The 71,167-nt window shown below is 43.3% G+C and overlaps 2 protein-coding genes, 1 long non-coding RNA gene and 1 pseudogene across 10 annotated transcripts; 2 read left to right on the top strand and 2 right to left on the bottom strand.

Annotated features, from left to right (window-relative positions):
• Window positions 1-20,927: 20,927 nt before the first annotated feature.
• LOC102951087 lies at window positions 20,928-22,876 on the top strand (annotated as a pseudogene).
• A 7,956-nt stretch (window positions 22,877-30,832) lies between these two features.
• LOC102962817 lies at window positions 30,833-33,452 on the bottom strand. The gene is made up of 2 exons (XR_445221.2): window positions 33,348-33,452; window positions 30,833-31,148 (listed from the first exon to the last, which is right to left on the bottom strand). It is a non-coding gene; the product is annotated as an uncharacterized LOC102962817 (long non-coding RNA).
• Window positions 33,453-33,561: 109 nt separating this feature from the next.
• On the top strand, window positions 33,562-44,758 carry SRSF10 (serine and arginine rich splicing factor 10). 7 transcript variants are annotated; one of them, XM_042994628.1, is made up of 7 exons: window positions 33,562-33,642; window positions 35,105-35,209; window positions 38,779-38,882; window positions 40,474-40,636; window positions 40,864-40,917; window positions 41,051-41,152; window positions 44,495-44,758. In XM_042994628.1, the coding sequence occupies exons 1-7, from the start codon at window positions 33,578-33,580 to the stop codon at window positions 44,553-44,555; spliced, it is 654 nt and encodes a 217-aa protein (XP_042850562.1). In that variant the 5' UTR covers window positions 33,562-33,577; the 3' UTR covers window positions 44,556-44,758. The 7 variants fall into 7 exon arrangements, with proteins under 7 accessions (XP_042850562.1, XP_042850561.1, XP_007083747.2 ...); XM_042994627.1 differs by lacking the exon at window positions 44,495-44,758 and adding an exon at window positions 44,261-44,488; XM_007083685.3 differs by lacking the exon at window positions 41,051-41,152 and having other exon boundaries at window positions 40,867-40,917.
• Window positions 44,759-48,150: 3,392 nt separating this feature from the next.
• Window positions 48,151-52,475, bottom strand: PNRC2 (proline rich nuclear receptor coactivator 2). 2 transcript variants are annotated; one of them, XM_042994625.1, is made up of 3 exons: window positions 52,224-52,475; window positions 50,499-50,704; window positions 48,151-50,227 (listed from the first exon to the last, which is right to left on the bottom strand). In XM_042994625.1, the coding sequence occupies exon 3, from the start codon at window positions 50,207-50,209 to the stop codon at window positions 49,790-49,792; it is 420 nt and encodes a 139-aa protein (XP_042850559.1). In that variant the 5' UTR covers window positions 50,210-50,227; window positions 50,499-50,704; window positions 52,224-52,475; the 3' UTR covers window positions 48,151-49,789. The 2 variants fall into 2 exon arrangements, with proteins under 2 accessions (XP_042850559.1, XP_042850560.1); XM_042994626.1 differs by lacking the exon at window positions 52,224-52,475 and adding an exon at window positions 51,577-51,923.
• Window positions 52,476-71,167: the final 18,692 nt, after the last annotated feature.

Raw genomic sequence — 71,167 nt, 5'->3', positions numbered from 1 at the left:
ATTAGTATTTGGCGAGCTAAAAAAACTTGTGAAAAAATCATTTCAATAAACAGTGACTTTCTTTTTTTTTTTTTTTTTTAATTTTTTTTAACGTTTATTTATTTTTGAGACAGAGAGAGACAGAGCATGAACAGGGAAGGGGCAGAGAGAGAGGGAGACAGAATATGAAACAGGCTCCAGGCTCTGAGCTGTCAGCACAGAGCCCGACGCGGGGCTCGAACTCACGGACCGCGAGATCATGACCTGAGCCAAAGTCGGCCGCTTAACCGACCGAGCCACCCAGGTGCCCCAAACAGTGACTTTCTGAGTGTCCCTTCAAGACACCTTTGGATCCTAACGACCCACATGTTCTCTGATCCCATGGAAAACCAATGCATTAAGTCTGTTGACTGGACTAATTGCCACCATGACTTCTTGAGGTCTTGGTGGTTCTAGCCGAAGAGACTGTTCTCTATTCCGGAGGCCTGTCACAGCCATCTTGCCCTGACTGTGTGAGCAGTGAGGGAGATGATTCATTTTCAGAAATACCAAGTGAAAGCTGTACTGTCTAGTTAACAGTAGATTTACAACCTATCGGAGATATGGATGGACCCCCCACCTCCCACCCCCACAATGGAGTCCCAAAGCCTTAGACACTTCACTTCTTGGTTCTTCTTCCCCTCACCGGTTCAGAGGGCTTACTTGTGCTAATGAGCACGCGCCAAAGAACAAAGGGAGGAGGGACTGACAGGCTATGTTTTGCCTTACCTGGGCATAGTCGATGTCCAGGTAAAGCCGGAACCTCTGTAGCACTCAGCCAATGAGGAACCGGAGAAGGGACTTGCATGCTAGGAAATAAATGGTCTGCTGTAAGTGCCCTGAGTGTATCTGTCAGACACCTGCTCTTGCAAGAACCTTGATGAAAGCCTGGTTTCGCTGGGCTCTGAGTCTCCACATCACAGACTGTAAAACACTAGTTTCCGATGTTTGCCTCAAGCATATGTTGTTAAATATGTTGATGTCCTGAGCTGACTGCTGACCACAGTAGTATTCTGTTGTCCCTGTCGTTAGTGGTTTTATCCTCCTTCCGTACCTGCCAATCCAGGGGGCTCCCAAACGTCACTAGATGAAACTGAGGTCGAAATATTCAAGTTCTGGGGACTGTTTCTACCTCCAAAAAGAACATAGCACTATAACTTATTTAAATTCTCATTTTGCAGTTAATCTTGGCTCAGACCTAACAAAAATCTAAATAGAATACTCTGTCAAACAAATAATTCAAATAAAATCATGAACTAACAATCATCCACCTATCCACCCACCCACCCGTTCATGCAGTCCTTTAATATTTATTGAGCACTTACAAAGTGTCAGGCACTTTATTAGGTGCTTGGAACAGTGAACAAAAAGACAATATTCCCTGCTTTTATGAAGCTTCCATTATAGTGGGGAGCAGGGGTGGGGTGATAATGGGGGGGGGTGGCAGGGGACAGACAATAAACAATATGCTGAATTGTTTCAAGAGACTGAAACTACACCAGAGATTTGGAAGAGAGAACTTATGTAAGGAATTGCTAACTAGGTATAAAGTCACTGTCAAGGTCAGTAAGGGGTTAAAGTGCTAAAAGGATTTCAAGATATCCTGGAGGTTGCAACTTTGGGAAGCACCTCCCACCCCCAGGGCAGGGGGCCACAGGGAGGAGGTTGGGACATCACTCTGGAGAGGTTTATAGGAGCCCCTACAGAATAGAAACTCAGCCCTCTAAGGATGGGGAGCTACCTGGCTGGTGCTGGGGTCTGGGAGGGGGTGAGTGAAGCTGCTTCTGGAAGGGTTACAAACACCCCAAAGCCTGCCCCATGAAGGACCTGCTGCGCTCGGGTGATGATCTGTTGCTGGGGAGAAGCTCATGGTGTTATGGAGCCAGGCTGGAACGCTGGCAGAAAAACCAAGCGGCCCTCAGAGATCTTGGTGGATCGGAGATTTATTTAACACCAGTGGGCTCAGAGGAGACCATTTCTCCAAATATCTGAGCCCCGAATGTAGGTGGGAAGGGTAATTTATAGCATCATCTTCTGCATTCGTGGCAGCTTTCGCAGCAAACAGGGCAGGAAGAACCCAGAAGAGGAGTCTCTAAGCTGGGAACTAGAGCTTGTTTTAGTCCCGTCAGCCATCTTATGGAACAAAACTTCACTTATTTTCCCAACAATGGGAGCAGGAAACAAACCAACAGCGGCAAATCCCTTCTTCCTCCCCTGCCGCCTCCCTCCAGCTTCCACAGAGAGTAACAGTTGGCAAAGCAGAAATTTCCTAATTCAGACTCCCAGAGCAGAAAGAATATGGGAAGGTGGGTTGGCACAATAATAAGTAAGTAAATTGTGTTACAAAATGGTGAGGGCTGTGGGGGGGGGGGGAATATAGGAAGGGAAAAAGGATCAGGAATGTGGGGGGGGGGACGAGGTTACATTTTTAAACAGGGCAATCAGGGTGGGCCTCATTGAGAAGGTGATGCTTGAAGTGTAATTTAGAGTAATGAGATTTACTACTACTCTGACAACAATGCCCTCAAGGTAACCGTCCAGTACTCTCCAGGAACACCCAGCAGGACTCCACACGCCAAGAACGTTCTAGAGAAAGCTTGTTCTCAGAAACAGAGACTTGCCAGGTGTAAATACACACACACACACACACACACACACACACACGTGTATGCGTGCATTTTCAGGCCGTGAGAATACTGATGATGTCCAGACTGGGAATAATCAAATTGGTAAATTAGTCTAGTCATCTCAAAATCACTTTAAACAATTGGCATATTCCACTACACAAAATGTGAAGGCTTTTCAGACAAAAAGTAAAAGCCTGAGTAGAATGAGCCACAGAATCAAGTAGCCTCTTGAGAAACAAATTAAAACCACAAGGCTATATCATAACACACCCATCAGAATGGCTAAATCAAAAAGAGTGACAATGACAAGTGTTAGCAAGGACCTAGAACAACTGGTGTGCTCATATCTTGCTGGTGGGAATATAAAATGCTACAACCTCTTTGGGAACCTGTTTGCAGATTTTTCTAGAGCTAACTACATGCCTACCTTCACATTCCACAATGCCAATCCTAAGTATACACCCAGGAGAAGTAACTGCACAGAAAGACATGTAAAAGAATGTTCCGAACAGCTTAAATGCTGATAGCCAATGACCAAAAACAATTCAAACGCATCAACAGATGAATGGATAAGAAACTGGTATATGGGGCACCTGGGTGGCTCAGTCGGTTAAGCGGCCGACTTCGGCTCAGGTCATGATCTCACAGTCCGTGAGTTCGAGCCCCGCGTCGGGCTCTGTGCTGACAGCTCAGAGCCCGGAGCCTGTTTCAGATTCTGTGTCTCCCTCTCTCTCTGACCCTCCCCCATTCATACTCTGTCTCTCTCTGTCTCAAAAATAAATAAACATTAAAAAAAATAAAAAAATAAAAAGAAACTGGTATAGTCACACAAGGGAATACTACTCAACGGCAACCAACAGCCACGGGTACACTCAACAACATGGATGAATCTCAAAAACAGAATATTGAGCAAAAGGAGCCACACACAAAAGTCCACACTGTATACACAAGAACAGGTAAAACAGAGGATAGAAGTCAGAATTGTAGGTAGCCCCAGGACTGGGGTGGCGTAGACTGGGAAAAAAACACAGGAAGCTCACTGTGTTGCTGGGAACATTCTCCATTTTCATTTGGGTGATGGCGACAAGGATGTGTCCATATGTAAAAATCCACTCGATTTTTAGCATGGTAAGCTATCATGGTAAATCAAATAGTCGAATCATCTGCTGACTGCTCAAAGAGAAGTACAGGCTTAAATCTATCAAATCTATCAAATATGATGTGGCTTCATAAATCAAGATGGACACATCAAAGCCAATGATAAAGAACAATTTCAAGCTGCTGTAAAACCTCTAAAGGTTATTCTAGGCAGCTGCACAAACTGGACAGTTGCCACTGACAGACGCTAAGAAGAAAAATCCCCAAAGTACTAAAAAGTATCCTGTTAGTTTTATGCCTGTTTCCTCTTTTCTTTCTTTCTTTTTTTTTTTTTAAAGTAGGTTCCACACCCAGCAAGGAGCCCAAGGCGAGGCTTGAACTCATGACCCTGAGACATAGACCTGAGCTGAGATGGAGAGTCTGATGCTTAACCGACTGAGCCACCTTTCTTTTTTATGGCAAATAGCAATGCCCTAAATCTTCCTATGGACGAATAAAACTGGTCCCAATCAAAAAGTCAGTAAAAAAAAAAAAAAAAAAAAAAGAAAGAAAGAAAGAAAGAAAAGAAAAGAAAAGGCAGTTAACCAAAAATATACATAAATCCAAACAGGGAGGGGGGCAGAAATGATTCTGATATAATGCTTATCCAACTATAATTTGATAATTGTTCTTTGGAATAATGGAGGAGAGTGTGGAGGTCTGCTTGGCACTCGGTATTGGACAAACATTTCAAAAATTATACTTCTCAGGGCGCCTGGGTAGCTCTGTCAGCTAAGCGTCCGATTTCAGCTCAGGTCATGATATCACAGTCCGTGAGTTCAAGCCCTGCATCGGGCTCTGTATTGACAGCTCAGAGCCTGGAGCCTGCTTCGGATTCTGTGTTTCCCTCTCTCTCTGCCCAGCCCCTGCTCACGCTCTGTCTCTCTCGCTCTCAAAAATAAATAAAGATTAAGAAAAAAAATTTTAAATTATGCTCCTCTGACTCCACAATAAGATATAAATATCTGAAGCCCCCTAACCAAGTTGATGACAAAAGCCAGTTCAACTGCAAACATCTTTCAGACAGCTGGTCAGCTACACAAGTTTCCCCACATTCAGAGAGAGAGAGAGAGGAAGAGAGAGAATCCCAAGGAGGATCTGCACTGTCAAAGCAGAGCCTAACCCAGGGCTTGATCCCACAAACCATGAGATCATCACCTGAGCTGAAATCAAGAGTCTAATGCTTAACCAACTGAGCCACCCAGGGGCCCCCAAAGCATTTGATTTTTAAAGAAGCAATACAATGTCCCACATTGTATTGAGGAGGAGGGAAAGGAGAAAGAAGGAGAAGGAGGAGAGGAAGAGGAAGAGGAGGAGGAGGAAGAAGAAGAAGAAGAAGAAGAAGAAGAAGAAGAAGAAGAAGAAGAAGAAGAAGGAGGAGGAGGAGAAAGAAGAAGAAAGAAGAAGAAGAAAGAAGGAGAAAGAAGAAGAAGAAAGAAGAAAGAAGGAGAAAGAAGAAGAAGAAGAAGAAGAAGAAGAAGAAGAAGAAGAAGAAAGAAGGAGAAAGAAGAAGAAGAAAGAAGAAGAAAGAAGGAGAAAGAAGAAGAAGAAGAAGAAGAAGAAGAAGAAGAAGAAGAAGGAGAAAGAAGAAGAAAGAAGAAGAAGAAAGAAGGAGAAAGAAGAAGAAGAAAGAAGAAAGAAGGAGAAAGAAGAAGAAGAAGAAGAAGAAGAAGAAGAAGAAGAAGAAAGAAGGAGAAAGAAGAAGAAGAAAGAAGAAGAAAGAAGGAGAAAGAAGAAGAAGAAGAAGAAGAAGAAGAAGAAGAAGAAGAAGAAGAAGGAGGAGGAGGAGGAGGAGGAGGAGAAAGAAGAAGAAAGAAGAAGAAGAAAGAAGGAGAAAGAAGAAGAAGAAAGAAGAAAGAAGGAGAAAGAAGAAGAAGAAGAAGAAGAAGAAGAAGAAGAAGAAGAAGAAAGAAGGAGAAAGAAGAAGAAGAAAGAAGAAGAAAGAAGGAGAAAGAAGAAGAAGAAGAAGAAGAAGAAGAAGAAGAAGAAGAAGAAGAAGAAAGAAGGAGAAAGAAGAAGGAGGAGGAGGAGGAGGAGGAGGAGGAGGAAGAGGAGGAGGAGGAGGAGGAGGAGGAGAAGCAGCCAGACTGAACCAGAACCAGTCAGGACCAGTGACCTCCTCTTTGAGCTCAAAAAACAAAAAACAAACGAACAAAAAAAAGAAATCAACCCTCTTTTACTTAGTGACTTCTTTTATCTGATTTTGAATTAAGTAGCTCTTCTCCCCTTCAGCCAGACCCTTTTCTGCTTGTCCCTAAAAAATCCGTGACTCTTCCCTTTGGAGAAGCGGATTTGAGGCTTGTGTCCTCAACACTCCCCCACCCCCTCCACCCCATTCATTTGGCAGCCTTTCGAATGAACTTTTTCCTTGCGACACATTCAACGTCTCCGCGATCAGCTTGGCTGCACATCGGGCTCATGAACTTGGGTTCGGTTACAATGGCAACCCAAACTAGTTTGCCATTTAAAATTTGGGAGCTCACTGTGTCTTTTAAGATTTTTTTAAAATTATTGTTGAAGTATAATTTGCACGCAGAAAAATGCACAGGTCTTAAGTGTACAGTTTGATGAGTTTTGACAAATATATAAAACAATAATACCAATACCTAAAACAAGTAGAAAGGGTTAGGAGTCCCCAGAAAAAGAAAGATGAGACATAGCTCTCTTGACATAAGAGAAGTCATTTTAGGCCCTGGGACATCTTACTGAGGTCTATGCCTGACCGGCACTACTTTCCCAAAGCACAGAATTTCCTGGGATATGTTGAGATTGCAAAAGAATAGATCCCAAGAGTTAGTGATTTTAAGGGAACAAAAGAATATAAGAACAGCCACTGTCGGGCCAAGAGATGACCTAATCACATCAGGGACAGTAAGTCAGTGGTAAAACTCCCAGTGCTGATTCGAAAGTAAAGGTTGACCTGATACAAATTCCTAAGTTATCTTTGCAGGATTTAAACCCCTTTAGTACTCAGGTACAGGACCAACTGAAGCCAGAAAATTGATGGTGTTGACCCTTACTGCCCTTGTGACTTCGACCTGGACTCTGTCATCTTGAGATGACTTTCGCCCCAATGCCATCCGGAATTCCCCATCGTGCAGCCCCTGCATGAATACATGTGCACCTTCCCGAGTTTTGTTGTTGGAGGAGACACCGCTTTGGGAAATTTCCTTGGTGTTCTTTGTTGCAAGGAAAACCTCTTTTTCCTGTTCTTTGGCTTGGTTGTGTCTTTGGCTCGACACCCACCAAGAGGTGAACCCAGGTTTGGGTAACAGTAGGACCTTTTTATCAACCCAGTTTTTTTTCATGAGTCTTCATGAACCTTTGCTGGTCAAGCCCCTTCAGAGGTTACACTGTTCGGGACTCTTACAACCATGTATTAGTTTCTACCTGCTCTTGAACTTCATATCAAGTGAAAAATTGTGCTTATCTTGCTTCTTTCACTCAACCCTAAATATATTTTTAAATCTAAAAAACAGAGCTGACTTTTGAATATAGGTTGGCTGAACTCCTCTAGCAGAAGCCCTTGTGTCAGCTAAGCACCATTTACTTCGGGTACCTACTCACTTAGCATGTGCCCAGCTCCACTTATCTGGGAAAAAATATTTGGAACAACAGTTCATCCTAGCACAAAAATATAGAAGGAAACCTAGTTGTGTAATATCACAAACATTAAGTCCTCATATAACACTTGAACATCACTGAAATCCAGGCTTGAAATTATCACTCTTCATCCCCAAAGGGCAGGCAAGGACCTCACCTGTCTGTAGAGCAAGGCAAAAGGGCTCACAGTGACTACTAGCAAAATGCATACAGGCTCATTAAGGAACCCACCTTGAAATAGCTATAGGCCCTAACTGACCAGTTACAGACAGGCACAGGTCCTAAGATTACCAAAAAAGAGAAAATTCCATACGTCCCCATACTCCCTCACTCTGCCCTATAACTATAGCCCCTCACCACCACCACATGGTGAACAGTCTCCTTTGCTGTCCTGCCCTCTGCTCCCTTGCAGTGTATTCAAAAACTTCTATTGCTTTTGTTCTGCCTCCGGTGAGTTCTTTCACTGCCATGCTGCAGGCCTCCACCTGATTGGAAGGCCCCACATTTGGTGGCCCCTCCAGCCCATACAAGTCCCCACACCATCCTGAGCTCTCGGCTTCATACTGTTTCCAGCTATCTTCCCCCCTGGCGGGCCTTCCTTAATTTCCCAAAAGTCTGACCTCACCCTGGGAGCCCTCTTATATTTTCCAAGAGCAGAGGAAGCCTTCCAAATCATTTCCCATTTACTAGAATTTTCTTTTTACCATTTTTTTCCTCCTCAAAAGGAAATTTTCTCTCCTGCTGGAAAAAAGAAAAAAAAAGTCAGTCAAAAGGTCAGTGACTCTGACCTCCAGAAAAGATACCCAACAAAGAGATTCATGGGTGAACAGGAATCTCCCAGAATTGCCACAGTGACACATGGGGGTTTGCTTCTGTGGTTTGTGTGCACATATGAAGGCCTATCAACAGATAGAAAGGTTGCTGTTTCACCAGCTAACACGTGTGATAGGGCAAGACGCCAGCTCCTCCTCTCTGGGGCTCCTGGCCCCCTACTGGATCTCTCCAGGGAGTGTCTCTCATATCCTCAGCCCACATCGAGCCTCTCTGACTGAACATCTTGCCTCCCCTCTTCGACCAAAGCCCCTGTGCATGTAGTGACCCCTAATGTGGTTGCCAACACTGCCCAAACCACTCTTGCCCTAAGGCACCAGTCCCATTGGTCACCTCCCCACTGGCGTCACATTGACTTGAACACCCGGCTCAGCTCTGATTGTCCCTTATCTGGCTTTGAGTTCTCCACAGCCATTGTCACCTCCTTAGCAACTGTCAAACAAAGCTGGACATGAGCTAAAGCAGCAAAAACAGAGTCTGTTCAGTAACCACTGACAGCCGGGAAAATTTCTGAGCTCTATTCCAATCTGTGCAGAGGTGACTGGGTGTTTTAAAGGAAAGAGGAGGGAGTAGGGAGGGAAGACACTGGGACACTATCCTTCCTGACAATTACTTTCGAAAGGAATGGCTCTTGGGACCTTGGGAAAGCCACTCCTGACTTGTAGGAAATACTTATACATCTCAAAAGGACAGAAGAAGGACTTCTAAGCCCTTTTTAGTAAATGCTCTAAGAAAGAGGTCAGAGCCTATGCCAGGTTCTGGCTAGAACACAGTAACTTCTTTTGACAGCCCTGAGTTTTTCCAGACAGGACCTCAAAAGGGGGCTGGGTCAACCCAGAGACTCCACCTTAGGCTTCTAGAAGCCCTGCTAGGGTTGGTCAGGTCTCAAAGTGCAGAGGTTTGGACAGAGCTATCGTGTGCCAAAATTTCTTGCAACTCTCACTACCTATCACCCAGATCCTCACCCTCAGGCTACGGACCTTGCTGTTGCTACTTGCCTGCCTTCCTCCAACCTCTCTCTGTTCCTGCCCACAAGGTGCCAAATGCACCACCACCAGTCGCCACTTATATATCTGTCTCTGCTGTTGCCAGTCTGCTGCTGGCAGGGGAAGAACTCCATTTTCTCTGTTGTTTTGCTGGGCTCCCGTTGCTACGACCCTCTCAGCTTTTCTGCCCAGAGCACTCTCCTTGTCCTGTGTAACCAGGAGCCACCACCAAGGGATTCCAGATACAGCCTCAGCCTGGGCAGAGAGCCACTGCTCACATCCCACCCAAGGCCCCAAATCTGAGCTCAGAGGGGCCAGATTCCTTCTTCCCCACTGTCACTTCTCTCCCTGGAACATAGTCCACCTACAGTGAATTCATCCATTCCCTGCCAATCCACTCCACCCACCCACCCACCCCCACCAAATAAGCCCAAACAAATTCTATCCCAAGTGAGAGCAAAGTTCAAATTATTTCCCTTGGCGCTCCTAGGCCTACGTACATAAACAGCTCTAACCATGCAGCGGGTACTTTTTTTTTTTTTTTCCTCCTACTTTACGGTGTAATCTGATGTGGATTTTATCTTTGAATCCTTCCCCTCAGCAAGAAGCAGCCAGGGCATTTGAAGCTCTCCCTCTGGGAAGTGATGGAGGATATAGCAGAACAAAGGCTCCATTCTTAGCTTTCGAGTTTCAAAATAGACCTTGAAATTCATGGCCAAGGCCATATTTGAAGGAGAAAAAAAAAAAAGCAGGCAGAGGGAGGTGAGGGAAAGAGGATGTTGAATTTTAAAATCTTGGTCATGAAAGGGGCGCCTGGTGGCTCAGTCGGTTGAGCATCCAACTTCTGCTCAGGTCATGATCTCGCTGTTGACGAGTTCGAGCCCCACTCTGGGCTCTGTGCTGATGGCTCGGAGCCTGGAGCCTGCCTCGATATCTGTGTCTCCCTCTCCCTCTGCCCCTCCCCTGCTCATGCTCTGTCTCTCTCTGTCTCAAAAAGAAACATTTAAAAAAAATTAAATCTTAGTCATGAAAGATTCAGAGCATAACATTTATATCTCAAGAAATTCAGAAGAATGTGAAATAAAGTAAGAGCAGTTTTTCCAGGCCCAGGGTTGTGAGGACAGCAGGGAAATGTATGGGGGCCTTTCCCCCTGCCACCCTCAGTTTCTGGTCCCTTCCCAAGGATGGGAATGACAGTGGAATCCCATAAAGGTTCACTGAGGGCCCAAGAGCAGAGAAGGCCATAAGTGGATGTACCAGGGGATCATGAAGCTCAAGTTTTTGGGCCCCTGACTTCCAAGGTCCTATGCCTGATTTTATAGTAGTAATTTTTTTTTTTTTTAATTTTCATGAGAAGGCCCCCAGAACTGCATAAGTTCCAGGATCTTGCCCTGAAGGTCCCTGAACTTCACTCCTGAGCAGAGCCTGGGAAAGCAGCAGACTTCCAAGGACCTCAGCCTGCCATGCCAAGAAGCCCAGGCAGCCTATTTGAGGATAAAACCACAAGGAGCAGTGACTCATCCTCACTGAGGGCCCAAGCAACCCACCAGCTGACTGCAGCTGTAGAGTGATCCCAGGCAAGACCTGCAGAAGAACTGCCCTACCCGGCCACGTAGCTGACCCACAGAAGCCAGAGCAAACAAAACAATGGTTGTTATAAGCCACAAAGCTTGAGAGTGGTTGATTACACAGAAACAGATAACTGATACAGTGAATTTGGACAAAACATTGGTGGGAAAAAGAAATAAATAATATAATCACTTCTAGAGCATGAGCCTTCTATTTTTAAAGGTGTGCATTCTGGGTATCTGCAGAGAAAATATCTGGAAGATCACGTAAGAGACTGACCAGGGGTTAGAGATGGGAGCTGTGGGGGAAGTAAGCACACTCTCAATAGGTTTAGGTGTTTACAAATGTGCATTACATTTAAATAAAAGGAGATTCACTGAGTACTTGGCTATGTACCAGGCACTATGCTAGGCGTTAGGGTCCAAAAATGAGCTAGACATCATTCCTCCCTTCAGGAAGCTCCAAGCCTGAGTGTGATGACATGCAAACAGACCAGTGGAGCCATGCAGACACTGTGATAGTGATGGGGGGGGAGGGGGCGGGAGGGGCAAAAGAAGCACATGACTGATGCTATGGGACAGAGCGGGAAATGAAAACACTGAACACAGGACAGATTGAAATAGTCCACAGGGGAGCCTTAAAAATGACTAGGTCCTGGGGCGCCTGGGTGGCTCAGTCGGTTAAGCGTCTGACTTCGGCTCAGGTCATGATCTCACGGTCCGTGAGTTCGAGCCCCACATCAGGCTCTGTGCTGACAGCTCAGAGCCTGGAGCCTGTTTCAGACTCTGTGTCTCCCTCTCTCTGACCCTCTCCCGTTCATGCTCTGTCTCTCTCTGTCTCAAAAATAAATAAACGTTAAAAAAAATTTTTTTTTTAAAAATGACTAGGTCCTGATTGAGCAAACTGGGAGAGGGCCTGAGAGTTGGGGCGGTGGTCTGGGGGAGGCACTTCCCTATCTGGGCTTTGGATCTTCATTCCAAAATGAGAGAATCAAGCTAAATTATCTTAGGGCCACTTCCAGTTCTGAAGCTCTACACCTTCACCTTCTCTCTCTCTCTCTGCACAGGTGGCATACTTCTCACAGAGCACAAATTCCAAAACTAACACCATATATAGGGGGTGCTCAATATGTGGGCAGAGCTAAAAATATGAGTTTCTTAATCAGACATCTGCAGGCAAATACTATTTTGTGTTTCTGTGATTCAGATGCCATATGTGTGAATTTCAGATGTCAGGTGTAGGCTAGGAAACGTTTTTCCTCTACCAATTTTAAGTTCTGAGTCCATAACAAAAGACAGATTAACAAGAGAAAAACAAAGAGAACTTTATTAACATGTGTATGTGGGGGAAATTCAGGGCTGAGTAACTCAAAGAGTGGCTTAGAACTCAGGCTTATGTAGCATCTTCAACAAAGAGAAATGGCAGGACACAGGAAAGTGGCTTCAGGCTTCCAAGGATGGCAAACTGTACGAAGATAAATAAATGAAGAGTAACTAACAGAGTAAGGATTCCTCAGGTGCCATCTCTGGGCTGACAAGAGTCTAAAGTAAAAGAAAACTTATATCCTGTCTTAAGGCAAAAAAGCGGGAGGTATAGAGAACTCTTCCTGACTTTGTGGTTTCTTAATTGCCTTTAGCGTAAAATAATTCTTACATGAAAGAGGCATCTTTTAGGGTGACATATTCTTTTATAGATAGATAGATAGATAGATAAAATTTATTGTCAAATTGGTTTCCACACAACACCCAGTGTTCATCCCAACAAGTGCCCTCTTCAGTGCCCATCACCCACTTTCCCCTGTCCCCCACCCCCCCATCAACCCTCAGTTTGTTCTAGGGCAACATATTCTGGTCTCCTTCACAGGTTATATGGACCAGCCACATTGCACCTGCAGTTGGAATCTTGGAAAAATTTGGAAATTATGAAACAGAAGATGGTGTCTTGCCCGGGCATCCAAGACAAGTTCTTAGTAGGACTGAGTAGTGAAATAGGAAAAAAATACTGAACTCAGAAAATTGAGTTTAAATCTGGATCCAGGGGTACCTGGCTGGCTCAGTCGGTAGAACATGTGAGTCTTGATTTCGGGGTCATGGGTTTGAGCCCCACATTGGGTGTAGAATTTACTGACAAAAAAAAATTTTTAATAAAGTCTTTTTTAAAAAATCTGGATCCAGATGTGGGATCTTGGGTGAATTATTCTCTCTCAAATCAATTATTCTTGGTTTCTCCATTGACATGTCACTCAAATGTAACTAAGCGTCCTTGGACCTACCCAAGACTTAAAGTCAATCTCACATGTAATCACATTAAGGGGTGCCTGGGTGGCTCAGTTGGTTAAGCATCAACTTTGGCTCGGGTCATGATTTTATGGTTCATGAGTTCGAGCCCTACATTGGGCTCTGTGCTGACAGCTCAGAGCCTGGAGCCTACTTTGGATTCTATGTCTCTGTCTCTCTCTGCCCCTCCCCCACTTGCTCTCTCTCTCTCTCTCTTTCTCTCTCTCAAAAATAAATAAACATTTTTAAACATTTAAATGTTCACACACACACACACACACACACACACACACACTGCAAAGGCAAAGATAAATAATGTGGTCTTGTTTTTCCTTCAAGTGCCCAAGATCCCACATCTGGATCCAGATTTTTTAAAAAAGATTGTATTTAAAAAATTTTTTGTAAGTAAATTCTACACCCAAGGTGGGACCCAAACTCATGACCGCGAAATCAAGACTCACATGTTCTACCGACTGAACCAGCCAGGTACCCCTGGATCCAGATTTGAACTCAATTTTCTGAATTCAGTGTTTTTTCCTATTTCACTACTCAGTCCTATTTCACTACTTGGAGGAGGGAATCACTGTACATATCACATAGAAAACTTCCCAAAAATCTCGATTCTGTAAGGGAGGAAAAACAATTTTCCCTTTACATTTCTGAATTCTTGGCTGAGATCTTTGGCTCGGGTCATGATTTTATGGTTCATGAGTTGAACCATAAAATGAAATGAAAGACTAACAAGAAAGATTAACAAGACAAAAAAGCCACCAAAGAGTTAGCTTTAGACTTCAGGATTAAATACCATCTTAATAGGGAGAGGGGAGAAGAGGGGATGTAGGAAAGGAGAGAGGGTGATTTTCAAGAAAGCTGAACGGGCCCTTAGAGGAACACACAGGAGATGCGTTAGCTTTCCTAGCGCGATGTCACTTCTAGCCTCTCCTGTGATAAGAGTCCACTCAATCTTTTCTGACTGATGAAGCTCCCAGGAAGCGGATTTATGACAATTGAGTTCCTTTTGGAAGACTTAGTTTTAAGCAGATGAGAAGAGTTCAGAGAACGCCTCTCCCTGCTTGTGGTGTCTTTCAAGTGCCTATGGCTCAAAATAATCAATATGCCAAAGCAACATATTTGAGGGTGGAAGGTCCTGAGGTCCCACAGTCATATACTGGGGTAGCATGTTGTGCTGGCCTTCAGTGCTTTCCTCAAATTTCTCTCCCTTTGGCAGTGGCCACAGTTGTTCCCTCCATGTGTGTGTGTGTGTGTGTGTGTGTGTGTCTGCCTCTGCCTCTCAGTCTCTCTCTCTCTCTCTCATCTTCCAGTCTCTCTTTATTCTCTCAGCTACTGATTACCCTGGTGCCTTAGCCCCCAGGTCCAGCTGCCCCTTTTCTATGAATAACAATGACTCCACCTAGCACTCTCCTTGGAGAATTCTCTATAACCAAGTGTCCACACTGCTGGTCTCAAAAACCAGAAGAACGCAGACCCCACCAAGTCACCGAGAAGATTAAATAGGTGTGTCAAGCACCCAGCACCGAGTGGCAAACGTGTGTTCCGCTTTTTGCCTTCCTTTCTCCTGGACAAGAGCAGATAGACCAAAGTGAAAAATGGGACAGAAAAGCAAGCTGGCCTGAAAAGAGCTGTTGATCACTGAAAACCAGACGTTGTGCTGAGATGTCGGTGTATGTGATCTTGAATCCCGCTCCCCCCACCACATCTTTCTAAATTCCCCACAATCCCCCCTTCACCCAGTTGCGGGCCATTATCTTCAGACATTACTTCTTGCGGCCACTTTCCTACCTGGCCCTGTTCACAGCTACCTACTGATTTGAGAAACAAAGGCAGAAGAAAATGGCAGATAAAATCAAATTTCCTTATAACCAGCAGCCCACTGAGAACTACTTGAGGCAGGCAAAGAGGAATGCATCTCCAGGAACTCCCTGCTGTCTTAACGCTAATGCTTTGCTAGAGGAAAAAACAACCTGAGCTTGACAACAGCTAGGCCTCCAGTATCCAGAGTCTTCTTTAGCATATGAAAACCTCACTGGAAACTTCCCCTGGACTTTACCTCCCCCAACCCCATAGTGTATAACTAGTCTCTCCTCATGGTCCCAGGCGGGTAGCTCTTCCTGCGCACAGGTCCGGTCCCGTTCTTTAATAAAATCACCTTTTTTGCACCCAAGATGTCTTCAAGAATTCTTTCCTGGCCGTTGGCTCTGGACCCCACAAAACCCCACTATCACCCCAAAAACCTCATCACCTACCAAGAGGTGTTCATGGACCTCCCCAAGTAAACAGGCAAGTTACCATTAAAGGACCCCAGTCTCCCTTCTTGCTGCCTTGGAATCCCCCTGCATCGTACTCAGGAGCCATTGATTGTTCCAGTCCCTGGGAGCAACCCCTAACTGCCCCCAGGTCTTCCTCCACGCGTGCTGTCTGGCAGCTTCTTAAAAAGGTAAGTATGCATTTGCCACCACATGGACGCAGCCATTCCTTGGGGTATTACCCAGGGCCATGAGAGGAGAGGATATGTTCACACAAAGACTGGTACACAAATGTACCTGGCAACCGGATTTGCGGTAACCAAGGCCTGAAAACAATCCAAATGCCCATCAACAAGAGAACAGACAAATGGCGGCCACTCCACACAACGGAACCAGCAATGAAAAGGCGTGGAGCGTGGAGTGTGGCCACTCAGATGAATCTCAAACACACGCTAAGAAAAGAAGCCCACCACCCAAGTGTCTGCGCTAGATGAGCCCATTTGTAAGAGCTTCTAGAATCTGTGGTGACAGACCACAGATCAGCCGTGGCGGGGGCGTAGGGGGGGGAGGGGGGAGGGGGGAGGGGGGAGGGGGTATAACTGCAAAGCGTCAGAAGAAACGTTGGGGGTCGACGGAAAAGTTTTATACCTTCATTGTAGTGGTCATTACCCCAGTGTATGCATTGTCAAAACTCATCAAACTGTACGCTCGAAATGGGTGCATTTTATCATGTGCGATCCATACCTCCACGAGGCCGATCTCTTAAAACAGCTTCTGTTTCAGCAGGGCTCTCAGAAGCGGGCTCTGAATCTAACGCCTGGAATGTAACAACTGGAAGAAGGAGCTGTCCCCGCGGCCTAAGGAAAACCATCCCCAACTCTAAACCTGCGGGGCCCCACAGCACACTCCCCAGAAATCTTTCTCACCCAGGGTCCCGGTTTCCTAACTCAGTTCGCCATGCCAAAGTTCATCCTGCTGTGGGCTGGGAGCAGGGCTGGGAGCAGGCCTGGACTATTTCAGGCCCAAGGGCAACATCCCTGAGAAGTTCTATCTGGAAAGAGGGGGAGATCGCCATGGCAACCTGTCCCAGGCCCAGCCCTGGCAGAGCTCCAAAGCACACAAATAAAGCCATAGGAATGTGGTGCAGGGCTGGGCAGGGCAACTAGGAAGTTGCCAAGTTTCCATGAAAATCAACTGCGGGAGGCCTCAGCCTCTGGAAGGGGTCAGTAGGGAATCTTGAGTCCCAACAGCAGGATCAGCCCAGGGAAATGTAACACATTCTCAAACACACACACACACACACACACACACACACACACACCCTCCTTGGAGCACAGCCGTACTGCTTCTTGAAAAAGAGAACTGGTTCAATAGGAGCACTGGCTTCTGAGCCTGACAAACCGAGTCTGGTGCCCTAGGTCACTTCCTGGCAATCTCAGCAAGTTTCTGAACCAGTTATCCACATGGCCCACTCCCTCCCCTCTCCTCCTTGTCTCCCCTTCTCCAGGAGACCTTCCCTGATCACCTTAGATCAAACTGCAGCCTCCCCTCCACCCTCAACTCCTGCTCTGCTTGATTTTTCTCCATGGCGCTAAGCACCGCCTGACACACCATGATTTACTTGTTTATCCTGTTTGTTGCCTTGTTAGTATCAGCTCCGTGAGGGCAGGGATTTTTGTCTGTTTCATCTATGCTCCATTCAATGCCTAGAATGGTGCCTGGCACTTGATAGGTGCACAAGGAACATTATAGAATGCACGGACTGCTCTGAAGCAAAATGGGGAGAATTCTACCCCCATGGGGTTCGCGTGAAGGTTAAAGCAGTGGGCTTAAGGCTGTGGGTTAAGTCCCCAGCCCTTAGTGGGGGCACTAGTGTTATTCACAGTTATAGCTCTCCTTTGGTGAGATGTAATCATGAACACATTTTTCATTACCGCCCCTTAGCACTTTGGTCCATATTTAAGAACACCTTTCACTGGATCTTACCTTGCCTCCCCGACCCCTGAGCCCAAGAGCTTACCCCTGTCCTAGTTCTGCAAAACCACTAGATAATAAAGACAATGGAACCAGAGATGGAGTCCACAGAGAAACTCTCTCGCTCCAAGTATTTGTTAGGAGACTGAATACATGAACTAATTCATTCATAGGAAAGCAAGCTCTTCAAAAATGTAATGACGATTTGAACAGGCAAGAAATGCTTCACCTGTAAGAGAAGAGAACAGGTATTTCTTGTATCCTTAACACGTGCCAGGTGGTGTGTTAGGTACCTGACATGTCTTATGTTGTTTCACTTTTGTATCAACCTTACCAGGAAGGTATCTAAGAATGACGAAATTGAGGCCAGGAGGTTATGACACCGGCTTGAGACCTCAGAGCGCTAAGCAGTGGGGCAGGAGTTGAACCCAAAGTTGCTCAAGCCCCAAAGCCTGTGTTCTTCCTGCCACCCTACCCCACCTCCTTTGAAACTACTTGGGAAAAGGTCCCTCTGCCAAGCGAGGGAGTTTGGATATATTCTGTAGGCAATTCTAAAAATAAAAAGGCGACTGAGTATAGATATATCGAAACTCCTAGGAAGGAGGAATTATTTTTGCCTGCGAGAAATCAGAAAATCTACCAAGAGGAGCTGCAGGGGACTTGTATTTCTGGTTCATTAACTCATCTTTGTGGAGGTTATCACTGGCTTTTGGTTCTAACGCATGACAATGAACAACACTCTGCATTCATACACGTTTTCCATCTTGTCATATTTTCAGCAGGTCATTCCTTTGGGATCCTTTATTGTTATTTATAGCCGCGTGCATCATTTCATCGCCAGAATTTAGCGCGTTCTGGCAACAGCTACGCTCTCAGAGGCTGGAGCCTCCGGCACCACAAGCCTGAGAGAGAGCAGAGAGCATGGAAATTTGGAGCCTGCTCGGACCAGCTCTCGTGTTCAACGAGTTCGTATAGGTGGCTTGAAATTAGCCAAGGTGAAAGTCTTGACACCCCAGAAAATGACAAATACTACAAATCGAGGCTTTTCGTTCCCCCTCTGGGGAGCCAGTTGTTAAGCATTGCACCAAACACACACCTGGCTTAGCCAGTGGAAAGAGCGGATAAGAATTCTGGAGAGGAGTCAGAGAGCTTGAGTTTTAACTTCGTGTCATTATTAACTCACCGTAAACCTTACAAAGTCATTCCTCTTCCCTCGACCTCACTTTCCTGATCAATTAAATTTGGGGAGATTGAGTATATTCAAAAACCAGGGGTGCCTGGCTGGCTCGGTTAGTGGGGCGTCTGACTCTTGATCTCAGGGTCGTGAGTTCAAGCCCCATGTCGGGCGCGAGGTCTACTTAAAAAAACAAAACCAAAATACAAAACAAAAACAAAAGCAAACCCAAAAAACAGGACTGCTAGGTGCTGAGTTATTCCCCCAGAAGCAAACAGCTTGGCAAATCTTCAAGCAATTTTCAATAATAAAAGAAAAAGAACCCCACTCATTAAATCCCCTGAGAAGTCCAAATAGGTTAACTTAAGTAAATCGTGTTTAGTGGTGCAAAGCTTTCAAAATCTGAAACCTGGGCGAAGGACAATGAAAGGCAGTCAGCCCTCTGTTGCCTTCAGTCCAACATACTGAGCACCTGAAATGGGGTAGTCACTGCTGGACATTGATGCTATCACACTGTAGAAGACCCAGACCCTGCCCCCGGGAGCCGATGAGGGAGGCAGACAGACCTTAGGCATGTATCATAATTAGTGGAATCTGGGCTCTGATGGGGTAGGAACCAGGCTTTAAGACAGCATGCAGCGGGGGCACTCTCAGTGTTCGGGGAGCCGAGGATGGCTTGGGAGAAGGGACAGCTAATGGGAATTAAGTCCCGAGGTCGGACACCACAGGAACTTTGGGGAATTGCAATCTTCAAGAGGAGCTGGGGAGCATGATGCAAATCAATGCTGGAAAGCCACGTAGAGCCTTCAGGATCAGGTAAAGGAGTCCGGAATTGATCTTTAAGGGCAGGAATTTGAGCTTTAGAAATCTTGTTCAGGCTATTATATGGAGAATGAATGGAAAGAAAGCAACACTGGAAACTGGGAGGCCAGTTCAGTGGCTTTTGCAGCAAATGAGGGATCCGGTAAACCGAGGCAGAGAGTGAATGAATTAGGGCCTCGTGATACTGTGATTTATCATAAGAAATACAGATTTGGTCTTTGTTGCCAGTCCCTGACACAAGGCTCTCAAAACTCTTGTAAATGCCTAAGTGAGAAGAGCACTGGGAGCTTCTTTTGTTTTACTGAAGGGACCCTGAGTGGGCTCCTGATGGCTCTGGATGGGGGCTGCTCCCCAGGAAGACCAAGCCATCAATAGAAACTTAGAATTTCCAGCCACTCACCACCACCACTTCTCTAGACAGGCAAGAGGGGCTGGAAATAGAATTAATAATCAATCATGCCTAGGGGCGCCTGGGTGGCTCCGTAGATTAATCGTTTGGCTCAGCCCATGATCTCACAGTTTGTGAGTTCAAGCCCCACGTCAGGCTCTGTGCTGGCTACCTCGCAGTCTGGAGCCTGCTTCAGATTCTGTGTCTCACTCTCTCTCTCTGTCCCCCGCCCCCGCCCCACCGCCCTTTCTCAAAAATGAATAAACATATTAAAAAATTTAAAAAAAATAATCGATCATGCCTATATGAGGAATCTTCCATAAGACCCCAGTAGCACAGGGTTTGGAGAATTTCCAGGTGGGTGAACCTGTCCACATACGGGGAGGGTGACAGTCCCCACCTCCACCGAGACAGCAGCTCCTGTGCTCGGGCCCTCCCAGACCTCACCCTACGTATCTCTTCATCTGACCGTGCATCTGTACCCTTGATCCTATCCTTTAATAAGCTGGCAATTGTTTCCCTAAGTGTTGCCAGATTATTCTAGCAAATAATCAAGTCCAAGGGGGAAGAAGTCATGGAAACTTCCAATTGGTAGCCAAGTCAGACAGAAGTTGTGGGTAACTTAGGGACCTACACGTGCAGTGGGCATTTGAAGTGGGGGGAGGGGGGACGAGGGGGAGGGAAACAGTTTCCTGAGACCAAACTCTTAACCGGTGGGATCTGACACTATCTCTTGGTACACAGTATCAAAAGTGAGTTAAGTTGTAGGGTGCCCAGCTGGTGTCACGGAATCGCTTGGCATTTGGAAAAACCCCCCACAAACTCTTGACCAGAAGTGTCAGAAGCATTCTCTGTGAAAGTAAAGAAGACACAGGTTTTTCCGAGACAGGCGTGTGTGAGTCTCCTGGGGCTGCCATCACAAAGTGCCACAAACGTGGTGATGGCTTAAATAACAGATACGTATTATCTCACGGTTCTGGAGGCTGGACATCCGAAAGCAAGGCGTCAGCCAGGCCATGCTCCCTCCAAGAGCTGGGTAGGATCTTCCTTCGCTCTCCCTAGTTTCTAGAGGTGGCCATCAATCATTGGTGTCCCTTGGCTCATAGCTGCCTACTCTTGTTTCTGCTTCTGTAGTCCCGTGGTGTCTCCCTGTGTGGCTGTCTCTTCATATCCTCTTCTTACAAGGACACACCGGGTGTATCGGATCAAGGACCCACCCTGTTCCAACATGACCTCCTCTTAACTAATCATACCCACGATGACCCTCTTTCCAAACAAGGTCACATTCTGAGGTTCTGGGAGTTAGGACTTCAACATATCTTTTGCCAGGGGCGGCGATTGATTAGAGATTGATTACGTCTTTAGGGGAAGGGCAAACAAAGGACAGAAGTCGAGCGTTCACACACTGATTTCTATGAGCAGATGGTAGTCAGATGAACTGGGTAGGGAACGCAGGAAGAGAATGGATTTTATTTTGGACGTGTGTCAGTTGCCTTCCGGGCCGCACAGGCTGTGTGGGACAGCTCTGGGGGTCCTTTGACAATCCACGCCTGGAGATCTAGCCGCCTTTCTCTGTTTGCTTCACTTCCATGAATAACCCTAATCAAAAGATCTTGTCCAGACAGAGCTGAAGAGTGGCAGAATACGCCACCCCAGTATACGCCACTTTGGCATAGGATTATTTTAAGCTAAAGACACTTGAAAAACAGAAGGTACAAAGGACAGTCTGCTCCCCGCGCCCCCCACCACCCTTTTCTTTCTGAAAGCAGGAGATAAAATTCCCATGTGAAAGATGTCCTCCTATGCCAGGAGGAAAGAAAAATTCTGATCACCAAGGATGGGGAGTAATTCTGTCCAAACAGACCTTGTCAAAATAATTCTTACCTTCCCTTGGCCCCCCCATATATTTCAGTTACTTTTCCACAACTGTCTCCCTTTGCTCAACCTGGTATGTAAGCCCTTGGGCCTTTCTGCTTTTTGGATCTTCATTTTCCTCTGGGGGCTCCCATGGCCACGTAAACATCCACATGCCTTTCTCCTGTTAATCTGTCTTGGTCAACTTAATTCTCAGGTCTGGCCGGAAACCCAGGTGGAATGGGGGTGAAGCTTTGTCTCCCCTACGGAGCCTTTAAGGCTCAAGACCTGAATTTAAGAGTTAAGAAATGAGAGTCCTAGGTGAGGCAAGGTGCAGGGTGTAGCCACTTAGGGGAAGCAGAGGTAAAAGTCACTGGTATTGAGGGTCACAGGACTAGCAGGTTGCCCTTGCCGTGTCACTGGCGGCCTGTGCTGCCCACTCCTCTTCACCTCTCCCGTCACCGGCAGAAGCCCAAGGTAAAAGAGCGAGAAGCTAGGACCATGCCGCAAGCATACCAGCTTCAACTGCAAAGACGATACACGATTCAGAAACTTTATTATTTAGCCCAAAGACCAGGAAATCAGACACTACAGGATCGAAGACAGAAGTAACTTAAGAAGCATCCACAGCGGAGACTGGCCCAGTGCCTCTGAAAAGTATTTCAGAGATGTTAACTGTCCTTTCAAGATTCAAGATCACCAAGAAGCAACAGACTGCCTTCTCGGGTTAGCTGTCTGATTTGAACACGGAGATAATGCTGAAAAATACAAGAACTTGGTACCAGATAATGCAAAACGTATTGGTGTTGCAACGAAAAATGCAGAACCATCCATCAATCTGGATGTAAATAACTCTGGTTTTTCGGGCTGGTGCCATGGCTTTGGTTAACCTTCTTGGGGAAGTCAGGGTGACGACCTGGTCGTGCTTATGGCGATTTACAGCTCCTGACGGCAGGATGCGGTTGCCAAAGCAAATCAAACAAAAGAGGGCCTGCCTGGCGCCTTAGATAAGACTATCTCAGAACAGGAAGTGCAGTTCTTAGGAAAGCTGCTCAAATTCTGCTATCTCTGCACCTGGAAGAACTCAGAGAGCTACAGACAAAAATTCATGAAATCATAGCAGCTGTTCAGGTGATTCTTGTGGATCCAGAGACCAAGGTGGGGGCAGTAAGTGTGGGGGGGGGGGGAGCCGGTGGCAGCGGGAAGACAAACCAAGACCGGGGAAAGTTGGAGGATGAACATTTTAGGATTTCAGCTTTTCACCTGCTTCGTGCAACTGGGAATCACGTACACTCTGGCATGCGTTTGGAAACCCAATGCCACCTTTTCCAGGGAGGGACCCCGGAAAATTGAGGATGTTCTAGAGATTGACCGTCATTGCTTTTTCTTTAATAAAGTTCAAGAAAGTGGGGCGCCTGGGTGGCTCAGTCGGTTGAGCGTCCGACTTCAGCTCAGGTCACGATCTCACACTCCGTGAGTTCAAGCCCCGCGTCGGGCTCTGTGTTGATGGCTCAGAGCCTGGAGCCCGCTTCGGATTCTGTGTCTCCCCCTCTCTCTGCCCCTCCCCTGCTCATGCTCTGTCTCTTTCTGTCTGAAAAATAAATAAAAACATTAAAAATTTTTTTAAAAAAAATAATAAAGTTCAAGAAAGTGGGGAAAAGAGAAAGGAGCTACCAGAGTGGATGTGGAATGGGCCATCTGCATAGACACTGAAGACGCAGAAGGAGGCTCAGAGCCAGGTGCCCAATACAGCAACACCAACAGAAGTAATCATCACTAACGTTTATCGGGCGCCTACCGTGGGCCAGCACTGTGCTGAGTGTTCGCACGTATCTTCATCCCATTTAATCTTTCTTTTCTTTCTTCAGGTCTCGGCTTAAATGGCACCCCCCCCTCCAGACCCCCTCCCCGATGTAGGCCCTCTTTATTCTCTACCTCAAGCCCTTCACAGAATATACACCGATTGATGATTATTTGTTTACTTTCTAGCTGAATGAGCATGGAATGCCAAGGTATTATTTCTATACCATTTTACATCTAAGGCAAGGTAAGTTCAGATATTAAGTAATTTGCCCAAGATCACATAGCTACAAAGTGGCATGCCTGAAACCAGAGCCCGGGAATACCTGACTCCTCAAGCCTACATTCTGGATGATACCACCTCCAAAAAATCTGCAATGGATGAGAGGAAATAACCCAGGAAGAGGACAGGGCAGAGGTGGGTGAACTGGATGATAGGAGAGCAGTAGGAACAAGGCCTTCATGCTAGAAATGGTTCAGAAGCGGCACTGGGAAGGAAGGAGGGCTCCTAACCCAAGTCCTGCCCCAGGGATTGGAGAAGTGGGCAACGAGGAGCATCTTTTTGAGAAAGCTACAGACAGAAAACTTTCAGAGGAGTAGTCAAACCCCGCAGCCTAGGTTTAAGGACCTGCTAAGCTAGACCAAACTCCCTTTCATAATTTCTCCATACTCCGTTTATTTTCTTTTAATTTTTTAATGTTTATTTATTTTTGAGAGAGAGACAGAAACAGAGACAGAGCCTGGTGGGGGAGGGGCAGAGAGAGGGAGACAGAATTCAAGGCAGGCTCCAGGCTCTGAGATGTCAGCCTGGAGCCCAACGCGGGGCTCGAACCCCCGAACCGTGAGATCATGACCTGAGCTGAAGTCGGACGCTTAACCGACGGAACCACCCAGGCGCCCCTGATTTTGAATTATAATTTGAAACAATTTGTCAACTCTGCACAGCAAACTTTAAAGGAGTTCACTTGGCCTCCAGAGACACTGTTCTTGAGTTAATCCCAAGCTAACAACCTAGTCGAGGGTGTTAGTAAACTACACAGCTTGCCAACTAATATCAAGTCAAAAACAGAAGCAAACAGAGTGCTTGCAAGGGGTGTTGCTCAATAGGGATTTTTTGGCCTGAGGAAACTTCTAAGACACTGAAGTGCAAGGACCCAGAACTAAATAAATTTCTGCTGAGCCCTCCTGAGTCTATTCTGAACAAAGTTTAGAAGACGCAAAACAGCCACAGATCTTCTTTCTCTGTGGAAGTTTTAAAATATGGTGCAGAATACTAACTCCTACCAACAAAGAAAATCATTCGCAAACACAAAGGGCAATTACCAAAGAACCTAGAGACATGATTCTTGTCCCAGTTCTTCCCTGGATGATGCCTGTCCCTTTCCCTCTCTGGATCTCAGTTTCCACATCTGGAAAACGAGGAAGTGGAACCATATAATCTCCAAGGGACCTTCCAACCATAAAATTCTTTAACTGCTTTCTGCTCTCCTTGTTACAAAACATCCCATTATTAAATGAAGACCATTAATCATAGGTTATCCTCGGGGCCACCACCATGACTGTTCAGGTCGCACACTGAGCAAATCCAGAGGTCACCATTCACATTATACTCTGTGTAAACTATACCCCTGTGTTGGGTGGTATATAACCTAAACATCCATACATGGCAACCTTGATGATACTCTTCAATCTTATAAATATTTAATGTTTCACTTTTTATTTTCTTAATACCCATTGTTTCCCTACCATGGGTCCCTACCAGCAGAGATAAAACTACATTAATAACGATACTGAACAAAGTACTCTCAAGGATTAACTCTTGCTCATGGTTAGCATACATATATTTAAACCCGATGAAATCCTGTGATTATCATCTTTATCCTTCAAATAAGGGATATTGAGGAAACTGCCCAGGATTCCGCGAGAAAGTGGCTGGGACAAGAATTCAGACCCACCTCTGACTCCAAAGTTCATTCTCTTTTAACTCCACTGTCCATCTCACCTGCTGGATGCTTTGGAATCCCCCCACAAACCTGACACTCTTGGGACATCAGTGAACAAGTCATTCAATTAGCTGGAAACGGCAGTGATCCAGCATAAACACACTGGAAGGAAAGTCGGCACCCGCCAATTTCCATCCCGATCTTGTCACTAACTACAGATGTTTTTGCCTCTCTGTGGGCCTCAGTGTTCTCATCTGTCAAATAGGGGTGATGGCTTGGGTCCTTTTTAGGATATGCAAGTAGCAGCAATTCCTATAGCGACAACTATTTAGCTGTTTGCATTCTCTGACTTTTAAAGTGTATTAGTCTTTTGGGCTCCAACTAAACTCCTGTGCCTCTCTGATGATGACTATAGCCACCAAGGAGAATTCCTTGTGGTCCCTGCTTTTTTGGGCCTCCCTAAGGGCACTGCTGTGCTTTCCTCCTCACCCTCAAGACCCCAGATCCGAGAGTTGATTCCATACAATCGGTAGCCTTTGAGACACTCGCTTATTATCATCAACCCTTGTTTCCTTCCCTCTCACGTCTCCAGCTTGTTGGGGATCTTTCCCAATGGATCACGCATTGCATTCCCAAAGAGGGTCGATGTGAGAGTCACGGTCCAGCAGAGGTGAAGCGTTTGCTCTTTCACAGACGCTGTCTTTTGATTTGACATCGCTCGATAGAACTAGAAGACATCTGAATGAGCAAATGCCCAAGTTTCAGACCCAGACCCAGTTTTCCCTCTCGCTACGAATGGTCAAGTCACTGTGGGCGTGATGATGAGGGTGGACACAAGTTGAGATCTAAATAAAATTAAGAACATGTGTGCATTATTTCCCAAGTACAGCTAATATTTTATGCTCCGTAGTACTTGGATGCAAGATACAAACCGTTTCCTTATTTTTCTACACCAAAGTATAGCTGGCTCTGAACTCTTACTTATCAGGATGGGAAAATGTAATCCTAGTTGCATAGAGGCCCACATCCTTCTCAGAATTGTACTTGGGTATCAGAGCATTTAGGCAATCCTGAAATTTGGGGGAAGATTCTCTGTCTTCGTTCTATCCAAGTTGACAGTAAGATGCTCATTACCCAAAATGATATGGCCCATTAAAAGATGACAGCCCACAGGGTGCCTGGGTGGCTCAGTCGGTTGAGCGTCTGACTTCGGCTCAGGTCATGATCTCGCGGTTTGTGGGTTCGAGCCCCACATCAGGCTCTGTGCTGACAGCTCAGAGCCTGGAGCCTGCTTCGGATTCTGTGTCTCCCTCTCTCTCTCTGCCCCTCCCCAGCTCATGCCATGTATCTCTCTGTCTCTCAAAAATAAATAAACATTAAAAAAAAAAAAGTTGACAGCCCATAGCATCCACTTCCCCCATGCCCAGCCCAGCCATAGAGACCCCACTCATCCCCAAACCCTCATGATGCTTAGGGTTTGAACCCCAGGGCTCCAACGCCACACTCAAATCAGAGGAGCTGCCCGTCCTGGAGTGCTGAATGATGACTGGCCAGGCACTGGTCTCTGCCACTCTTGTGACCACCACAGCCACCAAGGAGAGTTCTCTGCGGTCCCTGCTTCTTTGTGACTCCAGCCCAGGCTATCCAAATCCTGAAAAGAGGTATGTGATGCGTTAAGCCTAGATCGCAGGTTCACACCTTAGCTGCAAGGGAGGCTGGGGAAAAAAGCGTCCGCTTCTATAGCATCTAAACTGTGAGGCAGGTTTTCCTTCTCAGTGAGACACATAAAGTCGGGAATCCCCCGAACAGGAAATAAGAACAGCAAATGTCTACCCAGTTTCAAGCTGTGGATCTTGGGGAAACCCCTGGTCTTCTCTTAGCCTCAGCTTCCTCAGTCAAAAATAAGGATAATAATACGTACTTCACAGGGTGAAAGTCCAGGAGACAAAGACAAACCTGAGGGATTTGCCGGGCCCCCCCCCCCGCCCCCACCGTCTCGTGGGTATGGCAAGATTGGGAAAAAGAAGACTGGAAACCAGGAGAGAGTTGAACCCATAAGGAGCACAGCTAGAGGTGATTATGTTTTGATCATCAGGGCAAGGAACTAAGCTGAAATGCCCATTAAAAATGGGTATGGTGGGGCGCCTGGGTGGCTTAGTTGGTTGAGTGTCTGACTTTCGCTCAGGTCAGGATCTCGCGGTTCGTGTGTTCGAGCCCTGCATGAGGCTCTGTGTTGACAGCTCAGAGCCTGGAACCTGCTTCGGATTCTGGGTCTCCCTCTCTCTCTGCCCCTCCCTCCTTCTCAAAAATAAATACACATTTCAAAAGAATTCTTTAATAAAGAAATAATTAAATAAAAATGGGTATGGTCCAGGGGCACCTGGCCAGTTCAGTTGGCAAAACATGTGATGCTTTACCTAGGGGTTGTGAGTTCAAGCTCCAGGTTGGGTGTAGAACCCACTAAAAAAAATTTTTTTAAGAAACAAATAAAAGCGGGAATGGTCCAGAAGTTATTCCATTCCAACAGTTATCAGTGAGCAAAGAGGATTCTAGAAAGCATCAGACTTAAAGAAAGGAAAAAGAGAAAGAAACAGATGCTCTAAAGTGGGACACACTGTGCATAGGAGCCAGGAGAGAGGAAAGTCAAAAGATGGGCAGAGGTCATCTTGCCCTAAATCAGAACCCAGTAACACCTTGAACTTTTCACTGAGAGCTCCAAGTCACCTGATCCTCCCACATGCCAGCAGGCTGGCCGGTCACCAAGTCACATAGTCGTGAGTACAGTAAGAGTAAATAATTAAATCTCTGTGTCTTTGCGTTTTGTGCCTAAGTTCTCTCCATGTGAAAAATAAACCTAATGCGATTTTTCCCCATAATCGTGGGCCTCTTCTCATGTTCCAGATACAGAAATAAATACCAAGTGGTTATGAAATATGGTTCCAAGAAGAACATTAATAAGCTTGTTTACTGGTATTTTTTAAATCTCTGCAATAATCTGAGCCCAAAAATAACAAGAAAACTATAATTACACACAATGAGTGTATATATGTACGTGCGTATGTGTTTAAAAAAAACTCCCTACACAATTCTTTGTTACCATATATTTATACGCCATAGTGATAATATACACAAACTCTATATAAGGAGGGTGAATTGGTAGAATCTTTCCAAAGCGTATTTTGATCATATATATTAAGTTCTTAAAATTCATATTCTTTGACCCACCAAGTCAACACTTAGGAATGTGTCCCAACCAAAATGTACAAAACGTTGGATATGCAATGACGTTCCTCTCGCGGTGAGTTTTAATAATGAAAATTTCGGGGGAGGGTAAATGCAAAGATCCAGCATTTTACTGAATGATTAAAGTCTTTTCTATTTTATAGCCTGGTGTTTTTCTTTAATGTGGGGAAATACACGTAATATAACAATTTACCATGTTAACCATTTTAAAGTACATCAGTAGGAAGAGGTAGGGTTATTATTGTCCCACCATGGGGGTTGGGAGGAATATGTGTGGAACCCAGGTGATCTAGTTAGATCCCTCTGGACATCCCTTAACAGTTGTACTGTGAAGGGACAAGTGCTGTCACCCTGGCCTGAGAAGGATATAAAAACAGGGAGGGGGACAAAACAGAAGAGACTCATAAATATGGAGAACAAACTGAGGGTTGCTGGAGGGATTGTGGGAGGGGAGATGGACTAAATGGGTAAAGGGCATTAAGGAATCTACTCCTGAAATCATTGCTTCACTATATGCTAACTAACATGGATGTAAAATTTTCAAAATAAAAAATAAAGTTAAACAATAAAAAAAACATATAATTGAAAATCATGAGTTAAATGGCTGCTAAAACTGTAACATTCTACTATGTGAGTTTTTTTCTTTGCTTTTCTGTGAGAAAAGTGCCTGGCATTGAAGTGCTCAATAAGTGTTAGCTATCATCATCAAGATTATTTCAGGCTTCTGTTACTGGCAATTGAACCCAATTTATACTTGCTACAGCAGCTATTAAAAACTGTATTTACTGGGGCGCCTGGGTGGCACAGTCGGTTAAGCGGCCGACTTCGGCTCAGGTCATGATCTCACAGTCCGTGAGTTCGAGCCCCGCGTTGGGCTCTGTGCTGACAGCTCAGAGCCTGGAGCCTGTTTCAGATTCTGCGTCTCCCTCTCTCTGACCCTCCCCTGTTCATGCTCTGTCTCTCCCTGTCTCAAAAATATATAAAACATTAAAAAAAAATTTAAAAAAAAACTGTATTTATTAAAACTATTTAATGGCCAGGGAAGATATTCTTTATAATCTATCTGGTGGAAAAAAAAAAAAAAAAACCCATGTTATGAAACTATACAGTATGACTCCAATTTTAACAATTAGATACATGCATAGAATGCATAAAAGTGTTAATACTAATGAATTCTGAGTTGTAGGATCACAGGTGATATTTGTTTTCATTTTTAATACTTTTTTAAGTTTATTTATTTTATTTGTAGAGAGAGAGGCAGAAAGAATCCTAAGCAGGCTCCGCACTGCCAGCACAGAGCCCGAACTCTGTGCTGTGGGCCTCAAACTCAGGAACCACGAGATCATGACCTGAGCCGAAACCAATAATCGGACACTTAACCGACTGGAGCCACCCAGGTGCCCCTGTTTTCTTTATAGTAAAGAAATTATTTCGGAAATTAAAAAAAAATTTTTTTAATGTTTAGTTATTTTTGAGAGACAGAGAGTATGAGCAGGGGAAGGGCAGAGAGAGGGGGAGACACAGAATCTGAAGCAGGCTCCAGGCTCCAAGCTGTTAGTGCAGAGCCCAATGTGGGGCTCGAACCCATGAACCTCGAGATCACGACTTGAGCTGAAGTTGGACACTCAACCGACTGAGCCCCCCAGGCGCCCCTCGGAAATTTTTTAAATACATGCTGGACACTTAGAACTACGAAAAATGTTATTTTAAGATATTAAAACGAGGCCAAGATATACCAAGTAATTTTTTCTTACCTTAAGCAAATTCAAGGTAGCAATCTATGTGCTAATAGATTATCTAAGGAATATGATGAACACATGTGCATATTCACAGTGTCTTCACCCTCAGAGCAGAACTAGTGAGAGCCAGAGGTTATAAGAACCTGAACACAACTGATAATGTGTACATAACGCGTGTGCTCCAAAATTCCCAACCCACAAATAAGGAATGTTTAAATCTTCCTCAGTCTGGGGAACTTGGCCTGTTGCCTACTCATTAGTGAGAAGGCTCATAGGAAAATCAGGCATGTCTTATGAAATAAATTTAAAAAGCATGCTTCTAATTGACTGTTTGCCCATGGAGACAGAGGCCCAGGGCTAAGCACCGTCTGTGACAATCATCTGAATTCAACGGTTATCCCAGTAAAGTTAATCTTGATATATTGACGCAACGTTTGGGTTCTGCTGATGGAGACAGGCTCATCATTCCAAGGCCTTAGCACCTGGATTTTGTGTTTGTGAGTCTCCCTCTAGCAAACAGCACAACTCACTCAGGCATGACGTCTATGCTACGGCCCGTAAATCAAGAAAGAGCAGTCTCAGGATCAAGGAAATTCATAGTTGTATTATTGTACGTTTTGGTCTTCTTTGTGCGGTTCTGAGGATACTACCCAAGGAAAGTGGTTTTCTGACATAAATCCCAATAAAACATAATTTCCTCCAGAAGCAGCACAGTGCTCACAGACCATTTTCCGAGATTAACGTTTGGTCTTCGAAAAAATTACCAGTCCTGGTATTTTGTGTGCTCGGAGTGAAATGTGGTGCTTTTATGGCAAACCGTCCACCTCAAGCTCCTGCTGGCTGAAAGACGCTGGCTTTCTCTGCTTTTCCCAACAGCATCTTTTTTGAGGCTCTGGGATTCTAAAACACAAAAGATCAAAGGGGCACTTGGTACGTGAAGCCGAAAGCAATTCCAGTTAGTAAATATTCACACCTCACCTGCTCCTATTATTTCTCAAACATTATGAGTAATGACAATGATGGCTAACATTTAGAACAGCCTTCATGGGCATATGCCACCTGTGCAGTTACACAGGGCACCACACTCAAGACAACCTTGCACTTGGGGGCGCCCGGGGGGCTCAGTGGGTTAAGCATCTGACTTCGGCTCAGGTCACGATCTCACAGTTTGTGGGTTCGAGCCCTGCGTCGGGCTCTGTGCTGACCGCTCAGAGCCTGCAGCCTGCTTGGGATTCTGTCTCCTCCTCTCTCTCTGCCCCTCTCCCACTCGTGCTCTATCTCCATCTCTCTCTCAAAAAATGAATACATTAAAAAAAAAAAAAAAACCAACCCTGCACCTGGCTTAGTGCTCTGCTATTGTCCGTCATCTTAATAATTTTTGAATATTTTTTTTCTCTACTCTTTCTTTCTTTCTTTTTAGAGAGAGAGAGAGTGTGTGTGTGTGTGCGAGCGAGGGAGAAGGGCAGAGGAAGACAGAGAGAATCTTAAGCAGGCTCCACAGTCAGCATGGAGCCCGATGAGGGGCTCAATCCCTTGACCTTGGGATCACCACCTGAGCCAAAATCAAGCATCAGATGCCCAATGAGCCGAGCCAGCCAGGCACCCCTTGTTTTATTCTCTATGAAAACGTTAAGTTCCATGTTTTTCACCCCTGAATTTCCAGCATCTAGCACAATGTCTGACACATAATGGGTAATTAATAAGTGTTTTAACAAACTGTGTCCAAAGCTTCTTGGAAAACATAAGTGCAGGAAAACAATAGCTCTGCTACAGAGCAGAGCCGACCATCACCACCCTTGTCACGTAACTGCTTTGGATTGAAGCAAAAATAATGCTTTTATTGCCTTTTATAAAGTAAAAGTTCATATAATCAAACAGTACTTGAGTTCCTGCTGTCTGTTTGACATTATGCTACATGCCAGAGGCATTTTAATAAGTGATCCCTCATCTCCAAAAATTGAGTCTGATAGAGCAGGGAGTGGTTCTCAATGTCTGGTAGGAGTCCCCAGGACCCTTTCAAGGGATCAAAACTATAGTAAACATTATTTATCTTTTTCATTTGCACAGTCTTTCACAAGCAGAGAGCGGAGCTTCCCAGGGGCCACAGGATGCGTGATGGAAGGACAGTGGGCTGTGTGCTTGTGTGTTAATGCGCCCTAAAATTTCCTCTGTTTTAAATTCTAGTTCAGTAGGGGCGCCTGGGTGGCTCAGTCAGTTAAGCGTCCCACTTCGGCTCAGGTCATGATCTCACAGTCTGTGAGTTCGAGCCCCGCATCGGGCTCTGTGCTGACTGCTCAGAGCCTGGAGCCTGTTTCAGATTGTGTCTCCCTCTCTCTCTGACCCTCCCCCATTCATGCTCTGTCTCTCTCTGTCTCAAAAATAAATAAACGTTAAAAAAAAAATTAAATTCTAGTTCAGTAAGTATTAGTTAACTGTAACCCACACAAACAAAACCCTTTGGGGTCTTCCATAATTTTTAAGGGCGTAAAGAGATTCTGAGACCAAAAAGTTGAAAGGACTATTGCGACACAGGCCGTTAGCAACAAGGGCTAGCTGTGGATGACAACGGAGACTAAAATGTGAGGTTTGCGGTCCAATCAAAAGGTTGAGAAGGGCCTTTGATCAAGAGGCAACAGGGTGGGCAGGTGGAAGAAGGGTGTGAGAAGGGTGTGAGCGAGGGGCAGCCCTGGCACAGGCCCTCTGGGAGTGCACCCACGGCGTGCTGAAAGCCCTGGAGAGGCAGGCCCACCTCCTCTCAAGGACACACACTTCCTTCCCTTTCATACTCAATACCAGCGGCTGATCAGCAATCTAATAAAAGCCAGGGCATTACTTGGACCAGACAGGAAACCGTATGGCAGTCTCTCTCAAGTCTAAGGTTTAAAACTCCGTCTAAGTTGGCAATAACTGTAAAGTTTGGCGTAGGGGTTAAAACGTCTGTTTCCTGACTTGGGGTGGAGAGGGGAAGGAAAGGAAAAACCGCTGCAAGGCAGAAAAGGGCGGGAAAATAAAGCACCAAAGAAAGAAAGAGCGGGCTTGGGGGAGGGGAAAGACACAGCTCAAGAAGCCAATGAATGAGACCGAGGCTGCCGCACGTACCCTAGCCGCCCGCCTGCGCAGGCGTACGTCGGGTGATCTCGCGGGAAAGAACCGTTGCCGGTCCAGGCGTTGCGCCCAGGTAGGAGGGGGGTGGAGGCGGGAGTGAAGTCTCGCGAGAAGAGGAGGTTTCGTAGCGGAGCCTTCTGGCTGAGCGTCTGAGGATCCGCCGCCGGATCCGCGGACGGTTTAGTGAGCCCGTTAGTGCCCCTGCCGAGACTCACGTCGCCGTCATGTCCCGCTACCTGCGCCCCCCCAACACGTCTCTGTTCGTAAGGAACGTGGCCGACGATACCAGGTATGTACGAGGAGGTACTCCGGGCCTAGCCCGGGAGGCCGCAGGCGCTTCGGGAGGACCCGTGCGGCGGCGGCGGCGCGCTGGGCCGGGGGAGGGGAAGCGCGAAGATGGCGGGTCCCGCGCGGGCTTTCGGGCCCAACTAGGCCGCGTCGCCGGCTCAACCGCCTCGTGGGAGCGAGGGCGGCGCCCCTGGTCCTCCCAGGCAGCGGCCGGGAACGCGGACCGCGTGGCGCGAGTTCGGTGCCCCTCCCCCTCCGCAGCTCGGCCTCTCTTCCTCCCCGCTTCCTCTCGGCGCGTCCAGCCCCCGCCGCGGCCGAACATCCGCTCCCCATGGATTTGAAGTTCACGTTCCTTGGGGTACACGCCCCCTCGGCCCAGAGATTTTTTTTTTTTTTCCCGTAGTTAAAAAATCGCAGCGAAATAACGGGATCGGGGGAGGGGCGTTATGGCGAAGCATTCGCTACCCCTTTTTTGTCGTGTTACGTTTGTGATTTTTTAAAACATTGGAGATGTTTAGAGAAAGAGAATGTCGAAAATTGGGAGGTAAAATTATTCCAGTAGACCCTGCGAACTAGCTCTTCTCATTTCCCGGAAATATAACTGGTCACCCTTCGAGAAATGAGGTTTAGGAAGCATCTACCATTTGGGCCTTGATAAGCTAAATTGGATTAATCCAGTCCGTGCCTTTGTTCTCACCAATTCCCTTAATTGCTTGTAGTCGCCGTCAGAATTTTTTGGAACAGATCTTATCACAAGGAGAGACTGCGTTTTCACAATCACTCTGACACCCCCCACCCCCACCCCCACAAGTCAATTTTATTTTGGTAGCCTTGTGATTTACATTATTCTGTCCTAACTTTAAGTAGGAAAGTAAGCAGTATTCTAGCGTCCAGAAAAATTCCTCCTTAGGACATTTTGACCTTTATTATTTAAGGAGTTACATATATTTTTGTGCCTTTTATTTTTCCAACTTTTGTCTACCTCCTATCAAGTGTCTAACCCTGTCTCTATAATTGTGGGGATGAAAGTGATTGGTATTTTTTCAGACTACTAATGTTGGTTTGATAGTGTAAGAAAAAAAAAAAACACTAATACTTAATACAACCTAATGTTACTGTACCCTCTACGAAAAATTAAAAGATGTGGTTAGAAACAATAGGTAAACTGTGACTAAGTTTCCTTAGACGTGTTTTCCTGTTATAATGTAAAATAGTAATGGGTTTTATTACAAACTGCATTATCTTCCAGAATCTTGGATCTTAGCTTTCCTTTGTTTTTTGTATGTTCTTAAAGTTGGCTCTTGATGTTGAGATTTAGAAAGTTTGTCTGTTTCAGGTAACCCAGGGATACATCACAGCCCCTTTCGTTAAATGACAGATTACAGAAAGTTATTTATTTCTTACAGAGACATTCTTTTAAGGGAGTGAACATAAAAATTGGGGGTCTTTTTATGATGTTTTAGGTCCGAAGATTTACGACGAGAATTTGGTCGTTATGGTCCTATAGTTGATGTGTATGTTCCACTTGATTTCTACACGCGTCGTCCAAGAGGATTTGCTTATGTTCAATATCCTTTCTTCAGATGGCTGATTAGTGAGGGGTGTTGAAGTTTGAAATTCAAGTTTATGTAAGAGGTAACATCTAAAAAGTAGTTTACTTTTGTCCTCTAATAATAAATGTTTTGTCTTCAAATTTTTGAAAATTAATTATGACTCACACATTGCTCTTAATTATTTCTTAAAGTTAATCCAAAAATAATAAAATATTTAAATTCCCATTCATGCTGCTGAAACTCAAATCAATGATTATAATATGTGATTTAAATTTGAATACACTCTGGTTGCTACCACCTTTAATGTAAGTCAAAAGTTAATATGTTCTTGTGCTTAGCAATTAAAGTTTGGTATTGTCTGTTAATTTGAATCACTTGATCAAAAACAAATTGTATAACAATGAGGTAAACTTCTTTAATATTGTCCCCTAATTTGCTGTCCTCTGTTGTTACCTCAGAGAATGTAAAGCTGTACAGTTATGGCGACCCCAAAGAGAAAGCATGAAAGAACCTTTAGAGTAGAATTCAACACTTAAGGCAAGTAGACAAGCCAAAGACCTCTTAAGGATCAGGCTTGAAGAGAAGGGAGAGTTTGGGAAAAGAAAAAATAAAGAAAAGCTGGAAGAAGGACAAGCCTAATGGGAGACAAAGCCTCGCTTTATCTACAAAAGGGGGAAAAGGTTGTTTTTCAAAGTTAAAGATAAAGCCATCTGTCATATTTGGCCAAGCATCTCATGACAAGTCCTTCTGACAAGCACTTAAAGAGTTAAAGGTCAAGATGAAGTTGAATGATGGCCAAGATTAAAGGAGTCATACCTGATGTATCCTACAGAATAACTATTTTCCTTTTTTTTTTTTTCTTTTTTTTTTAATGTTTGTAAGCAGTTAATTTTCAAAACTATTCTGGTTTGGTCTAGTGACAAAACCTGTAACTTGATTTATGTGGGCCTTTGATGTTGTGATTGTGGTCTTGTATAAATGCACTTTCTCTTAGATTGTCAAGTTAAAGTGTATCAGGATGTAATGTTGTTAAGCTTAAATTCAGCATATTTTTGTTTTGGGCCATATGGTCAGATGCCATAGGGTAATAGGCAATGCTCTTTGGAGTAGCACGAGGTTCTAGGGTCAGGCTAACTCCACAGAGCCGTGCTTAAAGGGAGACAGGTGCTCGCACTGGGACCTCCTTAGAAACAACTCTGGTGGTCTTGTAAGGTCAAATCCACTGGAGATACTATCTGTTTAGAGATTTTAAAGTGGCTGCTATGGGCACACACATACTCTTGACTTCTAAACTTAGCTCTGTGAAGTCTGCTGGTCCTGCACTGCTTTAGCACATAGGATCAGTTGGCTCTGAGTGGATTGCAGAAGGCCTTATCCCTGCTATAGGTACCTAATCAGGACCTATGGGAAGTCATTCCCTGACCCAGAGTTTTAGGTGACATTACTTCCTTCAGTGAGACAGCAAGGGTTTGGGCTGTGGGTGTCAGACTAGGAAAAGTTCTTCCTGTTAAATTCGTTGGGTCTCTTGAAACTTAGCAGGGGCCCTAGTGAGACTTAGGGGAAATGCTGAAAGCTGCTATTTCTACAAAGCTAATGATCAAGGACAGTTGGGGGGATTGGTTGCAAAGTTCTGTTACAGAGAGGATAAGAGCTATATTTGGCTTGGTTTTTTGTTTGTTTGTCTATTTTTAAAAGGCGATGCTTTCTGGCTTACAATGCTGACCTGCTTTTACTTGGTTTGGGGTGGCCTGGGAACCAGGATCAACACTAGTTTGCCTCAAGAGTATGTGATACTTGAGCTAGAAGAGAGTTGTCATCTAAAGGAGGATCATGTATTTCATATACACAAAGTCTTTCTATGGTCTTAAAATAGTTAAAAAGAAGTAGGTCTCAGGATTTTGGAAAGATCCCAAGTACAGATTTCTCCATAACTAGCATCAGAGTGATATTTGACACTTCCCAATTAGGCTTCTCTTTTGTATATAGTAAAACTTTGCCATGGTTGATTCAGCTCAGGATTCTGTTTTTGAGGGTAGACCCAAAGAATGATTTAGATTTACTCTCAATAATTTTTACACCTTTTAATTTTATCCTTTAGAAAGTAATTGTATTCTGCATCCTGGGGTAATAAATAAAGTGGTATACATGTTAAGCCAGCTTACTCTTTTTAATATTTTAGAGCCCAAATGCATTAACCTTGACAGGTGTTGAATTATAATAGTACTGAAGGTTCTGAACTCCCTGTCAACCTTTTTCGTTTCTTGTTGAAAGTCCTATGACTTAGACTTGGGAAAACCTCTCCTCCTTTAACATATACATAATATATTCGGGAAGAGAGACCTGGGAACGGGCAGTGGTCCTTAATTCCTTTCAGAATGAAAAATAGGAAATCTGGTGAGGTAGACGTTTTAGTACTTGAAATAAACAGATATTAGTATCAGTCTTGGAGAGAGTATGTCTCATCAGCACTGTTTTTTAATCAGCCTAAGGTCTACACTCTTTGTCTCTCAAGTTTGAGAAATATAAATGGACATGTTAGAATAGTAATTTTTAGGATAGAATGAAAATCTACACTCCAACTTAACCTAGGTCCCTTTCCAGAGCTTTTATATCAAACACTGCTCTGATTTGCTTGGCTTCCGTCAGAATGGTGGTTTTAGGAAAGGAGCTAAATTTGGACAGAATAACTTTGTAAAGCCAAGAGTTGTCATAGTACTATTGCTGACAAGGAGGGAAGAGGGCAAGGCAGCTTCTCCAGTCAGGGTACCAACAGTTCCTGGGTCAGGTTTATAAATGTTACCTTGAAGTTTCTCAGGTTGAAAACCAGTCCCAAATTCACTTCTTTGCAGTAAGCTATATGTTTAGTATTATGGTTAGGGCTTTTCAGTCCAGGAATCTTTAGAAATGGTCTGTTATTTCTTGACCGCATGCTTTTATAGTCTTTGCATGGGTGTAATATGCTTTTGGTGTAGCGATGTCTTGACGATTGATTGATTGATTCTATCTTGATATCCTCAAATGGATAGCATACCAATCTTTCCTGTATAGTATAAGGGAGACAGCTATGTGAAATAATAGTGTTAGATATATCTGAGAAAAACAGCAAAATAAATTTGAAGTTAATTCTTTTGTAAGGTAAGGTATATTATGCTTGCTTACACAAGAACTATTGGCATTTTCTTTTTTTCTTTGAAACAAAAACATGAAAAGCGGTTTTGGTTTTATTTTAAGAAATTTTTGTTTTAGCATACAACAGAAGTGACATTTGTTTTTCTTTTTTGTTTTCTAAAACTTAAAACTCAGGAAAATTTTTTGATAGGATTACTTGGTAGTTCAGCTATAACAGATCTTATTTTAATAATTTTATATATTCACATGTGGTTTCAAATGTATGCTGTAGGAAATCACAAGTGCTTTAATGCTGTCAAATATCTGTAGCTGAATTAACCAACCTAAGTTAAGTGAGATCTGGATGATTTTCTAGAATAATGTTGAGAGATTGTGAAATATTCCAGACTTACCAACTGAATGTTCACTCGTTATCAAAGTATGCAAAACTTCCCAAGCCCCTTAACATTTAGCACATTTGAGGATGTACGTGATGCCGAAGACGCTTTACATAATTTGGACAGAAAATGGATTTGTGGACGCCAAATTGAAATACAGTTTGCACAGGGGGATCGGAAGAGTAAGTACCCTTATGCCTATTACACGTATAATACGTCATTTTTAAAACAGTGCTTTGATGTTTCTTATTGGAAGTATTTGCAGTTTGTCTTATTTAAAATCTAAAAAGATCTTGAAAAGATAGAGTAACTCAGATACTTTGCAGAAAGGTAGAATGTGAAAATCAGAATGACAGAAATTGGACTCTGGCATGGTTAATATTCTGGGGATGGAATTAAAAGGGAAATACTTTGGAAAGTATTAGGTCTTTTCAGCCATTTCTCTTCATACAGATTTTCAAGGTATAATTGGGTATTGTTGTTTGTTTTATTTATTTTTTTTTAATGTTAATTTTATTTTTGTAACAAAGAGAGCACAAGCAGGGTAGGGGCAGAGAGAGAGGGAGACACAGAATCCGAAACAGGCTGTGTGTCATCTGTGCTGACAGCTCAAAGCCTGTTGTGGGGCTTGAACCTATGAACCATGAAATCATGACCTGAGCCGAAGTCACACACTTAACCGACTGATATACCGGCACCGTGGTATAATTGGGTATTTGTGTAGGTGTGTGGCTGTGGAAATGAACAGATAGAATTAAACAGATGATTACGGAATTACTAGAATCCGTTTTATATTAGTATGTGGTTTTATTATGCAAGCATGTACTAGGTGTTAGCTGCATGCTAATGAGGCTGGAGTACAGGCTTCAGAGTCAGGTAGACCAGGGTTTAAATTTTGGCTCAACCATTTTGTTACCTTAGGCAAGATAGTAAAAGAGATGAAGGTGCCTGGGTGGCTCAGTTAAGTGTCTGACTTTGACTTTGGGGCTCTCTGCGCCGCCCCCCCCCCCCCAAATAAACGTTGAAAAAAATTGTTTTAAGTTAGAGGTGAAAATAGCTGCTGAAGAGAGGAGCTCTCAGACACAGGCTATAATTCTCTGGCTCTTGGGTTGGGTGATGGGTCCTTCAGTATTCACTGTGTTATTTACTTAAACGCACATATGCATTTAGTATCCATTTCATAGAATTGAATGAGATAACATAGGAATTTGAGGACTGTCCAGGGGTGTGGGTGGGTCTAAGGCATCCAATAAATGTTCACTCTTTTCTACTTTTGTTGTGATCTCAGAACCCTAGATCCATATGTTACTGCATTTTGATGCTAAAGCATTGTCCATAGGTTACCAATAAGTATTTTGTCGTTGTTAATTGTGTTTCTAATAAATGAAAAACACGCAAAATAATTCCAAATTAGTATATGGTTCAAAGTCATTTTGTATTTTAATTTGGAATTTTTTTTAAATATGGTAAATTTTCTCAGTGTTGAAATAGTTGGCATATTTTTAGACAAGCTAGATGGTGAAAGGTCTCTGAAAGAAAATAGTTGGGAAGGTATTTGAGAGTATCATTTTTAACCTAAAACAGTATTCTTATAGACTTCCTTGGAAACAAATACCTTTTCCAAGATTAATAGTCTCACATTTAACCTTGACACAGATTGGGGGTATAAGGGAAGAGAATGCAGACATTTTCCCTATAATTTAAAGACTTAAAATATTAGGTTAGGTTTCAAATATCTCTGTTTTCTAAATCTCCGTTCTGTGTATTTCATAGCTCCAAATCAAATGAAAGCCAAGGAAGGGAGGAATGTGTACAGTTCTTCACGCTATGATGATTATGACAGATACAGACGTTCTAGAAGCCGAAGTTATGAAAGAAGAAGATCAAGAAGCCGGTCCTTTGATTACAACTATAGAAGATCTTATAGTCCTAGAAAGTAAGTTTGATGTGTAGTACAGTAATCTGTCAGAAAAGATTTGTTAGCTTTTAATTTTTTTTATCTTTTTGTACACTTTAATTATATACATTGTATGCTTCATTGAGACTAAAATTATTTTAGTGCTTTATTTTAAAAGTTTTATGGTTCAGTTTTTTTAATTAGAAACTTGAGAAGAGTGTAAATAGACATTTGTCACTGTTTGCTTTTTCTGATGTACTTTTTAGCAGTAGACCGGCTGGAAGACCACGGCGTAGCAGAAGCCATTCCGACAATGATAGGTAAATAACTTTGCTTTGAAAACGACTTCTACATTTTTCAATTTCAGAGTGAACTTTTGCTCTAAAAATAACAAATTTGATTAACATAGAATCTAATTTTTACTCTAATTGTATCTCTCCTCTGTTTTGAAAGATTCAAACACCGAAATCGATCTTTTTCAAGATCTAAATCCAATTCAAGATCACGGTCCAAGTCCCAGCCCAAGAAAGAAATGAAGGCTAAATCACGTTCTAGGTCTGCATCTCACACCAAAACTAGAGGCACCTCTAAAACAGATTCCAAAACACATTATAAGTCTGGCTCAAGATATGAAAAGGAATCAAGGAAAAAAGAACCACCTAGATCCAAATCTCAGTCAAGATCACAATCTAGGTCTAGGTCAAAATCTAGATCAAGGTCTTGGACTAGTCCTAAGTCCAGTGGCCACTGATAGTATAAACCTTGATATTTTTAGGCATGTATCATTCATTTACTCATAGTTTGGTTTACTTAAATTATCAGGAATACAATGTTGCAATGATGCTTAAAAAAACACTTGTCAGTTTTCCCTGTACCAGGCAAATGGTTATAATTAAAATGATATGCTGTTGAGAAGCCACTCTTAAGAGTCCAGTTTGTTTAATGTTATGGGCAGCTACCAATTTGTGGTGTCTCTGTATATTTTTGTAAAGATTCTCATTTTTTATGCTTGAAGTATTGGTGAAAAGATGTTGGTTGACCATAATTTGCAACATTGTCTTATTAAAAATAAACTTTCATATCCATATTTGGTAGAACTGTTAACCTAGAAATGTAGCTTGCTAATAAGATAGAATGATACAAAAGTGAGTTGTAGCCACAGTACAACACTGACTGATCAGACACATTTAGGTTCAGGGTGGACCTTTTTGTCTTGTTGAGATGTTTAGGCCCGTGATAATAATAGTTAATTTATGACAGCGTGGAATAGTTCTTTTGTTAACCCCACTGTCTTGGGGAATGATGCCAACTGGGTTAAGTAGGATTTGGGGCACAATTGAGTGTTTTTGACCGAAACATGGAGCCTTCACTGCTTTTTTCTGTTTTCTATGAAGAGTTGGAACATATAAACACGGGAAGAACTCAGACCTTAAAATTTGAGCAGGACAATGATGGCAGAAATAATTTCAAGGGAAAAAAAAATGCTCTCATGTAGTTACTCTAAACTTTAAGGAGCATTGTTGGTCGTATTGCTTAGTTTTCTTACTGCTGTTAAAAAAAGCAGCAAGTAAATTGTTTCAAAGTAGGTTTTGTTTATGCATAGTGTAAAACTGAATTTTGATGCTTCTAGCACTCGGTCTGTGCGTTTGTATCAAAATTTGCCTGCTACTTTATGAAGGAGGCTTGTTCTTCACACTTCAGTTTATTTCATGTGAGGCAAGTTGAAGGAGAACACTCCCACTCTAGGTGATTCTGTGGTGCCATGAAATTTAAAATATTTTGGAAAAAGAATTTTCAGTAGGAATCTCATCTCTTTGAGTTTGATTATCAATGTAGTACCTGGCAGTACCTGACTAAAAACAAAACAACAAAAAACCAATACCCTAACCATTTATAATTTTTAGCATTTCTCTGAGAGATCTTTTGGGGACAATAAAAGGGACATGTCCAGTCTCATTTCAGAATAAAAGCTAGCATCTCTAAAATTTTAGATTGCTTGCTTGCAGGTATAAGTAAATATTGTGGGGAAACGATTCCTTTTAGAGGATTACTTTTTTTGATTTTGGTTTTAGTAATATAGGCCTTGCCTGTAAAGAACAAAAGATGGTTTTTAAATACTGTTTGTGGAATGTGTTTAAAGGATTGATTCTAGAACCTTTGTATATTTGATAGTATTTCTAACTTTCATTTCTTTACTGTTTGCAGTTAATGTTCATGTTCTGCTATGCAATCATTTATATGCACGTTTCTTTAATTTTTTAGATTTTCCTGGATGTATAGTTTAAACAACAAAAAGTCTATTTAAAACTGTAGCAGTAGTTTGCAGTTCTAGCAAAGAGGAAAGTTGTGGGGTTAAACTTTGTATTTTCTTTCTTATAGAAGCTTCTAAAAAGGTATTTTTATATGTTCTTTTTAACAAATATTGTGTACAACCTTTAAAACATCAATGTTTGGATCAAAACAAGACCCAGCTTATTTTCTGCTTGCTGTAAATTAAGCAAACATGCTATAATAAAAACAAAATGAAGGAAATAATGATTAACTGGAATTATTATAGTTTTGAATGAGATTCTAAAATAACAGTGGAAACAATCCTTTGTAGGTTGAGGAATATTTTTAATCACAGTGTTGCACTAGGCACAACTAACTTTTACTTTGGAAATGATAGAACTTGCCAGAAAGGTACATCTTTTACATACTACTTAAAGATTCCTTATGTAATGTCAAAGTTGTTTCATGATTGCTTATTAAGCCCCTTGGGTTAAATAACTTAGAGATTATTGGTAGTATTAAGTATTAAAATGAAATTTGAGTCAGCTAAATTGTAAGTTTATATTTTCATTATTGAATGGACCAATAATTCTGCTCTTCCTTGTCCTAAACAAGATGCGTTGGGCCTTATATTAATGGCTTGATTTTAAATATGTTTGCATTGAATGTCAGTGAGCAGTTAGTATATTAAGTGATAACCACGTTGGGGAACTGATTTAGGTGTTTTATGGTTTGAGTTCTAGCTACTTACAATGATAACGATAGCCGATATTTAGCATTTATGATGTGCCAGACACGCTACTAAAAATTTTGTGTTAACTTGTTTATTTTTCACAAAACCCTTTGAGAAAGATATTGATTTACCCCATATCGTAGATAAGGAAATCGAGATACAAAGAAAAGGCTGTAAAAAAGGCAGATCGAAGCTTTGAGCCCAGGCCTGGTCCTTCGTGACTTTTTTTTCTTTTTAATGGACTGTAATTTGAGAGAGATAGATTGAGGAGGTGGATAGCCCATTGAAACTGTTCAGTCTTTGTGTAGAAATAGAAGGCCTGATGATTTCATTTTTATTTATTTGTGTCACTTAAAATGACTCACATGGTTTCCTTTAGAACTTTTTGTTACTCCTAAAGTGACCTACCTAATGAGCTTCAGAAGGACTAAATTATAGTTGAACCCAGGATAGGATCCTGCTCATAGTTGATGAGGATCCTTACACAGTGCTTTAATTTTGGGCTACTTAGTTCCACAGTTCTGGAGTATCCACTGTGTGTCTGGCACTGTTGTCACTATTAGAGTAGATCATATCAAGACGCAGTGAGGACTGACGCTTCACCTCTCTTTTGACTTAAGATCTCTCTGCATTTTGTTCTGTTTTGTTTTGTTTTGAAGCCAAGTAAGCAAGAAGAAAAATGACAGATAATGCTTCAGTGAGAAAGGAAAGGTGCTACATAGAGTATGAGCTGTTAAGTTTACAACCCAGGGAAAAGACCTGGGAACTATTGTACTATTCTCTTGCAAATTTGGCCCAGTAAGCTGCTACATCCAGTTCAACTAACAAAATCCTGTATACCACAGAGAAGAATAAAGAAAACCAAACTGACAAACATCCTTCTTTTATTTAAGACCAAACTGCAGCTGGAATACCCAGTACAGTTCTGCTTACTACACTTCAAGAAAGATCTGAGAAAGCGGAAAAAGAACCAAAGAAGGGCAGTTCAAGCGACCAAAGGGTGGGTGGAAGGTGCTGCAGTATGAATACTGTACGAATATTTTGACTCTGGTCTGAAAAGATAAAAGAATGTTATCGAAACTACATGGAATAATTGAAGTCCCTTCAAGTTTGAAAGTAAGCATTTTAGGACAAATAAAAAGAAATTCAACTTTGTACTTGTGGAAACTAATCCCTAAATCTGAATAGGTTTATATTGATTCGTGGGTAACAGGTCCATAATAAACTATTGGAAACTAGGATGTTTGAATATCAAGGAAGACAGCCATAGTCTCTTACAGTGCCTCTATTGGTCTGTCTCAAACTGAATTGGGTGAGAAAAGGTATGGTCCAATATAAACTTTTTCTTGGTTATCTCTTAAAGTCAGTTCCATTTTCGCTATTGGCAAATCTTGCCTTTGTTTATTCCAGTGCCAGTGTTTTTCTGCTTAATGGTTTGCTTTGTTGGCATCTGAGTTTATTTACTTGTATGCCGTGTGCAGTTTACATCTTACACTCTCTTTTCCAGATAAATTCCAATTAGAATACTTGACATCTAGCTAAGAGGGTCCATCTCTTCTCACCTCTGTCCTAAGTCAGTATATTCAGCAAACATTTATTTACTGAGCCCTTACTGTGGGCAAAAATTGTCCTGGGTAATCGGGGAGAAAAATAGAGAAAATTGACTTAATAAATACCTACTGAGCACAATCTAGTCAATCATTACAGTATGGCCTCATTGTTTTGAGGTGTATTTTTCGTAACGATATTTTACACCATTCATATCTTAATGTAATTATAAAACCCAGAATACTATCAATGATCATTTTGTGGTTATCTGCCATTTAAAAGTATCCAGTATTTCTGTTTGCATCCCATTAATACAAATAATGAAAAAATGATGTTTTAATCTGTAATAAACTGATTCATTGTGCAGTGACTGTAATATACTAGAGTTATATTAAATTGTTAACTCTGCCTCCTCAAACACACATTAGGAAATAATCCCAAAAATAAGTAACTTTGCATTAGATCTAAAGGAGACTCTGGGTGCTATAATTAGATTATTTTGAGGCAGACAGAGAGCTGTTATCCCAACTGATTTAGTGTGTTCTGTAATTGAGAAAATGTTCACCAGATTATACTTTTTAGTGATTTACTTGTACATTTTATAGGGGACATGTTCTGTGTATAGTGAATAAATAACTTTTATAGTATCACAAAAATGTTTTGGATTCCTTAGTTCCTTATTAGGATATTAAGTTTGTTTATACATTGATTCTTCCATCACTCATACTTGATTTTTGTCATTTCTGCCACATATTTTAAGTTGTTCGTGTGAAGTTCTTCATCTAAAAGTATGGAAGTGTTTAAGCCTTTACAAAAAAAAAAATTTTGAAAGTTGCAGAATATACATAACGGTTGGAGATATGAAATGTAGGTATTTTTATCCGTTTGATTAAAAAAATTTTTTTCAAACTTGCCTAAGATCACACAGCAAGTAAGTGGCAGATCCTGTGTTAGAGTTAACGGTTTTTTCATTTGGTTCCTGTTTTGTGCCTTTTTTTTTTTTAATCAAATGGAAGATTTTTTATAACTTACTAAAATTAATATAATGGAATCTAGAGTTCATGCAGAGGGAAGATTTAATAGATTTATGAAAAAGATTTAATATCAAAAAGTATTTTGTTTGTACTTTGTGGATGAAAAAGAGGTTAAATGTAACCCAAGATCTCAAGCTATTGTGACTCAGGCTCTCCATCCTGGCTTTCCAAATTTCAGTCGCATTGTATTGCATTTTGACCATATTCTTGTTTACAAAATCCTGAGATACTTTGAAAGGAGGAGGCTGTGATTTGAGACAGCACAATGATAGTGGAGGAATAACCTTAATGGCATTTCTACCAGGTCAGAGCTTTTAGGAACAAACTTGTCATTGATAAATGAAGTAAGCAACCTACTTGTTTTCGTTCAACTATTGACATAGTTACTATAGAAGAATTTCCTTCTCCAGGGTTTTTGTCTCTGCCCCTTCCTCCAACAGTGTTGGTTATTATGTTTATTGCATTCTGTGTTTCTGTGTATTCCTAACGGCTGTTTCACCCTTATTAAAGTGGGAATCTTTATTTGGAATAAAAAGCAAGGCATGTAAATTCCTTTCATTGATAATTGACAGAGTAGTTTGTAAAGAAGTAAAAGGCCTTTGTGTCTAGTTTTTGTAGATCCACATCTCTTTGAATGCTAGAGAGTGAAATAAACAACTGGTCTAGGAGCCAAACAATTTGGGGTTTTTTCCCCCCTTTCTCTTTTCCTTAGGTTTAACTCTGCCCTCCAGGTTTGTGGCTGGGTGGGCTTTCCTCATTTGAGTAGGAGGCTTTAGAGATGTATCCCTCCTGTTTTGCAAAGTAATTGCCAATAAGAATGCAATTAAAGAAACCAGAAAACTTACCCAAACCTTCAGTTTTTTTTCCACTTTGTGCTTGCTTTTGGGAAGAATAGAACTTAACCAACCAGAAATTAGATGTAAGGATAGGTTACAGTTATTCTATCATACTATACACTGCCATCAAAAAGATGACAAATTTAAACATGAACATTGACTGACTTAAGATTTCACGCTATGGCTGACTTCAGCCAGTTGTTTCTAAAACAACTTTTTGGTTCTCACAACTACAATGGTTAAGGAATTTCTGTCACTATAATTCCTGTAGGCTAACCAAAACTATTAGTACCTCTCTGGGATGTGAGATGTTGAAATCATTAACCTTTTCTTTAGGTTACCCTTAACTTTTAAAAACTTCAGTTAGAAGCCTTTTCTACACCCACCCTCAAGTCTGAACAACTAACCACTGGAGTCCATCCCAAACCAAACACCTAATACTGCATAAATCCAGAATTAACACACTTAGGCTGAGAACTGTTAAATCTAGTGAAATTCCACTGGTTATAGTAAAGAGTTTGACAGTCCTTGGCACTGCCTGTAGACATTACACAGAGAATGGGGGGAAAATGGAGACTCAAATTTTTACTTCCTCCAAATCATTTATTTCCTATGGTTTGCATGATAAAGTAATAGCCTTGCCGTGGTAACAACCTATTCTTGAACTAGTTTAAGCTACCTCTATCTCTTGGAACCTATGGAGTATTCTGATGCCTTAACCCACCACCCCCCCCCAAAGCCTCCTGGTGGAAATTATACTTTTACATAGGAACATATGTAACCGTTCTTGTCAATTTGAGGAATGTTGTTTTCTATAAACCTCAGTCATCTTAGAATGTAGAGAAAAGGGAGAGATGCAGGGAATTAAACCTGGTTTACTCTCTTGAACTAGAATCTTAGTTTCCAAAGTATGCTGTGTCCTTTTACTGTTAGCCCTGCTTCGGGGGGGGGGGGGGGGGGGGCTGGTCATAAACAGCAGGTTTAATTGTATAGCTGTTGAACTGATCCAAATGTGTCTATCAGTTGGCAGATTGGTTGCCTTGTAAAAACCAGCAGTCCTACCGTTTCTTCAGTTGGATTATGAGTGCGTTAAAAATAGTCGTAATTTTTTACAAAATACAAACCAACCACTGGGGGGGAAGAAGCAATTTTATTTTTTAATTTCATGCTTGAAATTTGCATATGTACATTAAGTACTATGTAAACTTGTCTTTAGAATACCATTATTTGATTTGGGCAATATTACCTCATCTGAATTTACTTGGAGAAATACAACTTCACCCTTCTCCTTTAAAATGTCAAAAGCTGCCAAGTTAGAATAGGGCACCTAAAATCAGAAATTTTAAATTGACTCTCCCACACACATTTGTAATTCACTATTGGGTTAATTTATATTTAGGTAAAGTATGTTATCAAGTTATGCAAGAAATTACATCTTTTACATTAAGTGGTCCCCTGGGTTGCACTTACTAGTAACAAAAAATATATATACTGGCATCATACACTAAACTATATTCATGTTATAGATTACAAAAATTATTAAAAGCCAAAATGAATCTTTAAGATTGGAGGGACCTTTTAATGGTTAATCTTTGGGCTTAAGGAGGAAAAATTAAAATAGTCCCATACTGCATTTCACATCTCTTAAAAATAGGAAGTGTTTTAGCAGCTTTAAAAACCTTTTCAGTTATATAAAACTTATTACACTAGGGTTTACTTTGAAATATAGTTTACCACCAGATCAATTATACATACACCGGCACTTTAGCACAAGGGCAAACCTTAAAAACAAATTATTTTGGACCTTTAAAATCAGGCCATAGCATAAAAAACAAGAGTCATGGTCTTACATTCAGCAAATTCATACTAAAATATTCTATTTTTATAGGATAAATGCCAACAAAACTTTACATATGCTACAAGTTTATTACATATATTTACATGGCTCTTTCCTAGGTACTTAAAACTTTCACATTATACAGCTCCCCACTTAAGTAAGCTTTGCAGGGATGACTTTTGAGACCAGATCACTGTCAGAATAGCTTATGCAGTGCTAGAATACAAAAAATGTATTCTGAAAGCTACTCAGTGACCACCAAATACTGTTTCTATAAAAACTGGTTTTGGTGCATTAGTTGGCAGACGCTTATCCACTCACTGCATGAAAGAAATGGCCATTGGCGTATGTGGTCTCGTTCTAAATTAGCCACGAGTGCCCTTTCTACATTCACCAGCATACAGTTTACTAAAATGCAACCATTCTCTAAGAAAAAGTCACATTTTCTTTTTGGCAGTGCATAGGATTGTTGGCATATTATTGGTTTGGGTGTTTCTAGGACTTTAAACTTTCAAATACTCAACTACTTCTTAGTCCCTGTATGTCTTAACTAGATGCTTAAAATCAGATTCACTAGCTTTCAACAGGTCAATCTAGTGATCCATGAATGATAATCTTAAATTAGTATTTTCACCCAACAGATAGGAAAAGTTGATTACCATTCCCCAAATCTAAACTTAAACCACTTAAGTTACTCAGTTGAGAACACTTAGTATCAAGTACTATGATGAATAATTTTGTTATTTTAAGTTGCACTGATCCCACCATCACATCACAGTGCACACAACACATAAAGCAAGTTAAGATGAAGTCTAATTAGATTTTCTACATTCATTAGCAATTTTACACAAATAGATTAGTTCCCTAGTGAATTTGGTCTGAAACAATTGACAACTACCCTCCAATATAACTAAGTTTAAATAGTATTTTATCTTATACCTGTACTTTAAGTAAGGTTTTAAGTTGAAATGTCATTATTTCCTTATCAGAAGGATTAAAGGAAACTGGAACCCAGTGGCTTGGTGGTTTAGGGAGAACACTTGGTGATGGTGGCTCACTAAATTTGGCTCCAGCATAGTTCTGATTAGTTTGAGACTTAAAAAGTAAGCTAGAACTTGATAAGCTAGAGTTCCAGTTTTGATTATTTGGAAAATTTTTGTTCTTCCCCCCATTTTGCATGGCCTGCCGTGCAGCTGCTGAGGAGGTGTAAGTATGTCCCCTTTCTTTTTTCTTATGAACAATCTTCATCTGGGAATTCTGATCCTTGGTCTTCTGTCTATTAAGCTGTTGCTGGTTCTTACTAACATTTCTCGATTGAGGGGCTGGAACGTTATACCTCTCTCCACCACCCATCTTCAGCTTCTTTGTCACCTGTAAGTAAAGGGAAAATATTGAGCAAAATTCCAGTAAGAAAAGTTCAAAACTTTAATAAGCTGCTATAGATAAGCCTCAACTTGTAATTCCAGAAATCATTTTAAAATTGCTACTCAACTGCTTTAACCCCATCCTATGTGTGTACACACATTATATTCACAGCCTTTATCACCTTAAAAACAAGCTTCTCCACAAATCTGAATCAACAAAAACAAAAAATAAAAACAAACGGTTTAGGATGTTTGCCCCCACAACATGAGTTTTATACCTTTCAGTCTGCTTTTCGGATTGCAGGATTTCCACTACCTGTCCCCTTCCTTGCTGCCAAGCCCAGGATAATAGATGTTGCTTTCTGCCGGATCCTTTCCTTTGTCTCAATACAGAAGTTTTCATGGGCCGATCTGCTGAGTTCAGCCTAGGAGCTGAGGCCAACATCTGAGTCTCCTCAGCACACAAGTATGAGAGAAGTCCTAGCTAGAAAAGCAAAGACTAGTTCATTACTTCAACTCAAAAACACGGGGGAAAGCGATCACTTAGATTTACGGCGGAAATACAGTTAAGAATGGCTACTTCCTGAACTACCAAAGGTAGAAAATAACCTTGTAACTGTCACCATTTAAAAGCTCCTCTCAGCCTTGAGATCCAGGAAGTGGGGAATTTGGGGACGGGGGTCTGCGAGTCCCACAAATTATTTTACCTTTACTGGGGAACTTTTCTGAGTCTCACACGGATTTTGTCACCAGTATGTTCAGACTAGGGAAGCATCAGCTTTTGCAGCCATGCCAACAAGCTGGCTTAAAAGGAGTTTCCTAAAGAGACCCATGTTTTTAAAATCCTTTCGGAAAGTTCCAATCTTGCGGGAGATCGCGTATCCGTTTTCGAAAAGCCTCCTCGCCCAACACGCCTACGTCCAGAAGTGTCTCCTTTAGTTACGAACTCTCGACTCCACCTCATCTTGAAGTTTTCCCAAGTCACAACCCAAGCCGATGTTCCCTCTGAACTATATAAGACATGCCTCCTTACAGTGAGCATTAACCATTCCGAGTTTTCATTTAACACCCCAAGAAACCAAGTTCCCAAACAAATAAGCCCTCTTTTCGGAAGGCTCAGAGGCCCTTGCACACTGTTTTAACAGCCCGTGAGTCATTCACAGCGCGAGCCCGGAAAGTTCGGGCCTTCCGACGGGGCCTGGCTTCCGAGCGGCTCCCTTTCTCGAGCCCGGCCCGGGGCCCCGGTGCTCCCCGGCCGCCCGCGCCCGACCCGGTTCCCCGATCTCCCCTCCTTCCCCCAACAATGGGGAGCGCGGCCGCCAACATGGCCGCGCCCGCGGCGCCGCCGCCACTCACCGACTTCAAGCTCGGAACGGCGGCGGCGGCGGCGGCGGCGGCTCTTGCTCGGCGTCTAAGCCCCCCTCCCCTTCCAGGGAGAGACGAGGCGCGGGACGTACGAAACCCACGGGCACCGATGAGCTAGCTGCTGACCGCCTCAGCTTCCCGACCCGACCTCCTCCTTCCGCCTCTACCGACAAAATGGAGGAGGCGACGAGCGCCGAAGCGGGGCCGGGAGGCACCGCGGCCAATCAACACACGCCGACGCGCCGCCCGGCCAATGAGACGCGCGCCACCGCCTGTTGCTGGGGCCGGCCGGGGCGAGGGAGGCGAGCTTGTGGCCCAGGGTTTGAAATCCTCCCCGAGAGGAGCATGTCGGGAACAACTGCTCAGGCCCCGGCGGCCGCCCGCCCGCCCGCCCGCCCGCCCGCCGGCCGGTCCGTCCGTCCGCGGAGGCGCTTGCCCCGCTGCCGCCGGCCCCACTGGACGCGGCGGCGCCCGCGACCCCAGGCGCCCGTCTTGCCCGCGCGCGCTCGGCGTCTGGGAGGGGGCGTCAGCCGCCCTCGGGGCCGCAGCTTCAGCCTGGGCTACCGGCGCGCGGGCCCCGTGGCCCTGAGACCCCTGGTGGCCCAGCCTCCCACCCACGGGCGGGGGGTGCGGATTACCGAAGCGGCGTCGGTTCCCGAGGTGGGTTCGCAGTGCCGCGTAACCGGTTTTTACAGGCGGAAGATACTCAACAAAGTTGCCTCCCGAGGCCTGGCCCCTCCCCACTTTGCTCCTGACGCTCTTCTCCTTCTCCTACATCACGGGACCTTCTTCGTAGCTCCCAAAGCTTGCGGTTCTCCTGCGGGTCTCTCTCGTGTCCTCCGCCCCAGCCTCGAAACTTCCCCAAGTGGCCGCCCTTGTGAAGGCGTTTCCGACACATGCGCGGATCGAGTCCATCACTTCCTCCTTTGTGCCCCCACTGGTCCTTAACTTCAGTTAGAGCCCTTCGACGTCCCGCACGGTAACTGCGGCTGCCCGTGTCTGAAACCCACGCACCCACCCGCCACCACGTCCTCGAAGGGCGAGGCCGGCTTTCAGTTTTCTGAACAGAGCCTCTCGAACAAGAAAACGTTGTGGCGAGAACGGGGGCTCCCTTATTCCCCTTTCTGCCCAGTTGTAAGTGTGAACGGGGAGAAAAGATCTAGTTTAGGTGATGATGCCAGCGAGGTGCTGGGAAGAGGGAAAGGACAACTTCTTTGGGGTAAATGGATAAGCAACCCAAAATGAGTGTTGTAAAAGAGAACGCCATGTTCTCTGTACATACGAGCATGTCCATTGCCGGGTTTATGTCCACTTTTTGTTAAGTCCCACGTAATTCGTTTTTTAGACTTCAGGTTTTTGCTGCCATCATCCCCCCCCCCCCCCCGCCCATGTTTTTCTAGTCACGGCTCTTAAGATTTCTTAAGAAAACATACTTAAGCTGCTGCATTTTAAAAGAGGAGTTTGTTAATCAAATTAATTTGGTGAAATACATAGAAGAGATATTTTTGAGCATGGGGCTTTCTGGTGCTAATCATATTATAGTCAAATAAGATGAATGTAATAAGCACCAGCTAGTTTACTCAAAGTGTCATCTGTTTCCTAAAAACTCAAGATGCCCGGTAATTGCCAGGCTGTATTTTAATGACTTCAAGATTTTAACTTCGAAAAAGACCCTTGCAATAAACTTGTTTTAATGTAATGGTTTGTAAAGTGAACAGTCCGGTTTCAGTCTGAGCAGCTGCTTCTATTTCTTTTTTCTTCCAATCATCGAAATACCTTTCAAATTCATCCCTACTCCACTCCCACCCCTGTGCTCTTCTCTCTGCTCTCCACAGGATCTTATTACTGTGTTACTTAAAAAATAATAATAATAATAATAATTCTTTGGCTCCACATTGTATTACAGAATTCAATCGCCCTGCCCTCTGATTCTTACCCGTGTAGTATATTGGATTATTAAAAAAAAAAAAAAAATTTTTTTTAGAGTGTTTATTTTTTGAGAGAAAGAGATAAGAGTGTTGAACAGGGAGGTACGGGGAGAGAGAGGCAGACACAGAATCCGAAGCGGGCTCCAGGATCCAAGCTGTCAGCACAGAGCCCCAGGCAGGGCTCGAACTCACCAACCATGAGATCATGGCCTGGGCTGCTTAATGGACTGAGCCACCCAGGTGCCCTCTTGTGTTTTGAAAACACACACAATGTATTGGCTATTTTCCAATGTATTGGCTATTTTCTCTGCACCGCCCCCTTCCCTGTGCTACATTGTTTTTGCTTATTTGCACAAATCCTGGGGTAGGTGATATTTTGATCTCTACTGTGCAGATGAAGAATGTGAAGCCCAGGCAGTTTAGTGCTGAGACTCTGGAGCCCAGGCTCTGCGTTCCCTGCAGCATCTGTGTCTGAGTCACCTCTGTCTTTCCCGGTGCCTGAAAGGTGCTTTGCCCAGAGCAGACGCTGAGTACCTGTTGACTGGGCTGCGGGGTTGCTTGGGCAGTTGGAAGCCTCCATTTCTGCTAGGTCAGAGCCAGGTTGCCCTCAGGAGAGCACTGCGAAAGCCTTTACCATGTCCCAGACTCCCAGCAGCCTCTCGGTATAGCTCCTGCCTCATCCTTCATCCTTAACCAAGCGCTGATTACAGCTCAGAACCAGAGAGCAGGAGCTAAAAACATAACCCATTCAGGACATCCCCTGCAGCCTCTGCCTATCCCCTGCCAGTGTTTAAAGTCAGTGCCACCAACACAATCCAATTAGTGGTTCTCAGTTCAAACAGGAAAATGGTGATACAGAGAAACAGCTCTCAGGATGTAGATCAGTCACCAACGCTGGGAGCCACATGCATAATAAGTATGTGGGTGTTTAATACAAAACATTTATTTAACCAAGATTTATCTGCTGCCTTCTTTGCAGCAGGCACTCTGCCAAGCCCTGGGGATACAAAAGTGAATGAGGCTCCATCCCAAGGGTAAAGGAACAGAAAAGGCTCTTCCCTGGACAAGTTATCAGAGAGGAAAACTGGATGTCTGGGGAGATTCATTTCCTCGGTTCTTCCCGTAAGACTCAAGGACAGACAGTGCCAATTGTAAACCCAAAAATCCACCTGCTATGGAGTGCAGGTTATAGACATTATACCCGGACCCCCTGGAATGGAGGGGAAAAGGAAGGGATTCGCACCCTCGAAGGAATCCTTTCCCAGGAGGATGCGTTTTGAATTATGTCTCAGCAGGAACCAAAATCAACAAAATCTGTGACATAAAATTTACCCACCTAATCTGTAAATAGAAGTGGGGCAAAAAGGTGTTTTGGAAAGTCTGGCTTTGTAGGATTGGCGAGTTGCAGGCTGCTGCTGTATTTTAGACCCGGTGAGTGGCAGGGCAGTGAGGCAATCACCCAGGTTTGCCACACCTTTCAAACAAGTCTCTAATTGGACCCACTGGCTTTCAGGCTCATCATGTACCTCCCCGTTTGTCTATCTCAAAACAAGCTGGTTTGGTTATTTGTCTTTCTCAAGCTCACCTGTGAATTCAAAATACAACTTTGAACGCTTGCAGGCCAGTCAACTGATGGCTAATTTCAGTTAGGAGAAGTGAGTTCTTGGAACTTGCCAAAGAAGCAAAGTGGAACACCTGTCTGATGTTTTGATGTCCCTTAGGGCTCTACTCTTGTTGCCAAACTGGTATCAGAACACACACCCCTCCACACACCGTGAATGCGTTTCCTGGGGAAGCATCTGCTGCCTTCCCCGGTTGCTCACACATTCCCAAGCTGTTGCAAATCAGTTCTCAGTCATCACAGCCATTTCAGCCGAATTACTAAATGGGGTACAGGAAGTCAATGCTAAACTCCCACACTTCCTGTGACTCTGACCCAGGGGTTCTCAGCCTCCAGGACCTTTAAGGGACTCTGATGCATGGACTCGCACCCCAGAATCAGAATCTTTGAGGATGGCTGCGTGGGTGTTCCCGCAGAGCTCAAAGAGTGGCGAATGTGCCACTCACAGACTTGCCACTGTGGCAAATGAGGATTATTTTGAACTAAAGGCACTTGAAAAACAGCAGGTGCAAGGAGGCCACTCTGACCTCTCCTCCCTTTGTCTTCCTGAAGACAGAACAGAAAATTCCCATGTGAAAGATGTCCTCCAACACCAGGAGGAAAGAAACATTCTTATCACCAGAGATGGGAGTGGAGGCCTGGAGAATTCTGTCCTAACAGACCTTGTCAAAATAACTTACCTTCCTTTACCCTCCCCATGTATTTTAGTTACTCTTCCACGATTTATCTCTTGTTCAACCTAATGGGAAGGCATTTAGGCGTTGTCATTTCTTTGGGTCTTTATTTCCTTCTCACCTAAAATTTATATGAAATAAATCTGTGTGTTTTTCTCCTGTTAATGCCTTCTGTCATTTTAATTCTCGGGCCAGAGACCCTGAGAGGGTGGAGCTAAGGTTTTGTTTCCCCGACACAGCTGATTCCACTGTCTCACTCTGGTTGAGAACTGGTCTCGGTTTTTCCAAGAGCAGTTCCCCTGATGGGAGGGAGGTGGTTTGTATGTGTGAAGGGGACTTCCTTTGTCCTTTGTAATCCTCAAAGGCGGTGATTATACCAGACAACCACAAAAAACGAACACCCAGAGTTATTTGGATCAGCTTTTTAAAGTGTTCATCACACAGGCGGACTCCCAAGGTCTACCACCAGTTTCCTTGCTAGTCTGTTGATCCAAACTGTCCATTTCTTGCTCCACTGTGAGGTGTGAGCTCCCAGTCCTTCAGGCCAGAAGCTGTATGAACAGAAAGGTGGGCAGCAACCTTGAGAAGAACAATCCAGACAGGCTCAGACTGGCAACCGGATTGATACCAAGAAGAAGTCTGGGACACCCAATACTATACTCACTGGAAAAAAAAAAAAAAAACTGGAATATGGGAGCCATCGAATTCTATGTAAGACCATGACTATACCTGTCTCCCAATTATTCACACCTATGATATGAAGAAGAGACACACTATCAAGAAGAAGAAGAGGAAGAAGAAGAAAAGAAGAAGAAGAAGAAGAAGAAGAAGAAGAAGAAGAAGAAGAAGAAAAGGAGAAGAAGGAGGAGGAAGAAGAAGAAATAGAAAAGGAAGAGGAGGAAGGGGAAGAAGAAGAAGAAGAAGAAGAAGAAGAAGAAAGAAAGAAAAGGAGAAGAAGAGACACACTGTCCTTAGGTATCATGGAAGGCTCTAAAGAGAATCTGGTGAGATAGGAAACCACTCAAGCTCCTGCCATGTTTGTTCAGCTCGACAGTCTCTGAATTTCCGTGGACGTTTTTGTCTTCCCGCTTTCTACTTTGTGTTGCCTTGTATTACAGCACCTATAGCCTTTTGAACACGTTCCAAATCTACACTATCAAAGTTTTTTCGCATACATTATCTCACTCAGTCTCGGCCTTAGCGCGACAGGATAGGCATTATTACCATTCTATAGGTGAAGAAACCGAGGCTCTGAGAGACTGGTTCAAGTCTGCAATAGCCATCCACCTTAAACATTTTTGTCAGAGTGTGTCTTGTTACGTAAGTAACAAGTATTAACCGTAGAAGGCAGATCAACAAGGACAAAATCACTCAACATCTTACCTCCCAGAGGTAACCACTGTTAAGGTTTTGAGGGAATGTCCTTCCAGTCTTTTTTCCATACTGAGAGGCAGTGTGCAGAAGAGCACAGACGCCACAGCCTGCCCGCAGTCTCCGCTCTGCAGCTTTTCAACCTCTCTGTTTTAGTTTCTTCACCTGTAAAATGGGGATAATCACAACACCTAACAGTTAGTGTGAGGATTGAACAAATCAACATATTGGAAGTACTCAGAACAATGCCTGAAATCAACAATTTTGAAGTACTTAGCTTCCAATTACTGATCTTTGTGGGTTTTTTCTCTTCATAAAAATGGTCATGAATGGTATATTTTCTTTTTCATGTTAAAAAAAAATTTTAATGTTTATTATTGAGAGACAGAGAGAGACAGAGCATGAGCATGGGAGGGGCAGAGAGAGGAGGAGACACAGAATCTGAAGCGGGCCCCAGGCTCTGAGCTGTCGGCACAGAGCCCAATGCGGGGGCTCAAACTCACAAACCGCGAGATCATGACCTGAGCCAAAGTCGGATGCTTAACCAACTGAGCCACCCAGGCACCCCTTAAACCTCCTTTTAAACTCAATACATTGTGATGGGGTGCCTGAGTGTCTCAGTCGGTTAAGCATCCAACTTCAGCTCAGGTCATGATCTTGCAGTCCATGAGTTCGAGCCCTGTGTTGGGCTCTGTGCTGACAGCTTGGAGCCTGGGGCCTGCTTCCGATTCTGTGTCTCCCTCTCTCTGCCCCTCCCCCACTTGCGCTCTCTCGCTCTCTCTCAAAAATAAATAAACATTAAAAAAATAAACTCAATATATTGTGAACCTGTTTCTGTGTATGTATACTTACCTAGATGATTAACAGTATTTTATATTATGACCGTGTTATGAATGTCACCATCCCCTACTGTCATTTCCAATTTTTTGCTATTATATGCTGATCTGAATGTCCCTGTAGATACATCTTCATTTTGTTAAATAAATTTCCTTTAAATACATTGTAGAGGTGAAATTACTACAGTAAATATCTAGGTAAGACTTCTGACTTACCCCCCCACCATCAGGGCGTTAAAATCCAGTCTCCGGCTTCTGGCCTTAAGGATGCTATACTCCCACCCGGTTATTTATGACTGCTTCTCTGACATCGGATCTGAAAGAGGAGTTGGTGAATTTACATAGAAAAGAAATAGTCAAAAGAATTTTTAAGGTTTTTAATTTAATTAATTTTTTTTTTTTTTTAATTTTTTTTTTTAAGGTTTTTAATTTATTTTTGGGACAGAGAGAGACAGAGCATGAACGGGGGAGGGGCAGAGAGAGAGGGAGACACAGAATCGGAAACAGGCTCCAGGCTCCGAGCCATCAGCCCAGAGCCTGACGCGGGGCTCGAACTCACGGACCGCGAGATCGTGACCTGGCTGAAGTCGGACGCTTAACCGACTGCGCCACCCAGGCGCCCCTAATTAATTTATTTTTTAACGTTTATTCATTTTTGAGAGACAGAGAGAGTGACAGATCGTGAGCAGGGGAGAGGCAGAGAGAGGGAGACACAGAATCCGAAGCAGGCTCCAGGCTCTGAGCTGTCAGCACAGAGCCCGACGCGGGGCTCAAACCCACAAACTGTGAGATCGTGACCTGAGCCAAAGTCAGACACTTAACTTACTGAGCCACCCAAGTGCCCCAAAAGTTTTTTTTAAAAGACCACAGGTTATGTATTGCCCCCAATTTTAAGAACTATGCGTGTGGGACGTCTTTCTATAAGGGGACTTGATACTAATAAGAAGTACTTATTCATCATAGGTGACAACCTCCATAGCTGTCAGTCCGGCAGTTAATGAGCCACAAACATCTGGACTTTTCCGCTGACTCAGGCAGGCCAGTGTTTGTCCTCTAGCTGATTGCAGAGACTGTGAGTCAAGCCACCATGGCACAAGAGCCATGTTTTGCCACAACAGTAAAAGGCACACAGACTGACATAGTTTTAATAGATGATTAAAAGTGTTGAGCCTGCTTGACACCAATGGGACGCCTCCCACTCCTGAGAATAGCAGACATCAAGGGAGTCTCCGTTAAACCCACATTAATCCACCCACGGGGAGAAGTAACCTGCCTAAGGACAATCCGATCTCTTTTTTTTTTTTTTTTTTAATTTTTTTTTTCAACGTTTTTTATTTATTTTTGGGACAGAGAGAGACAGAGCATGAACGGGGGAGGGGCAGAGAGAGAGGGAGACACAGAATCGGAAACAGGCTCCAGGCTCCGAGCCATCAGCCCAGAGCCTGACGCGGGGCTCGAACTCACGGACCGCGAGATCGTGACCTGGCTGAAGTCGGACGCTCAACCGACTGCGCCACCCAGGCGCCCCGAATCCGATCTCTTGACTCTGGTTCACCATGGATGAATTTTTGTATCATCTCCCTGCCTGTAACTGATATATCGTTATTTTATTTTGTTATAACTGTTACCTTTTAGAATTCAAGAATATTCAAGGATTTTCTTTTGCATTCCCTAAAGGTGCTCCTCGTTAGCAGTAAGTATTGACCACTTTACTATGAGCAAGACACTGCACTGAGCAATTTATGTGCGTTATCTTGTTTGCTTCTCCCTGCAACTCTACTGAGGTCAGTAGTATTTTTATCCCCATTTAACAGATGAGAAAACTGAGGCCTGGAGAAATAGGTTAAGTGATTTGCCCAAAGTCACACACTCAGAACTCAAACCTGGGTGAGTGTGATACCAAAACCTCTGCTTGTAGCCACTCTGCTATGCTGGCACAGTCTTCAGAGCCCATATCTCTAGGAGGATCTCAGAGTACAGCTTGCTGTAGAATAAGAGGTAGCCACTCTTCTGAGTCCAGGCTCTCATCAGCCCAGTAAACTTGCACATCTATTCTTAACTCCTTTTGGAAAGAAAGCAAAGAAAAAACAGAGTATTTATGTATTCCTCCGTATATGGAGTTGTTTTCAAAGGCATCCTGCCCATGAGGGGGCATCCTTCCATGAAAGGATACTGCTAAGAGGCAGAAGCTGAAGGAGCTTCTGCAGCAGTGAGGGCCTAAGGAGGAACACAGCCCACCGTAGAGAAATGGCAACCAGGTGAACTCATGAGGAGGAGTTGGTGAAGAGCCCCCCAAAGTGCCCATGATAGAAAGAGGCAGCTTTAGATATCCATCAAGCTAGGAAACCATAAAGCCATCTGACCAGATTTTCGGTCCAGAAGGAAATTTCTTGCTCTCCTTTACCCTTCTTCCCTGACTGCCATCCCAGAGATGTCAGGGATCTGGCAGTTAGCCAGCTGCAGAAGGCCGAGGAAGGAAGGACAGAGCATTCAACTGTCAATCAAGCTCAGAGTTCTGATTATTCCCTGGGCTGACCAATTTTAATTACTGAATCAAAATTGAATTTAAAATTTAAAATGACCGCTGAATTCTATTACCCAAAAGAAAGAGTGACAATGAAAAGATCAACTAGTGTCGCACACACAACATCCAATCAGACATCTGATTGATCAACATTAGACAGCCAATAGGGCCATCAGGAACATACTGGTTGAATGTCAGCCCTCCCTAGCAGTAAGCAAAAAGGTCACCTTGCCATGGAAATGGATGTTTTGCCCATTGGTTGGAGAAGAATTATCAGCCTTGAGTATATTTAAAGGAAGAATAAGTTTGGGATGCCTGGCTGGCTCAGTCGGTAGAGCATGCAACTCTTGATGTCCGGGTTGTGAGTTTAAGCCCCACACTGCATGTCGAGATCACTTAAAAAATAAAATCTTGGAGAAGGAGGAGGAAGAGGGGTGGGGAGGGAGGAAGGAGGAGGAAAAGAGGGAGGAGGAGGAGGAGGAGGAGGGGAAAAAGAAGTTGTTTATACAACTAGTCGCAGACCATTAAATGTATGAACCAAAAACTGATAGAACTGAAGGGAGGAATAGACAGTTCCACAGTAATAGTTTAAGACTTCAACACCACACGCTCAATAATGGATAGAACAACCAGAAAGAAAGATGAGTAAAGAAATAGAAGATTTGAACAACATAATAAATGAACTAGAGCTAATAAATATGTAGAGAATACTCGACCCAACAGCTATAGCATGCACTTTCTTCCCAAATGCACGTGGGACAAACACTTCTCAAATGCACATTCTCCAGGATAGATCACCTTTTAGGTGACAAATTAAATCTCAATAGACTTAACAACCTAGGCATCCTTCAAAGTATCTTCTCGGACCATAGCAGGATGAAGTTAGAAGTTAATTACAGAAGAAAACTGGAAAATTCTCAAAACTATAAAAATTTAAACAATACACTCTTTTTCTTAGCAAATGCAAATTTTATTTCAACTGTACATAACAGATGTCTTTATTTATTTTTATTTTTTTTTATTTTAATGTTTATTTATTTTTCGAGAGAGAGATGGAGACAGAGAGACAGAGACTGAGCAGGGAAGGAGCAGAGAGAGAGGGAAACACGGGCTCCAGGCTCTGAGCTGTCAGCACACAGCCCAATGCGGGGCTCGAAACCACAACCTGTGAGATCATGACCTGAGCCGAAGTCTGACGCCCAACCGACTAAGCCACCCAGGTGCCCCCAGATGTCTTTTCTTAAATAAAACAAACGGGGCGCCTGGGTGGCGCAGTCGGTTAAGCGTCCGACTTCAGCCAGGTCACGATCTCGCGGTCCGTGAGTTCGAGCCCCGCGTCAGGCTCTGGGCTGATGGCTCGGAGCCTGGAGCCTGTTTCCGATTCTGTGTCTCCCTCTCTCTCTGCCCCTCCCCCGTTCATGCTCTGTCTCTCTCTGTCCCAAAAATAAATAAAAAAAAAAAAAAAAAAAAAAAGTTGAAAAAAAAATAAATAAAACAAACACTTTATTGCCATATGCAACCACAAACAATAATATGCATACTTTACAATACTGTACAATGCGACATTTAGGTATACATCCAACTGAATCTTCAAACGGCAGTCACCCACTAAAAACGACTCTCCCATTCACAGATAAAAAGCACAATATATAGATTTTTTTCAAGGTCTTATGCCATATATTTTGGCAATTTCATGAAAAACACATAATTAATAGTTTATATACTGGGGCAAGTGTAAATTCAATGGCAACACCATGTAGGTCCCCCACAAAAGGCCCAGAGACGGCTTACACCTCCCTTCTGGTTCAGGGTCTTCACCCTCTCACTACAACACTAACTGTGCATGCGGCCATGACAGATAAACAACACACTCTCAAACAACCAATGGGTCAAAAAATATATCACAAGGGAAATTATAAGATACTAGTTGAGTAAAAATGAAAGTACAACCTACCCAGACTTTGGGGACCCAGTGAAAGCAGTGCTAAGGTGGAAATGTTTAGATATAAACACATTAAAAAATAAGACATATCTCAAACCAACCACCTAAGTTTACAACTTAAGGAAATAGAGAAGGACAAACTTAATGCACACCTAGCAGAAGAAAGGAAATAATAAAGATTAGAACAGAGATAAGTGAAATAGAGAATTAAAAAAAAGAGAGAAAACCAATGAAACCAAAAGTTGTTTCTTTGAAAAAAATCAACAAAATTGACAAACCTTTAACTAGATTGACTACAAAAACCCCTCAAATTACTAAAATCAGGAATGAAAGTGGAGATGTCACTACCAATTTTACAAAAGTAAAAAGATTATAAGAGAGTGCTATGAACAATTGTACCCCCCAAAATTGTATCACCTAGATGAAATGGAAACATTCCTAGAAACACAAAACCTACCAAGCCTAAATCATGAAGACAGAAAATCGGATTAGACCTGTAACTAGTAAGGTGATTTAATCAGAAGATTGAATCTCCTGAGAAAGAAAAGCCCTCCACCTAATGGCTTCACTGGTAAATTCTACCAATATTCAAGAACCAATATTAAAAAAAAAAAAAAAAAAAATGAAGAAGAGGGAAGAAATCCTAACTCATCCCATAATACCCTGATACCAAATCCAGACAAAGACACTGCAGGAAAGGAGAACGACAGATCAATTTCCCTTATAAACATTACTACAAAAATCCTCAACAAAATACTATCAAACTGAATTCAATAACATAGTGAAGCAATTATACACCATGACCAAGTGGAATTTATTCCTGGAATGTAAGGATGGTTTGACATACAAACATCAATGTAATACACCACATTCACAGAATGAAGGATAAAACATACGATCATCTCAATTGATGCAGAAAAAACATTTGACAAAATTCAACACTTTTTCATGATGAAAACCCTCAACAAACTAGGAATAGAAATAAACTGCTTTTAACATAATAAAAGCCATATCTGAAAAACCCACAACAAACATCATATTCAATGTGAAAGACTGAAAACTTTCCCTCTAAGAGCAGGAACAAGGCAAAAACACTCTTTCACCATTTCTTTTCAACACAGTGCTGGGAGTTCCAAACAGAGGAATTAGGCAAGAAAAATAAATAAAAGGCATCTAAATTGGAAAGGAAGAGGTAAAATTATCTCTGCTCACAGATGATGTGATCTTTTTCTTAAAGTTTACTTAGTTACTTTTGAGAGACAGAGAGAGAGAGAGAGAGTGAGTAGGGGAGGGGCAGAGAGAGGGAGAGAGAGAATCCCAAGCAGGGCTTGTACCAACACAGGGTACAATCCCATGAACTGTGAGATCATAACCTGAGCCAAAATCAAGAGTTGCACACTTAACCAACTGAGCCACCCAGGCACCCCTGATATAATCTTATATATAGAAAACCTTATGGGTTCTACCAAAAGACTATTAGAACTAAGAAATAAATTTAGCAAAGAAGCAGGATACGAGGTCAACACTCAAAAATCAATTGCATTTCTATATAGTAACAATGAAAATGTGAAAAGAAAATTAAGAAAGCACCTCCATTTATATAGCATCAAAAAGAATGAAATACTTAGTAATTAAGTTAACCAAGGAGGTGAAAGAGTTGTACAATGAAAACTACAAAACATTGCTAGAGGAAATTAAAGAAGACATAACTGAATGAAAGATATCAATACTCATAGATTGAAAGATTTAATGTTGCTAAGATGTCGGTACTGCCCAAGTGATCTACAGATTCAATACAATTGTTATCAAATTCCCAACGATATTTTTTCTCAGAAATGGAAAAATCCATCCTAAAACTTATGTGGAATTTCAAAACAAACAAACAAACAAACAAACAAACAAACCCAAATAGCTAAAACAATCTTTCAAGAAGGACAGAAGAACAAAGTTGGAGGTCTCACACTTCCTGATTTCAAAACTTACCACAAATCTACAGGAATCAAGACAAAATGATGCCAGCACAAAGATAGATATGCAGGTCAATGGACTAGAATAGACAGCCCAGAAGTAAATCCTTCTGTATATGGTCAAATGATTTTTCAACAAGGGTACCAAGGACATTCATCAGGGAAAGGACAGTCTTTTCCACACACGGTTCTGGGAAAACTGGAGATCCACCTGCAAGAGAATGAAGTTGGACTCAAATCTTATACCAGAGACCAAAAAAATAGCCACAAATGGATAAAGACCGAAATAAACATGAGAGCTGAAACTTGGGATAAAAGCTTTACCACATTAGATTTGGCAATAATTTATTGGATTCTGACACCAAAGGCACAGACAACAAAAGAAAATATAGGCAAATTGGATTTTATGAAAACTAAAAATTCTTGTGCATCCAAGGACACTAACAACAGAATGAAAAGGCAACCTGTGGATTGGGAGAAAATATTTGAAAACCGTATATCTTTTAAGGGCTTCATAGCTAGAATATATAAAGAACTCCTAAAAATCAACAACCACAAAACAACCCAGTTCAAAAATGGGCGAAAGGCTTGAATAGATATTTCTCCAAAGAAGATCTAGAAATGGCAAATAAGTACATGAAAAGATGCTCAGCATAACTGAACATTAGGGAAATACCTAACTCCACAACCATTAGGATGACTGTCATAAAAACAAAAACAAAAGACAGAAAATGTCAACTTTTGGCAAGAATGTGGTAACACTGTAACCTCTGTGCATTGTTAGGGGGAATGTAAATTGCTATGGCCACTGTGGAAAACCATATGGTCGTTCCTGAAAAAAATTAAAAATAGAATTACCTTATGAACCACCAATTCCTGTGCTGGGTATATACCCAAAAGAATTGAAAGTGGGGTGTTGAACAGATATTTGTTCACAGCAGCTTATTCACAACAGCTTAATCATGGAAGCAACCGAATATACACGGACAAGTGAATGGATAAGCAAAATGTAGTATATACGTACAATGTAGTATTATTCAGTCCATCAGCCTTGAGGACATGACATTAAGTGAAATAAGCCAATCACCAAAAGATAAACACTGTGTGATTCCACTTACACACAGTTCCTTGAGTAGTCAAAATCACAGAGAGAAAATAGAACGGTGCTTTCCAGGGACTCAGGGGCTGCGGGGGTTTGGGGGAGGGGCAGGAATGGGAAGTTACTGTTTAATGGGTATAGACTTTCAGTTTTACGAGATCAAAAAGTTCTGGAGGCGAGTGGAGCTGATGGTTGCACAACAATATGAATGTACTTAATCACTGGACTGCACACCTTTTTTTGATTAAATTGGTAAATTGTATGCCATATGCATTTTAATTGGCATTAAAATTGACAAACGCTGAATTGACAAGAGAGTGAAATAAAGATACTTCTTTGTTGTTGTTTGTTTTTAAATTTTATTTATCTAAGTAATCTCTACCCCCAACACAGGGCTCGAACTCACGACCCTGAGATCAAGAGTCACACGCTTTTCCTACTGAACCAGTCCGGTGCCCCAATATTTCTTTATACCACGAATCTTTTTCAACATACCATCATACTTGCTAGACATATGTGGGGTCTGAGGTAGGGATACAAACAGACACCCACATGTATTTGTCTAAATATTTAATTGGGGCAAACTAAATGAAAGTTGTTCTATATTCCTACTTCGTCAAATTGTCATTCAACTCCTGGCTGATAGAATTAGGTTTATTCGGACATTCTGGTTCACATTTCTGGGTCCATTTTGAGACAGGGTGCTAATCGCCTGCTTGTGTACGTCATTGATAACAATGATTTCTTGCAATTTGATTTCGAGATTTCATTTTTACCTCTTATTCAATACATTTATTTTATGTGTGTCTGCGATGGGGCCCTGTCAATCGTCAGGCCCAAAGCAAGGGCCTCTCTTGCCTGAAATAGGAGGTAATGTATCTGCTGATCTATCCCTAGAATCTGGGAGGAATGAAGGCAAGATCTAGTGGCGTATCCAATGGTCCTGTGACCGCTGTGTCCATCAGAAGCAGTGGACACATAAGGGCCTTGCATTGCCTTTTCGCTCTGTTGATAGTGAGTGTCCTTTGATGCACAAAAGTATTTAATTTTCATGAAATCCAATGTGCCCATCTTTTCTTTTGTTGTCTGTGCCTTTCTGGTGTCAGAATCCAATAAATCATTGCCAAGTGTAAATCGGTAAAGCTTTTATCCCAAGTTTTCCTAAAAGTTTCAGCTCTCACGTTTAGATCTTTCTCCTTTTGTGGTTATTTTTTGTCTAAGGTATAAGATTTGAGTCCAACTTCATTCTCTTGCAGGTGGGTCTCCAGTTTTCCCAGAGCATGTGTGGAAAAGACTGTCCTTTCCCTGCCGAATCGCGTGGGCACCCTTGTTGAAAACCATTTGACCATATACGCGAGGATTTACTTCTGGGCTGTCTGTTCTATTCCATTGACCTGCATATCTATCTTTATGCCGGCATCATATATTTTGCTTCCTGTAGATTTGTGGTAAGTTTTGAAATCAGGAAGCGTGAGACCTCCGACTTTGTTCTTCTGTTTTCAAATTTGTTTTGGCTATTCGGAGTCCCTAACGCCTCATCACTTTTGCTATGTTCTGTTTGTTGGAAGCTAGCCCCTGAGTCTGGCCCACAATCAAGAAGGGATTACACAAAGGCTGTGAATACCAGGAGGCAAAGATTACTGGGAGCCATTTTAGGGGCTACCTACCACAATAGCTAACATTTATTAAGGACTTAATACGTAAGGAATACATATATATAGTCATTTAATCCTGAAAATAACCCTGGGAATCTGGAGCTATTATTACACCTAAATTTTACTAGAAAGAACTGAGGTTTAAAGAGATTAAATTATTGGGGTATCTGGGTGGCTCAGTCAGTTAAGTATTCGACTTCGGCTCAGGTCACGATCTCATGGTTTGTGAGTTCGAGCCCCATGTAGTGAGTTCGAGCTGTGCTGACAGCATGGGGCCTGGAGCCTGCTTCAGATTCTGTGTCTCCCTCTCTCTCCGCTCCTCACGCTCTGTCTCTCTGTCTCTCAAAAAGCGAATAAACATTTTAAAAATGTTTAAAAGAGAGACTAGATTATTTTACCAATGGTCCCACAGCTACAAATGCTGGAGTTGGGATCCAGACCCAACCTGTCTAAATCCAAAGCTGTACTTTTAAGAGCTGTATGAACCACGGACACTTGGCTGCCTCAATATTTCAGATGCATGTAAAATGTTATTAGTTATAATTTAGAGCTTACATCTATGACTGGCCAAATCTCAGATGACTGCTCATGAGTAAAATAAGCTATTTCAGCTGTGTTTGGCACTAGTCAAATGAGTTTGAGAAATTCTTCTATTTTGGTTCCACGTCAACTTCTTACGGAAATTTGCCACCCACTGTGGAAAAGGAAGGACAAAGTCACTAACTGGAGCATGTTGAAGAATTTCCCTTCTGCCTACCCTGAAGCCTGTTTAGGTTCTCCAGGCTTCTAAAAGAAGGACCTCAGCTAAGGGAAGCTTCGGGACCCGATTTCAGGGGCAGCTGCCTCATAACATCGAATTTCTCTTGAACTTCCCCCGGTTTCTGGGTCAGGTCACACACAAGAGAACTTTGTGAAAACAAGTCTCCACAGAGCTTCTTGGCCTGAGAGAATTCTGCTTTCAAAGGACCCCACCCCACCTCCTCCCCAGTCGGATTCCACCACTTGGGACCAAAGGCCTCTTTCCCAGCCTGGGGAACGCCTCAGGGAGTGTCTGAAGGAGTCACAAAGACTCTTTGCTTCTCTTTCTCCCCTTCTTTTGTGATTACATCTGCAAACTCTGAGAAGGAAAGCACTGGGTTGTGTTTTAAAGCCCGGGATAAAAATCTTGGGCTAAAAGTGGGCTCGGAAATGTTGAGAGGGTTTTTCGAAGGTGTGCTTGTTCGCGTTACGTTTCTATGAGCGGATATAATTGCCTTCACGGTTCAGCTTAAAAGGGGAATCCACACTGCCCACGTTTTTATCTCAGAGCCCCAGTTCAGTCCCTGGAGCTGGGTTGGGTGCTGTGCAGGTGCAGAGATGAATTTTGGGTCTTACCTTTAAGAAGCCTTGGGGCGCCTGGGTGGCTCAGTCGGTTAAGCGGCCGACTTCGGCTCAGGTCACGATCTCGCGGTTTGTGAGTTCGAGCCCCACGTCGGGCTCTGGGCTGATGGCTCAGAGCCTGGAGCCTGTTTCTGATTCTGTGTCTCCCTCTCTCTCTGCCCCTCCCCTGCTCATGCTGTGTCTCTCTCTGTCTCAAAAATAAATAAACGTTTAAAAAAAGAAGAAGCCTTGACAATAGGACCCAGACTCGGGAGCAACTGTGTCTACGGTGGGGCGGGGCATGCCAAGGGCCACAAGGGAGCTGCAAACACCATAAAGCGGGCTCCTCACCTTTGCACGAGGTGCCACTTTTGTTTACTTTGTGAAGCTCTCCTTGAGTTTCACCCACCCCAGCTGGGTCAGCACAATGTTAAGAACAAGCTTTGGACGGAGCGCCTGGGTGGCTCAGTGGGGTAAGCGTCCAACTTCAGCTCAGGTCATGATCTTGTAGTGCGTGAGTTCGAGCCCTGCATCGGGGTCTGTGCTGACAGCTCAGAGCCTGGACCCTGCTTTGGATTCTGTCTCTCTCTCTCTCCCCTTCCCCCGGCTCATGCTCTCTCTCTCTTTCTCCCTCAAAAATAAATAAATATTAAAAGAAAGAAAGAAAGAACACAAGCTCTAGAGCTAGACAATCTGCATTTGAATCCCAGCTCTGCTGTCCAGAGGATGCATAACCTTGGGCAAATTATTCAACGTCTCTGGGTCAGTTTCCTCATTGGTAAAATGGAGACAATATTCTCTATCTCACTGACTGGTTGTGGTGGTCCATTTAAACGGCTCTGCGTTGGGGCGCCTGGGCGGCTCAGTTGGTTGGGTGGCCGACTGCGGCTCAGGTCACGATCTCGCCGTCTGTGAGTTCGAGCTGTGCTGACAGCTCAGAGCCTGGAGCCTGCTTCCGATTCTATGCCTCCCTCTCTCCCTCTGCCCCTTCCCTGCTTGGTCTCTGTGTGTCTCTCTCTCAAAAAAATTAATAAACATTTAAAAAATTTTAAACGGCTCTGCGCCAGGATGTGCAGAACATTCAAGAAATGTCAGCAGTTATGGCTTGTCCGTTTCATAAACGAGGAGGCTGAGCTTTAAACTGACCTGCCCAGAATCATTCAGCTGGGGGGGGGGGAGGGGGGAGCTTGGACCCAGGGCTTCCAACTCCAAGTCCAGTGCTCTTTCCGTTGTTTGGCAGCCGAAAAGCTATGGGAGTCTTTCCCCCCTGGGGCTGGGGGAAAGGATGGAGGTGGGAGTGGGGAGGGGAAACCCAGGGAGGTTTCCTAAGACGGTACGAAGTGCAGACTTTTCTTAAGCTCCTGAATCCAAAAGCCTTCACCTAAAGATTACTTCCAACAACTCAGTTTGATGGTGTATCCTCTTAGATATATTAACGCAATTTCCTTCTTCATGTAGAACATTCCACCACCTTTAATGGCTGCCCCCGCCCCACCCTTGGGTTAAGCATTTTATCATCTTTCTAGGTCTCTGAGGGTCAGGAACTCAGGAAGAGATCGGCTGGGCGGTCTGACTTGGGGTCTATCGTGGGGCTGCTGGTGCGGGGGCAGGGGTAGACGGAGCGGGAACAGCTGGGAGCTGGCTGGCCATCTCTGTGTCCTCACGTAACTCTCAGAGCCTCCTGCCCCCCCCACCAGGTTGTCCCTCCATGTGGGAGAGTTTGGGTGGCTCCCAGCATGGCTACGTCATGGTAACTGAAGGCTCCGGGAGGGAGTATTCTCAGCCTTGAAAGTCACATAGCGTCACTTCTGCAATACTCCATGGGTTGAAATCATCACAAAAGCCTTCCTAATTTCAAGGGGGAGGGGACACACAGACCTTACCTCTCTATGGGAGAAGTCATATGGATGGGAGAGTCTACTGAGGTCATCTTTAGAAAATACAGTCTGCCAAAAAATATATATATATATATACAATCTGCCAGACACGTTTTTGTGTCTGCCTTCCCTGCTAGAACACTTATTCATTCAACCACTCATGCATAAATTTGTTCACGCATCAAACGTTTGTTGAGCACCTATTATGTGCCAAGCACTAAGCCAGGCCCTTTATATTGATTATTTATTTCACTTAATCTTCATGTCAACCCTTGGAAGTGAATGCATTATCCCCACTTAAGAGGTGAGGAAACTGAGGCTCAGAATGGGACAGTGATCTACCCAAAGTCACGTGAATGGAGAAGCCATGATTTGAACCCAGAACTGCCCATTCTAGAACCTTTGCCCATTCTTTACATCAAGCTACACTCCCAGCCTCAACATAATCTGGTCGACTCTAGGGCCTTTCCACCTGTACCTTGGCAAACCTCCTTGCCCTCCATTTCTCCGGAGCAGGTCAGTAGTTGGGGAAAGGAATAGAGAGACGATGTATGGGACCAGTGGGAAGGAACCCCAAGTCTTGTGCCAGCAGCCACAGGACCACCATTTGTGGTCTCAGAGGTTCTGGCCGCACAGTGCAGGGTTGCGAGGGATTCATGCCTTTATTGACTTGTGTTTTCGTGCATGAAACCAGGTTTATCTGGTGCCACCTGCGGTCGACAATGGCAG

The sequence above is a fragment of the Panthera tigris genome, chromosome C1 (genome assembly GCF_018350195.1).
Source record: "Panthera tigris isolate Pti1 chromosome C1, P.tigris_Pti1_mat1.1, whole genome shotgun sequence".
NCBI classification, from domain to species: domain Eukaryota; kingdom Metazoa; phylum Chordata; class Mammalia; order Carnivora; family Felidae; genus Panthera; species Panthera tigris.
The sequence above is the reverse complement of the archived record's forward strand: the minus strand, read 5'-3'. Positions and strand labels throughout refer to the sequence as shown.

What these genes read in the sequence shown, in the direction of transcription:
- PNRC2 (XM_042994625.1), bottom strand. Translation starts at nt 50,209, where the DNA reads ATGGGTGGTGGAGAGAGGTATAACGTTCCAGCCCCTCAATCGAGAAAT.
- SRSF10 (XM_007083682.3), top strand. Translation starts at nt 33,578, where the DNA reads ATGTCCCGCTACCTGCGCCCCCCCAACACGTCTCTGTTCGTAAGGAAC. An exon ending in AACGTGGCCGACGATACCAG is followed by an intron (nt 33,643 to 35,104) that starts GTATGTACGAGG and finishes ATGATGTTTTAG; the next exon opens with GTCCGAAGATTTACGACGAG. An exon ending in TGCACAGGGGGATCGGAAGA is followed by an intron (nt 38,883 to 40,473) that starts GTAAGTACCCTT and finishes TGTATTTCATAG; the next exon opens with CTCCAAATCAAATGAAAGCC.